Consider the following 69,970-nt stretch of genomic DNA (forward strand, 5'->3'; position numbering starts at 1 on the left):
TTATAGAACATTAGCTTGAATGGAGCAAACAACGTTAACTCCTTGCTTAGTGTAGTAGCATAATCCTCCTCTAATTTCCACAAGTCTTTGTCCCTAGCATTTTCCCAAACGGCCCGCTGATCCCATCCACCAGTACGTACAACAGAACCAAGGAAATCAGCAACAAGAGGTATGCCTTGACACCTTGAGATAATTTCCTTTCTGTACCTAGGGAACAGTGAATTGCGACCGCGCAATGCACTCACAAAGATATCTGAGCAATGATCACCTTCAATCATAGGAGCCAATCTGTACAATGGAAGAGTTGACATGTGTTGAGCAATTTGTTCATTGTGCGTGGTCACTATGATTACGCTTTCTGTCTCCGCATTACAACTTGTGAACATTTGTTTCAGTGAGTGCACATCGATCATCATCTGCGCCCCACAAGCCATCTAGTACGATGAGACATCTTTCTCTTTTCAGTATCTCATGAACCTTAGTTGTAATCTCCTGCATTGTGTTATCAGCATTCGGTCTTTCCTCACCCGACAAAAGACCCTGTGAAACTACTTGTCTCCCAATTCTTTTGATGTCAACTCTGGAACAAGACTTGTGTACGTAAACCCAAATTCTGCGAGTGAATCTGCTCCCACTATCCAGGTGGTTGAATACTAACCGTGCAAGACATGTCTTCCCAACACCTACAGGCCCAACCATAGCAATAATGGAAAGTCGTTTTGCATGTTCCTTTATGGTGTCCACAATAGCTTCCAGGTCGTTCACCCTACCGATTACTGGATCAGGGCCATCATACGAGGTGGTCTCTTTCTCAGGAAACTTCCTTGCCTCTGAACCAATACCAGTAGGTCCTGTACCATATCGCTCATTTAACTTGATGGCTGAATTCAGCTTCTTTGTCTCCGATATCATCCTTTTGACTGTCCAAACTCTAGCCGCAACCGGATTCGAATATGAACAGTGTAATGATGCCTGCAGTATTGTTTTGTTAAATAAGTCCAGCTGCAGGGGCGAAGCCAGACCGGAAGAGCGTCGGGGTCTTATGTATTACCCGACGGGGTCATAATGGACCATTATCAACTAGCTACAGTAGTTTACCACTGATTTTTTCAAAATCCGTCGGGGTCGGCGGACCCCAATGGCAAGGCACAGCTCCGCCCCTGTCCAGCTGGACAAGTCAAAATAGTTGTAGATATGTGGAATTCACTCTATCTATTGAGAAATTGAGAGAATTATAGCAATTTCTCGGCTATTTACCGTTATTTTCAGGTTTAGTTTGTTGGGCGTTGATTTGTGAAACTGAGAGATTCAGTGAGGCGTCTGATAACAAGAATGATTAGAAAAATGGAAGCAGCAGATATCGGAGACAAAGGACTTGAGATGTATTTCTTCCTGGAAGCTGCTAACTAGTAGGGAACATTATTCTGATCTGATGCAGAGAAATGAAAATGGCCAGAAAAAAAAATGGCATCTAAGTAATATCCTTGTTAGTTCCAGCCGCAAGGTAATTAAGAACTAAAGCAGAAGTCTTACCTTGTGGGCACAGGTGTTCTCATGGTAGAGCTCTTCGGAGGAGACAAACTCATCAATGGTGTCTTCGATCTCAAAAGCCAGCTGCTTGGCATCTCGATGCCAACTCTGCGCCAGCACGGTCTGCGCTTCGTCAGCAACCTCGATGCCAAATAACCACTTGTCTTTTTCCTTAAGCTGGCTTTCAAGGCAGAGGAGCTTCTCTAAATCTCTTAGGTCATCTCTGAAGCTGCAGAATAGGCTGCAACAATACACCTTCAAGGGAGAAAGACTGCAGCCAGCCATCCTATCAAAAGCTTTCTCAAAATCCAACTTCAGGACTATAATTTCCTTTTTGCTTTGGTGGCAGAGATGAAGGTACTCAAGAGACCAAGCCAGGCAATCTTGGATTGTCCTTGATTTAATAAAACCATATTGAATTTTGTGTATCAGCAACTGAATCACTCTTTGCAGTCTATTGGCTAAGAGTTTTGTGATTAATTCCATTGAGCAGTTCAAGAGTGAAATTGGTCGAAAATCACCTACTGTACAGAGGTTGTCTATCTTGGGCAGGAGAGTGATGTAGGAACCATTTATACTTTGCAGGCAAACGTCACCTTTCTGAAAGTCATCACAGAGTTTATAGAAATCTGGTGCTATGATAGGCCAACATTTTTCTAATAGTCATTATTGAAGCCATCTGGCCCTGGAGTCTTGTCTGAGGCCAAACTTTTAACCACATTGTCAATTTCTTCATGTGTGAAAGGGGTCTCTAGGACACCTAGATCCTGGGAGGCTTGAATAAGTTCCTCGAGGTTTGCAGGCATGACCACTGGATTAGTTGCACCCAACCTTTCCTTGTAAGCTTCCCACAAAATTTCTGCTTTGGTGATGTGACTGTAAGCTTCTTTGCCATCCACAGTTTTTAGCATAGTAATCATCTTTTTCCTATATCTAATGGTAGCAGTTGCGTGAAAGAATTGTACTAGCATCTCCAAATTTGACCCATCTAATGGTGCCTCTCTACTTCCAATACACTTTTTATTGATGCAACAAAGATAGCAACTTTTCACTCAGAAGATCTTTGAAATTCCATTCCTCAACAGTGAGATCTCTGTGTTCTTCCAAGATTTCCATCAGAGACAAAACTGCCTTAACATTGGTAATATTGGCCATGAGACCGGAAATGTGTTTTTGCCATGCCTTTAACACTCTTCTCAAATTCTTGAATTTAGCCATTAGGTTCTTTGCTGAATCCGTTTGGAAAGTTGGTAATTACCATCCATGATTTACCACTTGCATGAATTGATCATGTTCCATCCAGTAGTTCTCAAAACGAAAAATATTTCCTCTTGGGATTTCTGTTTCAACTTGAAGGAGACAAGGAGTATCATCTGAGACTTCTGACACTAGAGTTGAGGCCGTTGTATTTGGATAAGTTAGTGTCCAACTTACAGAGGTGAAGAACCAGTCAAGACGTTCTAACAAAGGTGGATGCTGTTTATTGGACCACGAAGAGGTACCTCAATTATCCCTAGCGCACTGATGGCCTCATTAAAAAGCATCATTTCTCATAAATCACCGCCTGGCCTGTTTCTATCATCCAGTGTCCTCATTAAGTTAAAATCTCCAACTATAATCCAATCCTGGTCATCTAGCATTTGTATATCTTTGAACCATTCACAGAAGTCTCTCTTTCCCTCCGGGGTACAGGGTGCATAGATATTTGCCATTATGCAAGGACTTGAATTCCAGCGACATAGGAAACTCATTCTGAAAGACTAGAGTCCCTTCAAAGAAGTTTCCTTTCCAAGCTACTAACATTCCTGCTGAGGCTCCAACCGAAGGTACAAAAGAGAAGTTAGTAAAGGAGTTGGGACAAATGTTTTTCGGAAACTAAAGATCAAAAGAGGTTTTCTTTGTTTCTTGTAGGCAAATGATATCACATCCACATTCTGTAATTTTATTTCTAATAGAGTCCCATTTTGAGTTGGAGTTAATCCCTCTCACATTTCAACTAAGAATTTTCCAAGCTTTGTTATGTGATTGATTCATGATAAACCACAAGAAAAAAGACCTTATAGGGAGATAACAAAATACCACCCAAAAACAGAGACAAGCTTCCCGGCCATAGCAACCATATTAAGCATATCATCACAGAGGGATGAAAGGAGAGCAGAAAGCTAACAACCACAAAGTTCAGTACTGAATAATAATAAGCAGTCCAGTATAACTGTTTAAGCAGCTGACCAACAACCACAGAGTTCACAAGCCAAAAGAGAGAGAGGTTCCAGTACAACTGATCAGCCCCCAGGAGAAACATCAGCCTCCTCTGTATTTTGCAAAATAAATCCCAAACTAAGCCCTTACCAGGCCACCATTCCCTGACAAAATACACACCAACCCTGACTTCTGCTAGCCACTTACTTCTTGGATTTCTTGTCTGCATCTTTAACAAGATCATCTTTCTTGGATTTGGTCTTTGCCTGCTTTGTTCCTCTAGGTCCAGCAGGTTCCTCAGAGCCTTTCTTCTTGGAGTTGCCAGGAGCAGCCTCACCCACTTCCACAGAGGCGGATTGTGCTTTTTCTTTCTGTCTTGGGCCCAATAGCTATCTTGGAAGCAGTTTTCTTCTTTTTGAGTGCTCCTGCTACCAACTTCTCTTCCTCTTTTTGCAGAAAGTCATCCTTACGTTCTTCATGAGGGAGGGTGAGAGAACTGGTGGTTCACTGTCACAAGCCAAACAATTCTTGTCCATGCAGGAATTGGATTTAAAGCCTTTTGTTGTTTTCTTAACCCTGAGGCTTCTTCTGACAGAGGTATCTACTAGGATTTCCTCTTTTTTCTGCTTCTTTCTTTTCTTGATAATGATACATTCACTGTGAGGCTGAGCCATACTGTTAATTGGTGAGGAAGGGGGAGTTAGCTCCTCAATAACTGCTTTGCCTTTTTTGTCGTCCAGAGAAGCTTGCAAGGCCTGGGTGCACAACAAAGCCGACTCGGAGGGACACTGTTGAGGAATAGAGAAGATCACACTGCCTTTATCCGAGGGGAAAAAATCTAAAGCTTTGGAAGCCAGAAAGGTGCTTGCCCAGTTGAAGTGAGTTGGAGACAATAAAAGAGTGGTAAAGAAGTTGCTCCATTCAACAGGGATCTTGACAGCAGTCTTATCAGGCTCGTTAAGAATGGATGTTAAGAATGCTTTTCTTCGTGGTGATTTGCATGAGGAAATTTATATGCAACCATCCCAGGTGTTAATGCTCCTTCATAATATGTCTGTCGTCTTCAACGTGCTTTATATGGTCTTAAATAGGCTCCTCGTGCCTGTTTTGAGCGTTTCGTCTCTGCGATACAAGCAGCTGGTTTTACACCTAGTGATCATAATCCTGCCTTATTTATTCATCTCTCTCCATGTGGTTGTACTTTGCTTCTTCTATATCTGGATGATACGTTGATTACAGGCGATGATGCGGAACATATTTCTGTTTTGAAGAAGCAACTTGGTGAGCAATTTGAGATATCAGATTTGGGTCCTCTGAGTTATTTCTTAGGGATTGAAGTTCAGCACTCTCCAAAGAAATATTTTCTCTCTCAATCTAAATACATAGAGGATCTTATTGGTCATTGAGGCATCAGCGACAACCGGACAGCTGCCACGCCTATGGATCTACACCTGCAGCTTCGTCCCACTGATGGTACGCCTCTTGAGGATCCCTCTTCATATCGGCATATTGTGGGCAGTCTTATTTATCTTACTGTCACTAGACCCGATATTGCTCATGATGTCCATATTTTTTATATTGCTCATGCTGTCCATATTTTGAGTCAGTTTGTGAGTGCTCCTACCTCCGTTCATTTTGGACATTTACTTCGTGTGCTGAGATACTTAAGGGGGACCTCATCTCAGTGTTTGTTCGTGATGTCCGCTTCAGCTTCATGCTTACTCGGACTCCACTTGGGCGAGTGACCCAACGGATCATCGTTCCATCACAGGATACTGCATTCTTCTTGGCTCATCTTCTCTTGCATGGAAGTCTAAGAAGCAAGCAGATGTATCTCGGTCTAGTACACAGGCAGAACTTCGAGCATTGGCTACTACTACTTAAGAGATTGTATGGCTTCGATGGTTGTTGGCTGATTTTGGTATTTCATGTGATGCCCCCACGCCTCTTCTTTGTGATAATACAGGAGTCATACAAATTGCCAATAATCCTATGAAGCGTGAACTTACAAAGCATATTGGAGTTGATGCCTTCTTTACTCAGTCTCATTGTCATCAGAAAACCATTGCTCTACATTATGTGCCCTTTGAGCTGTAGTTAGCATATTTCTTTACTAAAGCACAAACTCGAGAGCAACATCGGCTTCACCTAGTCAAACTTAATGCTTCAGATCCTCCACTTCCACCTTGAGTTTGAAGGAGCGTATTAAATATATAAAAGACTCTCTATATACCCATGAGGCTCTTTGCCGAGTGCCTGATATTTTGCACTCGGCAAAGCCCTGGACACTCGGCAAAGGCCTCGTTTCCGGTAGTGTCTATATTCTCATGAGACTCTCTATATTCCTATATGGCTCTCCATAAATAGAGGACCATCTCGACATATTGCTATTCATCTTCTCAGTCCTCCAAGGTTAGTAACAACTGACACCATCAAATGTCTCGAAACCATCTCCCCCAACAAGGTGGGCAGGTAAGCGGAGGCGCTCGCTCCCAGCTGCCGGCGCAGGGGGGGCGGCGCAGCGCAGGAGATGAGTGAAAGAGAACAGGCAGTGGTGTGCTGCGTGAGGTAGAGAGAGGGTTTTAACAGCTAGGGTTTAGGATGGGCTGGTCTTGTTGGGCTTCCGTTTCAACTGGGCTTCCAATTGAGATGTTATAGTCAACCGTATCAGATGGATGTATCGCTAAGTATTGGGCACGTATCACAAATTAAATTATTTATTTTTAAATCAAATTAATCCGATATGCGTATCTGGACGTATCGTGCCATATCATATACGGGTACGTCGACCTTCAAGGCGTATCGGTGATTCGTAGGGATTGCTTCATTCATGTTGCATCAGTTTTATATCCATTGTTCTCTTTCCCTTAACGTATGATGCACAGAACCTCTGGGTTGATTTCTTTTTTTGAAAAAAAAATTCTCATGTGATTTAAGGTCGTGAATGCCAGAGATTCTAAATCAGATCTGAGCTCTCAAGGTAAGATCTCAACCATAGGATCTTAACATAAAAATCATAGAAACACAGATTATATTGATGAATAGAATCGTATAATCAAGCCCCTAGATGTAGAATCGTATGACAATTGTCAACCATGCATGCGATGCAGCACATGTCAATAACTAGCTTCTCTCTTTTGTCCCTTCCCTGCGTTTGTATGACAGTAACTTAGGGTAAGAAATATATGATTTTGCTGCTGACATTTCATTTTCTGCGGGAAGTATTTCCTCCAGTACTGGAGCAATTGGTTTTGCATGTTGGCCATGTTGGCCTGTAATACCCTAGATGTTTATAATTCTAAGTAAGAAAATCTAAACATAGCATCATATAATAATGCAAAATTATTGAAACAGTGCATTTAATTATGTGTGCGCATATGCATAGGTATGAATGTGTATATGCATGTGTATGTATGTGTGTACGTGGGATTTGTTCCTTTTGTATTTATAATATTTTCATGCTCCACCTTTTATGAAAAATATAGCATAAAAACACACTCATATTTTAGTATCTTACAAAATATACTGCAAACAACATTTGCAAATTCAAATGTTAAACACATGAGATGAATAGGAATTCAAATTCTAGTAATCTTAAATTTAAAATAACTTCTAAACTAAAGCTCAAATAAATTTTGATCCAAAATGAAAGTTGTAGATTTTTAAATTTTCTATAACTTTTATGTTCAAAGTTTTTCAAATTTCTATTCTAAGTTCTAAGAAAATTTAATTTGAATCTCGACCCTTTTCTCTCTCCCTCCCTTTCTCTTCTCTCCCCTCCCCTGTTCTATCCCATCGAGAGGCAGCGGCCGTCAGCCACCTGGCCGGCGATGCTTGCCGGCCGCAAGCCACCAAAGGACAGCACCTTGACAGACCCCGGCTGGCCGGCGGCCAAATCTCCCTCACCTACCCCGAATCCACATATGCCCTAGGCGCGCGCCACGCAGCCGTCGATTACCAACGACCAAGCCACGACGCGCCGGCGATGCCGCGCCCTTGCCACGGCCTTGTCCCTGTCGCACCTCCCTCAGCTTGGCCGCGCCCAGCCCCTCCTCCCCTTCCCTGTGCGCCTATAAAAGGGCTGCACCAAGCTCTGCTCACACGCGTCCGAGTACCACCACCACCGCACCATTAGCGCCGCCACTCAACCTCGCCGTCGAGCTCCACTTTCCGCTCCACCTCCGCCCAAACCGAGACTCTAAACGGGTCGCCCTCCACCTGCTGGTACTCCCCGACTTACCCACGCCGTCCTCCCTCGCCGAACCGCCGCCACCCATCACCCACACCTCGCTGGAGCTCCTGCTCACAACCGGCAGCTCAACTCCAACCACGCCAGCCCCAACCGAGCACACTAACAGGTTTCCCTCGACCTCCTCGTGCTCCCCCAACCCTTTCCCCTCGCCGCCGACTAGTTTTCTCGCCGGATTTCAGCCGAGAAACACCCAGCCCCACATAGGGACTACATTGCAATCATCAAGTTCTTTTTAGGGTCTTTTCTGCTATATCCAGGGACCTACTGAGAGAACTCGAGTATTTTATTTTCAAGAGGCTGTCAATTGTAAAATTAATCTAAAATTATAGAAAAATACAAACTAAAATTTATTGTGACCCTCTTGATGAATCCTACAACTTTTGCACAGAAGGATGACCAGTTACAAACTATAACTTGATCTAAAATTAATCTTATTTTAAAAGAGCCCATAAATGTATCTCTTGATTTAGGATAGTACTGTGAATGATTTTTGGACTGCAAGCTGGTCTCTTCTTGTTAAGACTTGTGTAAAAATCTTAAGACCAGAACATGGCTCTACATGTAGTTTTTGTTGGACCTTGTTTGATGTGCTATTTTGCTAGAGTTACCTGTTCACGCTATTCTATTGATATGTTAGAAATTTTTACAGTAGAGTAATCTTGATGTATAAATGCTATGGATAAAGTTTGGAAGTTTTTACTTCTGTCTAACTTGCTCATATGTTTTTAGTTAAGCAAAACTATATTAAAACAAAGTAACTAGTTCTATGCTTAGAAAAATAAGAAATTTTAACCAGAGACTACCTTTGAGTAGATTATCATGTTGGAAAAGTTTGAGATATAGAAACTTTGTGAAAGTGTCTGTAGAAATAAATCTTGATTAATGTAGAGGAATATTGACTTATTTTCTATGCTCTGTATCTTGCACACTAAAATCTAAAAAAATTATAGTAGACTCACAAGAAGTTTAGCGGTACTCGGTTAAATATTGAGCATCAGTTTTTGCATGGTTTGTTCTATTTAATTAGATCTTGATCCTAGCAGTAGCTATTTAATGTATTTTTCATGATTAATCTGCTGATGAAAATGGCTGAAAATTTATAGTGAGCTTGTGCTTAGGTAATGTGCTCGGCATAAAATCTCAACATCAGAAACTATCTCTAGGAGTTGTTTTGCTGTTAATCCATGCTTACTCTTGAAAAATAGCCGTTTATGAAATGACAAAACCCTTCACTTACTTAACGAAGTTAGTTAATCTAGATACTACTCGATAAATGAATGTCCAAGGAAAAGAAAATGAAGTACTTTACAACTTAACTTGAGTTTTGTTAAATTATAACTTTACAGTGAAATAGTTATTTATCTTGTACCATTAAAACAACTCATAGATATCCATTCAAATAGAATCGACGACTCTCGCCAACCGAACCTACGAGCTGGTGCTAGAGTTCAAGAGTGAACAGCGCGAAGCTCAAGTTAATCTAACTGAAGTTGCTGAAGATCTGAACCAAAGTTTGGAAGAGCCCAAGGCTAGCTTTGCTCAGGAAGGCAAGCCCCGGAGCATAACTCCTACTTTTAAACTTATGCAACTTTTATTTATATATGGTATTGTGCATTAAGTTTGTAGAGGTTGATTGAAATCCTAGTTGCATGATCCTAGTACCTATAATCTGAACACTAGGCTTGTTTTACTTATGTTGGAACCATAAGGTCGATGGATGGGGCTATATTACAATATTCCTGTTGATGATTGGGACCCATCTATTTAGCAAAAATGCTAAAGTCGCGGTGTGTGGTAGTGGTGGTTAAGTTTTTGAACGTACTAACCACATACCGAGAATATGGTAATTGATAAGCTTAGGTACCTGATTGAACCGGGGCTGGAACATACCTCCTATCATCTTGATGTCGTTCCCATGGGTACATTGTGAGTGCAAGAGCAACTACGGCCCAGCATTGTTCCGTGGTTCGTGGACCTCTGTACTCGAGGACGATGGCATTGTTCCATGAAATGGGAATAAAGGGGAAAAGTTGCACGTGTAACTCTGTGAGCAACCACGTGACGTGTGTTTAGATTTTCCTTGCAAGGTTAAGAAATTCGATTCGAATCGTCCGTTTCTCACGGCCATTGAGACTGCTTAACCCTTTTACCACATAGAGTAAGAAGAGGAACAATGATGATAATTAATCTGGTTGGATGCTCAATTAATTTTTTCCACCATACGTGATTTGGATAGTTGCTTACCTAGAATGGTTAATCAACTAGAACGTGATGCTAAAACTTGAAAGTAAGGACTCACTCTTAGATGCTTTTTAGCAAAAATAACCCTCAGCCAAAAGCCCTGCATATCTAGGAGTCGGCTAAATATATATCACTAGTCGGGTAAGCCTTGCTGAGTATCAGTATACTCAGCTTTGCTTGTAGCTTTGTTTTCAGACGAGAGTTTTGAGGATATAGTTGCTAGTTTGACTTGGCCATGTAATCTTCTTTCTGATTGGTCGGTGGAATGGGATGCGTTTCCGGCCAACGGTGATAACACTGAATGATGTTATGTACGGGCTTCATCATGATATCTTGTATCGTCATTAGAACTATTATTTATTTTTCGCTGCACTATTGAACTCTGAAAGTACTTATTTATGAATATTTTTGAACTTGATTTGTAATAATAATTTCTGTTGAACTCTGGAATATAAAATTTGTGGATTGTTGTAATCTCTCGGCTCACCTTCACGTGGGTCGGTTGTATATATGCATTGTTTCGATCGAAATTCCAGTGGTTGCATCGAGATGTTACCCGACAGACTGTCATTTTATTTCGTTTTAAATGCATGTTAGCCCGGATTGCCTCTATGGTGATAGTTAGTACACTTAAGCCGGATTAATTCGGACGGTTCTGTCACAGGGCCGGACAGGAAACCGCAAAAGCATTTCTCCAATGTACCTGGTAAGCATTAGGAGAACAACTTATGGAATAACATCAAATCAACTTAATGTGAGATTTCGAATGTGGCAGCCAAGGAAGATCCAGAGGGGCATCCTGGCCAGCTTAATAAATTTTCACTAGGAGAACTAAAAGTTGCAACAGATGGCTTCAGCGATAAGAACAGTCTTGGAGGAGGTGGGTTTGGCAAAGTCTACAAAGGAAGGCTGGCAGGTGGTTCATTAGTAGCTGTTAAGAGACAAAAGAAGGAGATAACACCTGGTGCTGGGGACTGCAATTTCAAGCAGAAGTTGATATACTTAGTACGGTTGTACACAGAAACCTTTTGCGTCTTCGCGGATTCTGTATAATATCAACGGAAAGGTTGCTTGTGTATCCATACATGGCCAATGGAAGTGTCGCGTCACGTTTAAGAGGTACTCTGTTGTTTACTGCAGTCATAGTCTTTTTGTTGTGTATTTTAGTTTGTTGTACTGTGTTATCAACAATATCAAACTGGAAGGAATTTATTATTTGGTTTTATTCTGCAGAACGGCCAGGATCTGAACCTCCACTAGATTGGAAAACAAGAAGAAGGATTGCATTGGGCTCTGCCAAGGGCCTGTCCTATTTACATGATCAGTGTGATCCGAAGATTATCCATCATGATGTCAAAGCTGCAAACATTTTGTTAGATGAAGACTTCGAAGCTGTAGTGAGGGATTTTGGTTTGGCCAAACTAATGGATTACAAAGATGCCCATGTAACTACTCCAGTTAGTGGAACGGTGGGTCACATTGCACCAGAATATCAATCATCAGGAAAATCCTCTGAGAAAACTGATGTATTCAGTTATGGAATTATGCTTTTGGAGCTTGTCACAGGGCAGCGTGTCCTTGATCTTACTCGCCCTGCCAATGATGACAATGCCAGTCTGCTTGACTGGGTAGCTTACTATTGACATTTCCTCAGTTTAAATTGCAGTGTAGATATGCATGCCGTTTTGCAGAATTGCTGCATGATGTTGTGCTTGGATGCTCACTTTTTCTGTACTACCATAAAAAATTATTAGTCACTCTATCTAATAATAACACATGGAGCTTCAGTAGAGTGTAAAAAAGAATGTATTGTTTCTGAATTGGTGCATTGTTTACAGCTAGCAAAACGGAGCATATGGTAGAGTACTGGAGTGGAATATCTCTGGACGTAATATTCTTCTATTCGTTAACTTATCGCTTTAGCTTGTACAGGAGTTGTTCTCATTTTATTATTTATGATAAAACACCGGCTTTGACTGGCAAGCTAATAGAGTGTTTTATGTGCTTTGTGCAGGTCAAAGGGTTGCTCAAGGAGAAAAAAACTTGAGAATCTGGTTGATGACGATCTAAATGACAACTACGTCGATGTTGAGGTGGAATCCCTGCTTCAGATCGCGCTCCTCTGCACGCAGAGGGATCCCACAGAACGTCCTAAGATGTCAGAGGTGGTGACAATGCTTGAAGGCCATGGCGGCCTGCCTGAGAGATGGGAGGAGTGGCTGAAGGTAGCAGATCAGGATGTCGAGCTAGGCCCGCGTCGAACATCAGATTGGATTGCCGAGTCGGCCTACGTGCCCCGCGCAGTTGAGCTTTCAGGGCCGAGGTGATGATAGCGCACACAGCACACTCATGACCTGCCGTTAATATTTTGCGATGCGTCGCCATGGACATCTTATGCTGAGGGCATCAGAGCTAGAGGAGCTAGTGTCGTGTGCAGTTGCTGCATGCACCCGTGCTCCTGTCCTTGTAAACCACCGCTCAAGTTGACTAACCTAGAGATTAACAGAAATAGTGATTGGGAAACTGGAACGGGAGGAAGGTGCCAGTCTTCCAGTACAACCCTTTTTCAAGTCATCTTGAAGGTGCACTGTGAGGCCGTTTGATCATTGTGAAATAAGTGCAGTACCGTGTCCCGGGGAGTCATAAAGCTATTCTGTTTCATGTTTTAACTTGTTTGTATAAAAGAACTCTGAGCGTCTTATCTGAAATCGTAAGCTTTCAGAACACTTCTGAAAAATTTACATCGTGCTTCTTTGCATCTTTACTTCGACGGCACCAGGTGACACAAATGTGCATCGTGGTTTTTGCTCAGACGTATGAAGAGGAATCCTTGAGACAGCACGTTTGGCCTGTTTGGCCTGTTTGGAGTGCTGCCCCACCTGCCACGGCACGCCACACCTTTTCCGCCGCAGGTGTGGCGGCCATTTTAAGCGCCACAGGTTAGGCACGCCGTGGCGAGTGGAGCGGCACTCCAAACAGGCCTGTTGTACACTAGATTCTTGTTCAATTGGAGGGCCACCTCATGGAAAATGTAGATGGGTGCAACCAGCGTTGACCAGTTTATATGAAATGTTAATTTTAATATTAACCATTATATAAAATTGGACCCTACCTTATAGGAACACAGCGTTATGCATCTATCATTTAATTGATCCATCGAACTATAAACCAACGCCAAAATTATGAATATCCACATGGTATCAATATGGTGGCTAGAGCAGAATGACAAACCGAATCTGCGTTTATAGTTGACGAATTATTTCGACTTGCAACAGAGCAGAGAACCTCCAGCTGTTAACATTTTTCATAAATTTTGAGTAACTGCTGACCATGGACTGGTATCACAACTCCCGAGCATCTAAGGACCTACATTCTTTAACAAGTTTCACAATCTATATATATAAGTACTGGAACTAGGCAAAAACGTCCAGACAACTGAATAACAAGAGTTCCTTAGCCTGCACCATTTCTTCCTTATTTTGTTCCCTTAGCTAATCTGTTGCTAATCCAAATCAACAGAACTCTGAAGATAATGCTCTGTTCGTTGTGAGATTGACATTGAAGTCAATGAATAGGTTTGATTATGATCGGCTATCTTTCAAGCCTACTCCATGATTTTCTTTTATTACATAAAAGTGAATTTTCAATAAAAAATTTAATAGCTGGAAGCTAAGAACAATCACCACTCCTCAAGCTTTGCAGAAGATTTAGATAGCCACGAGAATCTGGGTGTATGTACCTGAAGACATGGTTACAAATTACAATATCAGCAATTCAGCATCTAAGAAATTATTTCCCTTGAAATCTCAGTGCTAAGAAAACAATGTAATATGCATATAATACCCATGACGGAAGAGAAAGTCGATGATCACAAGGTTGCAATTTGGCTTGAAAAATTCGGTCCTTCGGATAATGTTCGCAGCATGTGGCACAGGGATTAGTCTGAAGCTATCAACCTCTCCATCTGGGGAAAAATTATGCAGCAGATTGCAATTTATATCGATGTGAATACAGAAAATCAGGATGCTGCAAAGTTTCAGATTCAGCATCTACCTTCATTATTAGGAACAAAATCTTCAGGAAGTTTGAGGTCATAGCAGAAGAGGACATCCCTTTTGTATCTAAAGCCTTCAATGTCCATGTAAGAAATTGCTCCAACAGAAGTAGCACTAGTGAAGTAAGATACTTATTTGTTAAATATTTCAAACAGAAATAGAACAAAGACTCGAAAATGGAAGCAGCAATTTCTAAGACAAAAGTTTGCCATGTTACTTGGTTGATATGGATCTTGGAATTCCAGCTTCCTCTTCACATTCCTTGATGATGTTCTCTTTGCAGGAGATACCATATGGCTAAAAGTTTCCAAGTGGAGCTAACATAAGCTAACAGATACTCAATTCTACTTCTACATTAGAGAAACAAGGAAAGAAAAAAGGAGCAATTCTATTCTACTCAGTTAAGTTCTTTCATTCAGGATATGTTAAACCTCATCAGCAAAAACCAAAAATCAACAAATACTCCATAACCCACCTTGCCATGCTGCCTAACTTTAAATAACCATATCCTGATTGTTACCATCTAAATATATAGTTATATACCCAGAAGCTATCTAAAACTCTGCCCCTTTTGTCCATGATGTTCATTTTAGATGGACTAATATTGTGAAAATTTCAATAGAACTTAGGAAAAATAAATCTCAGTAGGACTGATTGTCTTTTTACCTCTAAACTCTGTATGTTAGACCAAGCAGGTAATTCGGTCCAAAATTCTTTTACGCCTGATGTGACCAGGAAATGATTACAGGCTAGAAAAGTATACATGGACGATTTACTACTATTTCAGAAATCAGAATATCTCCAAAAGAGCTGAAAAGTTACTAAAAGAGTTCACTACATATATGTTTAACCAAAGACCAGGTGCACGTATGCCATACAAATTAACAACACAGAGAATACTCCCTATGTCCCTTGAGTGATTGGAGCAAATTCGGACCTCTAGGAAATGAAAAGGAGTATGTGAATGATGTGCATTTATTGATTTGTGGTTGAACATTCTCAAATAGGAGTTACAAAATGCCATCACCTGGATTATATAGAATCCAGTTTAACAGTTTTAGAATGAAAATGGCATCATAGGTCATATGGTGCACATAGGCACAGTTGGAAAAATTCATAAACTTTTGACACCCGTCTGTGGCAGCAAATATTTTTTGTTACTAAGGTAAACAAAAAAAATTCAAGAGAAGAATGGGAATGCACACCAGGCCACCAGCAACAAGATGGTCGAGCATTCCTGGATATGTTTGCTTCACATCACTTCTTTTACCAATCCAAAGAAATTTCTGGCCATCTTTCTCAACATACCCATTCATATGAACTCCGTAAGCCTGTCATGAATATAAGTTTATTGAGAAATGAGAAGGATCTAACAGTTACAAATTGTGGGAGGAGAACAGCTACCAGATATAGAGAGAAAAAAAAGTGAGCAAATTTGGAGTACATGAGGACAAGATTAGCAGTTGGATAGCACCAATAGAGGTGTACAATATTTGACAAACACAAGTCATAAAGAATGCAATATAAGTACTGCATACCTTTTTTTTTAAAAAAGAAAGTACAGCATACCTTTATACCAAAGTAGGGAGCAGCAGCACGTTCCAGAGAGAAATACACAGGCATGCCATAAGATGATGTTACTGGGTAGAGCTGTTAGATTGCAAAACATTATCAGAAAAAACTAAAGAAATATATGAAACTAGAGTTGAATTTCCAAGTATAAAGCAACTACCAGTAAAATTTCTGAGGGTAAGCAATATGACAAAAAAAAAATCCACAACTTCTTTTGAAGAAATTTAGCTGTTGCTTCGACAAAAATGCCAGCATGTGGTGCATTGGTGTCTTGGTGATGAATGAATGAGGCATAGACAACTATAGATCATTCCAAACAACTATTGTGATCAGCTACCAAGTCTTTTAACCCCAGTAGAAGAAGCATGAATAAGTTCAAAATATACTTGTCACTACAAGGCTGATTAACACTGTAACACATAACAAAGTGTTCGCAAACCATTAGGTTTATATGGCCTATCAGTATTTTCAGTATCAATGTATTTAGCCATGCAAATGATTTTCTGCTATAGTTAAATTGACAACAATGAATGGAAAAATAACTGTTCCCAAATGTTAGACCAATCAGGTTGTTTCTGGCTCATGATTCAATCAGGTTGTTTCTGGCTCATGATTCATAACCATTACATGATTTATTAACCTTGGCTTATCTCTCTGTTCATACTTCATACACTCATGATGTCATCACAAAAAATTGAAAAATCAGCAAATGCAGCTGAATCATTTCACAAAACAGTTCAATAATCCATGAATCCATCCTAAGTACCTCATTCCGAATACCTGGAATCATTTCACCGAGACTTTTTATGACTTCTCCAATAGCATGTGTTCTGTCCTCTGGTGTCCTAAGTGACGACTGGAGAGACACATTTTCCACAGTGTTGCTGCTATTATTGCCTGAGATGGTAAAAACATCATGGAAGTCTCTGAGGTGCTTGACAAATCTGAAATTGGCATCACTAAGTTAGACACCTTATAGAAAGAATCTGGCCTTTAAGTGCAAACTGGATCTTGAACAATGTAACTTTGTTCAGCAGTTTAGCATGCTCATAACCGCCCCTTTTTTTACTTTGTCTATCTGAATTCCAAGTCCAGATCTATCTGAATTCCAAGTCCAGATAAGTAAAACCTAGCCCCCCTACATTGGTTTAACCATTTGCTAGACTTGTTGTGTAACTTCTGTTCATCCTGTCATGCCTAGACCACAATGGTTATGTTTGAAGAACGTTTATTTTTAGGAAAAATCGCTTACATGCGACAGAGATCACTATAGTTATCATAAAAAGAAACTGGTGCAACTTTAATACACCAAAAGTTCAGTCTTCTTTTTTCTTGTATTAGTTCCTTGAAGTTTAACCACTGACATTAAGTATGACAAATTTTGCCACTGCCTTATCTCTTAACCTGACCTTTCTTCCTCTATCAGACCTGAGCTCAAGCACACAAATCCATAGCTCCGATGCCCCTGCCACCCACAAGATCTTCACAGTGTCATTAACCCTGACTCACCACCAGCACTGTTCACCTCCAGCCTCTACCCGGTACCCAACTTGTCCTAGTCGCCATGCCTGCACCTTGCGCTCTATATATGAAGGTGTGCAGCCATGGTGTCCTGAAGAAAGTAGGGGTAAAGCAACAACCAGAACCTACCGCTCCATTCTTGAAGAAGGATATTACAAGACGTATATGGTATAAGAACTGCATATAATGGGCTAGGATTCTAGCCAAGTTGCCAACTCAGCTCAGAAAAATTAGATTAAGTTTTCTTCCCTTCCTTTCCTTTATCTTCCTGATTCTCACCTAAATTTGTTTGGTTGATCACAAACTAAAATTGGAGTTCTTCACTACCACACATAGTCCCAATACCTCTTATATGTTAAAGATTATACACTAATACACTACCAATAAGTAAATAAAATCTTTAGGTTGCTCACATACAGCACATACTGGGGATGAAGAAAAAGATCAAAACAAAACATTGGTAGAAATATTTCTTTCTGAGATGATATGTACATATAAGGTTTCAGAGTAGAAATTACACTCACCCCTTGTGGACATATCCCACGACTTGATCCTCCACCAGGAACTTCACGAACTCCCCCCTTTTGTCCTGTAAAACCCCCACGCAAATCCGCACAGCCACATATCACATATGAGGCGTTCGCACAGCATACGCTTACAATTGCGCGAACGCACGTGGGAGCGCGAGAGAAACTCACCATTCCCCGGTTGCATTTGTCGACCTTCCGGAAGTACCCGGAGAGATCGGACTCGTCGCCGCGCCCGCCGTCGCCGGCGACGCGGAGGGCGTCGGTCCAGCCGAAGCCCGCCGCGGCGGCATGCGGCGCGGTGGAGGAGAAGGAAACCGAGAACGGGAGGCGGCGGCGGGTGAGGAGCTGACGGCGGGTTGGGGAGCTGCCGCGAGCGGCGGCGGCGGCGATGGTTGCCATAGTGGACATGGCTTGTTCTACCGGGAGAAATCAGGAAATGCCCGAGGGGGAATTTGTCCTTTTTTTCTTTCAGCAAAATATAGATTTCGCAAAGGTGCTTCTGGCTTGTCTTTCTTCTCCTCGATCAGTCCTCGCGTCTTGTTTAAGTTTAGAAGGTAAAAAAGTAGTGATGATTTTTCTGGATGGAGTGAACCAAAATAAGCAGTGCGATTTGATCTCGATTTTTACAATCACCTTGATAAATTGACTAATGACTAGCATACGCGTAAGCGAACAAATAAAGTGAATGAAAACAAGAAATGTTGGCAAAACAAGGTACTATTATTCCCTCTTCGCTTACAGTTTTAAGGCAACTTTTTCTTCCTAACACTATTGACAAATATTTTTTACGAATGTATCTGTATCTCTATCTCGGAAAATAGTTTGGTGGTTAGTTTTTCATTTTGCTTTGTTCCAGCACTATATAAAATACTCCACTTTAATTATTCATCCTCCTCCGGAGCTTCGTTGAGAGCCTTAAAGCCTTGACTCAACGCCCCCTGCGTCGCTCCCGCACGCAGCATGGGGAAACCTCGCAGCGCCGCCGCCGGGCTTCTTCCCTCCTCCTCGCCATCGCCCGAGCTAAGGGCTGGAAGCCCGGCACCAGCAAGGAGGGTGGCGGCGGGGTGTCTCGGCCAGGAAGTGGGCGCACTATGCGGGCGGCAGCGGAGCGACTCCTGGGGGCTGCTCTGGTGCTCCATCGGCCGGATCCGTGGCCCCCATGGGCGGATCCGTTGCCTCCTCGGGCGGATCTGCAGCCCTGAGGCGGCAGTCCCGGAAGACGGCGCGAGGCGAGGACCGCGGGTGGGCGGCTACTGAGTGCGGCGTGGTGGTGTGACTGGGAGGAGTCCAGCCTGGTAGCGACAAGCGGCTGGCTGTGCACAGACAGATGAATGGTGGTGGGAGCAGTTGCAAGGTGGTCGGAGTGGTGCAAGATGGTGGGAGCGGTTGCGAGGTGGTCGGAGTGGTGCCTTGCACCACCTCAGCGCTCCACCTCCTCTTCTCCCCATCGGCAAAGCGGATCTGCACGGGGTCGGGTGGTCTGTATTGCGTGTCAACGCACGGCATGCTCGTGGCACCGACATAGTTCTAGGGATGTGACGGGCCATCCTTCCAGCGCAGGCTTCGCTGAGGTGGCGGGGAGCGAGGAGATGCTACAAGTGGCGCCTGACGGCGCGATGGCCGTGTGTGTGCGACAGGATTGGTGGAACGCTCCGGGCGAAAGCCTTTTGCCGGCGCTCTTGCCGATGGCGATGACGGCGGCGCCCTCAGACGTCGTTTCTCCCCGCTGGGGGCATCATTGTGGAGTCTCCATGCCTGATGCATGGGGTGTCTCTGGGTGAAAACTCTGTCTAGTCATGGACGAACGACGGCGGCGCTATTAGCGTCGCTCCCTCCTTGGAGGCGTCACTTCTCGAGACCTGGCTGAGCTTGCGGCAGTATTGGTGTTGCCGATGGTGGGGGATGGCAGCCAAGGGAGGTGGTGGCTCGTGGTAGTGGTGGTGGCAGTGATGGTGGTTGCCCACGTGTGGCACGTTGTGTTGTCGTGGCTCTGGTGCGGCTCGCGTTGAGGGCCCAATGCGACCGGCAAAGGGTGGAGAGGCTCAGGTCGATGGCCCAATCCAACCGGGCAGAGGAAGTTGTGGCCAGGGTCGATGTTCCAACCAGACCTGGACAAAGGTGGTGGGCCGTGTCTCTAGAGGCTTTGAGTGCGCACTTGTGGTGCAACTATGATTCCGGCGGCAGTACGATGAAGGTGAGGTTATTGGAGTGGCTCGGTGGCACTATGACACCACCGACGGCAAAGCAAACTCGGATCCTTGGCGAGTCCAGCGGCAGGAGTGGCGAGGCTCCCGTGCACTTCAAGATGGTGAGTCCGAGGAGTGGTGTGCGGTAGTGGATGTGGCAAGGCCCCCACGCGTTTGAGTTGTCTCAGAGATCCAGGATCTGACGCGGTGCTCCGTTTGTTTGGTGTGCATGATGCTGCAGCGGAACTGTGGCGAGGGGCACTGCATGTCGGTGGCCCTTTCGATGTGTGCGGTGGGCTTCTCTTCTGACTTCTACCAACGCTTGGCCGGGGTCTGGGAGATCGACGATCGTGGGTGCGTGACCTAAAGACGACGGTGGAACGGTGGAGAAGTTGTGGTGGCTACTTGGCTGGTAGCGGAATGCGGCGGCCAGTCCTGCATGGCAGCGACTGGTTGGCATAGGACATCATCGAGGTCGACGGCACTTGCAGAGGGCTACTTGTCGGCTTTATCCCGTTTTTGTGGTGGTTTGGTTAGGAGTCGTATTAAGTTTGCAACCGTGTTGATGTCTCAATCCAACTGGTTGTTGTTGAGTCGAGTTGAGTGGAGTGGTGCGGCCGTGTTGATGTGCCAATCCAACCGGCCGGTGTTGTTGTTTGCTGTTTTGCCCAGTCTAAACATTATCTTTTCTCTTTGATATAATCGGCAGTTCCCCTGACCGATTCGTTCAATAAAAAACATTATTCATCCTCCTCTTCCAGCCTTCACTGGATAGGTGAAAACGTCCTTGCTCCATTATCTTTTGCGAGCAACTCCGGATCGTCCTTCTTCCTTACCCAACATAAGATCTAAGTTAAAGAGGTAGTCAAATTCCGGCCACCATATCATCACCCCACTACTAATTTACTGAAAACGCGACCTCACCTCACCACTGGACCCGACAAGTCGAGAACCCCTATAATGTTAGCTGGGCTCGACGGTGGTATCACGAGGAGGATGAAGCAAGGGGAGAATGAACGGGCAACAAATAATATTTCCCCTGACTACCCAGATGCGCACAGGGAGGAAGGAACGGGCACTATTAGCACTTTAGCAGTAACGCGTGAAGGCCCACAACAGCCCATGTGCCCTCACCACCGGATCCACTGCCCTGCAACCTGCCACAGCCGAGCCGACAACCTGCTGCATCCCACCTAGCCGCTTCCCCACCGGTTGTCTTCCCACCGCGTCGGTCGGCGGCGTCTCCGTCGCCCCACACTCCACCACTGCCGCCTAGCTTCCTTGCGCCCCACACATTCCTTTCTAAGGCTGTTCCCAGCAGAGTGCGGCAGCGGATACCCATTGAAAGACCGCTCCAGCGTGGACCCCGCATGGATAGGAAAGATGCTCTCCAGCAGTTTCTCGTATAACGTTGCGGAAATGAGTGGTCTGTGGTCCCCACGTCAAACTCTTCACTGCTGCTCACCCCTCTCCCTGGTCCCTCCACCACGTGTCGCTGCAAGAGGCCCTCCCCACCGATCCGATACAGGAGAGAGGCAGCGCCAGTTTGGGGTGCGTCGGAGGCTGTCCGGATTTTCGGAAGCTGGATCGGTTGTCTGCTGGGTGCATGAACAGTAGCTTTCAGCACCCTTTTACCGCATCGGATGCCGGATAGGTTCCCTGCTGGGAACAGCCTCAGCACTCCAAACCCTCTGTATAAAATAGTTTTTATAGAATTAATTATACCGTCATATATAACTTTTAGCTTACATGGTATCATAATAAATAATAAATAAGAGGAAAAAATTATTTCTACCTCCTGAACTTTGGGCCGAATCCGAATTTCCTCCCTAGATAATGAAACCGTCTGCCTGGACTCCTCAGACTCTAGTTTCTCTCCGTGATTTTTCTCTTTTCTTTAGAATCTTAAAAAATCATAAAAAATTCATTTAAATCAAAAAAATACGAAATGGGTATCAAAAATTTTCTAAAAATATAACATATCCGTTGGCACTATATTTACCAGTTATTCAGATCCAATTTTTTCGTGTTCATAGTATTTGGTTGCTTGTAGTTATACCTATTATTTGTTAATAATTCAAATTTAAATAGAGCTATAATAGATAGGTTACATTTTTAGAAAAATTTTGGTACTATTTTCATATTTTCTGCTTTAAAATGAATTAGTTTTGATTTTTTAGATCTAATTAGATTTTTTTACTTTAAAAAATATAAAACCACCTTCAAAACCACTCTAAGAGCCAAATTTGCCCGATTTCGATAGTTGGATGGTCTATGTTATCCGGTTTCGTAGTTGAAAGTTGAAAATCGGACTTTTGCGATTATTTGAGGGTGTAAACTAAACTTTTCCTCCAAGATATCATATATCGTAGAGTGTAGGTTTTAAAAGATGGTGTATTGATGATATGGTAACATAAAAACTATCCATAGATATTATAGATTAGGATTGCCCTAAATGTGCTAGTGTTTAGTGTTGGATCCAAGGCAGCCATCCCCTCCTAAAGTCCGATGGTCGGCTTGATAAAAAAAAAAAGCACAATAGCTAGGGCCAGAGAGCTACTACGCCCTTCTACAACACCTCGCGTCACACTTAGGGGCGGCAGCAGGGGTATGCCCCTATGTTCCTTGGCATACCCAAGATTTGGAAGAAAATAATGTATACACAAATTTATACTGTCAAATATGGCTCAAAGATCCAATACAACAAAGCCCACGAAGGATTTCACATCCGAAAAATTATCAAACCTTCCATAGTAGCTTACTATGTACATTTCCCATGTTCGTAGAGATGAAAGGTTTAAAAATTTGAAAAAACCTATGTGAGCTTTCAGTTAAGCTCGTGGACAAAGAAAAAGATGAACAATATTATGTTGTTTACAAGCTTCTTAAGTTGGTGCTAATTCTTCCGGTAGCCACTGCTAGTGTTGAAAGAGTGTTTTCCATGATGAATTTTGTGAAGAACAACCAAAGGAACAAAATGGGTGATGAAAATTTGAACAATTGCTTGGTTATATTTGTTGAGAGAGAATTCTTCAGTCAAGTGAAAAATAAGGATATCATCAATCTCTTCCAACAAGAGGATCGTAAGGTTATACTGCAGTATCCCTCTGTCCCATAATATAGCATAGCTACTTCTAGAGTTTTTCTGACAGATTAAGGATGGAGAGTAAAAGTCTATATTACCCTCATGCACTAATTAAGAGAATAATTATGGCCTTCCTATTTAGCTTGCATGCAGATCTGCATGTCATAATTAATTTGTATGCAAGGAGGGGTATTTTAGACCTCTTATACCAAAAACCCCACTTGGGAATCCAAAAGTAGCTATATTATAAGATAAAAATTTGAATGTTAGAAGTAGCTATAGGTAGTAGCCTTTACTGTTTTGTAATATTATTTAATTATTCATATTTAGAACTTGTACTTTGGTTATTATTATGGATTTTTTATGGTCATTAATATAAAGGGGATCGTAGGTTATGAACTTGTGTGTATTTGCTTCGAATTTTTTTATGTGTGGCATACCTAGCCACGAATTTCTGGCTCCGCCACTGATCACACTCGCACGCGTGACTGTGATTATTCCCCAGAGGAACACCCTGGTCTTACTTGGGATGGGAGAATATGAAGTCAATTAATACGGAGAACTTTCCTTTTACGAGTAACTGGACCGATTCTTGAACGAACCGCTGATGTTGATGTGTTGATAGAGTTGAAATCAATGCGTAACTGTGGTTCAGCTCACTAATATTGGAGATACAATCGTCGCAACGAGAAGACATTACAGTCAACAAACGTATAAGGCTGCAACTTCCTGTGATGCTGAAATCTAGTATATCGATTAGCGGTAGAAGAATTGAATTAGCTGATTGACTACAGCAATGCTCCTAGAACAAGTTTGACAAACTATACGCATATGGAAGAATCCATTTATAGGAGCACTTATGCTAGGGAGGAACAAGATAGCATTCTTTCCTAAGCCTATAGAACCTTTCTCTGTATGACTGACCGGACAGATCTACATTTTATCCTGGTGGGCACTACGTCGCATGTACAAGTAATCGTCCACATGGAACAATCGGTGTTGCTCAGCGTGAACTGCCATTCAGCTTCGGGGACTCGGATGCTGCGTATCCATAAGGGTGCTTGCTAGCCCAGTTCCACAGGTCTCTGCACATCTCTGTGATGCCATATTTCGCTCTGAAGAAGGAACATTCATATTTAGATGACCACAAAGGATGATGGTCAACATCCATGAAAAACTTATAAACGGTACTTTTTTATCTTACTTCCAGTGGAGCTCTCTCTCTGCTTTCGCAGGCGACGAAAAGAGAACCTCAGCATCACCAGGGCGGCGTTGACCCATCACCAAAGGGATTTTCTGAAAATAAACAAGTACAGATATAAGTCACAAGGAAAAAAAAAGCCATGCAGGTATTGCTACTTCTGGAACTTTGACAGCAGGGTTAACTCTTTAAATTAAATTGCAGCTGCCATTCCAACAATCAGCCTGCACATATTTCTATGTTCTCTTTGTGAACTGTCATATAGTCAATATCTAAGCACCAACCTCTAAATCCTACATGATCCGCTGGATAAATCCAAGGATTCGCTTCTATAACACTAAATTCAGGAGAGTGGAGGTTTAAGAAAATTAGTTACGCTAACCAGAAAAAAAAAGATACTATGGAAAAGAAACAGGAGCCAGAGATTCGTCCAATACTCAAGGTATATCTAATCAGGTATACCTTTCCAGAAGCCTTCTCAAATGCATTGACTATCTCCAAAACTGATGTTCCCTTTCCAGTTCCGAGGTTGTATGCTTCACATCCTGCAAGAAGAGTTTCATTTTGAAATCCGATTAAACAGCAAAGCTTACTAAAAGTTTTATTTTGTGAGTATCCAATTAACTCATATGTAGAAGAACTGGGGTTTGACATGAAAGTTAGAGCATCATACGTGATGGATATAGTTTTCTATCCATTTAGAAGCATGAAAAAGTGTATCAGTAATATATTACTGTTTAATTTTTTGACCTCAAAATAGATAGTGCGAATGGGAAACAAAAAGGGGGTTAGTATCTAGTATCTACATCTTTAGTGTACATCTGGGAATTGGTATAAGTATTTCGGCCAAAGGATATGAGAGGACAGCCATTTGTGCAAACCTATGTTAGATGAGCTGTCGAAAAGCTTCCGTAATGCAAAAAGATGTCCTTCAGCAAGGTCAACCACATGAATATAATCACGAACCTGCAATCACACAGAAGTGTAATGTTCAGTAACATATTACTGCAGTTCTCACAATAGTATTCCTAAAATAGCTTAGTTGCCATTTGGCCATGATGTTGTCCACTTCCAACAGCACTTTGAGAAGCAAAAGCTAGAAAGCATTAGATTGGAAAGGTGAAGCTAATTGGCCGCAACAAATGAGATAACCGTGTCAGCATGAGTACCTATCTTTAAAGTAAACTATGGCTTAGTTTGCTTTCAGTCTTCATTTGATCCTTTCTGTAAAATGGGGATTGAGGACCTAATGGTATTGTTCAGAGGAGGCTGGGGCAAACTATTTTACTGTAAACTACAACTAGTAATAACATCATGAGTGCCCAGATGATTACATTTTCCTAGGAGTGGACACAGAAAGCTGACAAAACACTAAGTTGCATGATTGAATATAGACTAACGTAAGCTTTTTCTAGCTATAAAACCTTTCACTTCAGTTATTTGCTTCCAAGAACTTATATTCTGATAAACGCTAGTGGACTACAAATTTCATTTGTTACTCAACCTTTTAAACTGAAGAGCCTTAATCAGCCACTAGCTATTACAACTGATTGTACTGCCGATATACTCATATTTTCATAAATACCCTCTAGGCCTCTACATAAAGAGGTAATGCGTATAATAGATCTACTGTCAACAACTAGAATCTTTTGACTGTGGAACATGAATGAATGGACCAAACAGATAAAAAAAATGTAAATGCTGATGTAATTAACAACTGAGTAGCATGCATGATGAAAAAACAGTACCCCTGTCCCATCCTTTGTTGCGTAGTTATTTCCAAATATTGTTAGCGATGGCCTCCTACCAACAGCAATTTGCTGAACGAAGGGCATAAGGTTGTTAGGAGTTCCACATGGGTCTTCACCAACATATCCACTGGGGTGAGCCCCAACTGGATTGAAATACCTAAGCAAAATGATACTCCATTCAGGATCTGAATGGTAGATATCACGGCATATCTCCTCAGCCATAAGCTGCAACAAATACATACAACTACAATCAATTAAAAGACTTGGTGTAACGATTTATACATGGGAAATGAAGAAGCATACCTTGGTTCTGCCATATGGGTTGTGTGGAATGAGAGGAAAATCTTCTGTGCACGGTGAATTCTTCGGTGATCCATAAACTGCTGCTGATGATGAGAACACTAACTGCAACATTATGACACAAAAGGTGAATTTTTTTTGTCAGTATAAGCCCAATCTAGACAACAAATGAACAATTGGCCTAAATTCAAACAAAATGTTACGGTTAACAGAATTGTTAAGCAATGGTGTCACCTAGATGTACAGCTAAAATTATAAAAGTTTATCTAAAACTGCATAGGATGGTGTTGATTAACAATGTATTCATTCCATAGCAGTCTGGCACATCAATTACATAAAGAAACCATTCCTTTTAATAATTTGGAACTCATATTACATAGACATAAGTAAAAGTTTATATGAACAAGTCTGTCACTGCTTTTAAAAAATTTCAGATTTGTTATTAGTCTTTTCAAAAGAAAAAATAGTGCATACTTCTTGTAAAGAAAAGATAGTGTGTGGTGTATAAGCATTAAAATAACTGGCAATATCGATATGTTAGAAGATACTAGTGTCCAAAGCTGTAAGTAAATATGTAGAACAGAGTAAATGTCCATTAAAAATGGTTACGCATATGTACTCAGAAAGGTAACTAGATCACAAAATATCTTTATGGAGCACAAGGTACCCCAGATATATGGTAAATACCTTCTTACATCCATGAGCTGCCATAATTTCCAGAAGATTTATTGTACCAACAACATTATGATCATAATAGAGCAATGGCTTTTGCACACTTTCTCCAACAGCTTTCAGTCCAGCAAAGTGAATAACAGCATCAAATCTGGAAAACGGTAGCATAAACATGAATAAACTTTCAGCGCAGATGCATTTACACATAGAAGTCAAGCTAAACATTAAACAAGTATTAATAAACAGAAATACATTGACTACTATTTTGCAGTGAACTTTACCTTGCTGAAGCAAAAACCTTTTCCAGTCCATCTTTGTCACGGATATCAGCCTGCAGAAGCAGAAAAGTTGATAATATTGCTTGTATGTCCAAAAAGGCTATTAACAATTTCATGGCAAGATCAACATATCCTGGGGTTAAATACATTATATAATATTCAATCCTAGGTCCATCCATGGCATATGAAAAGATATTTTCCATAAGATATACCATCAAATGATGCATACAGCACAGACAAAACTGAAATGGAAAAAAAAATTGGAACATGGCACACATGTTCCAATGACTTACTCCTTATCAGTGAAAAGGATACCAATATTACACTGGAGAAGTTGATAATATCATCAAACATTTCTGAGTAAAAAAGGGCTAAATGCAGTTGCAAAACTCAAGAAACACCAGCGTTGCATATGCGTATTTTCCCAAAAAGAAGATATCTACTCCCTCCATTCCAAATTATTAGTCATTTTGACTTTTCTAGATTCATAGGTTTTGCTATTAACCTAGACATAATATATATGTAGATGCATAGCAAAAACTATGAATCTAGAAAAGCAAAACGACTAATAATTTGGGATTGAGGGAGTATCTACTAAGTACTTGAGTGACGACAGACAGATGAATCAACGTCATCTAGTAAGTTTCCTGTGCTTATCTTTAGTCAGGACCTGACAGAAATGAGTAGATCCATTTGTAAACATGGAAAATATTTTTCTGAGCGAACATTTACTACATTTCACCTTCGAATGCAAGTTTACATGATCCTCCGATTGCTTAGAGATGATTTTCCATGATGAGACAAACTTTTTGGCCAAGCCAACAAGCTGTCAGCAGCAAATAAGAAGTTGGCAAACCTTGCAGGTATTTGACCAAACTACCTATGACTATGAACATTGGCTTTGAAAAACCTAGATAGAAGAAAAGACAAGAGATGTTTTCACCCTGAATGCATAAACCAATTCCGCAAGAACAAGGACGTTCCATTTATTTATATACCAAGCCCTTTCATTCTTTCACAGATAAATCAAGTTTTCGGATTCATTATACAGCCAACATGATTTTGCCAGTGACAATAACAGATGGTAACATTTTGGAAACAACTGAACAGATTCTATCATGCTGATGTGATACATGCTGAACCATTGATCAAGCAAAGGTATTGACCCATGCAAACTTTCCCAATAGACATTTGTAAATAAAGCTGTCAAGTAACCTTCTAAATGCCAAGTCCAATCTTAAACAACTGCAGCTCAAACTTAACTTCAGAATTCACAGTAATCACAATCATGCTAAATTTACCAAAGCTTTCACTGCTTACCATCATCCATCTACCGCGCTCGAGTAAAACATCAGCCGACCAAACAAAAGTAACAGAATCAAAGATTTCACCACAGCACATATAAGAGGATCAGCAGCGCAGATCATCCACCAATATCCCAATTAAACAACCGTGGGCAGTCAGGAGTAGTACATTCTCCACACCAGACTAAGTCATACTTCCATACAGCCCAAGATCAACCAGCGTTAATCTTAACCCAGCGACATCCCTTTACCAATACACCATTATTACTAACAAAACAATCAAATTAGTCGTGACAAGATAATATTGGCTACAGGCCCCACAACAGCGGACGGAGAGATGTGGAGACACTCTAACGAATCCCAACCCAAATCACCCCGAAAGCGACGCCCCAGAGTGGGCAAACCCGTCGGCTAATTCTCATACTTGCCAACTGAATACGAATTTTCCCATGAAGCCTAGCAAAGCTCCGCCGAGTCCGCACAACATTTTTCCTTGGTCGATCGAACGAGCCAAACACACTAGCACACCCAAGGCACGTACGCATCAGCGCGCTGATCTACTCACGCCCCGCATATTGAGCGGAAGCACCAAATCGGCGCGCGAGACCGACACGAGATCAAAAGAGAGCGCGGCCATATTGAGAGAGAGAGAGAGAGAGAGAGAGTATTCATTACCTTGTGGAAGGCGAGGTTTTTGGCGTGTTCCCCCGCGAGCGCACGCACCCGGCGCAGCGCGATCTCGGACGAGTTGGCGAGGCTGTCGACGACGACGACGCGGAATCCCGCAGTGAGGAGCTGCAGCACGGCGTGGCTGCCGATGTAGCCCGCCCCGCCCGTGACCAGCACCGCCCTGCCGCTGCAGCCGCTCGGCCCCGCCTCCTTCGCCGCCGCGGCCATCTCCTCCAACCCCCCGCAGCACTCCCACCCCTCCGTCTCCCCCCTCCTCTCTCGCCCTCTGGAGCCCCCGGCGCTTGCGGATCTGCTGGAAGGGACGAGACGACGACCAAGTGTCCGAACGGGAGGGAGGGGACGAAGCGTGGACGAGGGGGGAGAGAGAGAGAGAGAGAGAGAATCGAGGTAGAGGAAGAAATTTGAATGCGCCCGGGGTGGCCGCACGCCCGAGGACAGGACAGGAGGGCCAGTCGCGGCGGGGCCCGCGCGGGTCCTCCACGGGCGGGGCCACTGCCACGTGTCCGCCTGCGGGGGGCTGCTGGGGGGTGTCGGTGGGGGTTGTATTGCATCGCGTGCTCTCTGGCTCTCTGCTGCCCGGCCGAGGCGACGACTCGTCGTCAGAGGATTCGATTCGCACAGTCGCCGCATTAATTAACGGCATTATTAAGCCGCCGGTCTAATAACGCCATTTGCTTGAGAATCTTGTTTGTTTCAGTCGGAGCATACTAAACGTTTGACAAACGGAGGTACTAGTATCTACCAGCATAATTAGCTGTTTATTTGTTTAGAATTTAAGTGGTTAAGCATTTCAGAGCAAATTTATGGAAACAGAAAAAAAATAGGATTTTTTACACCAAAAAACAGTAAAAGGATTATTTGTAGCTATAGAGGAGAGAGAATAGTTTTAAGATGTACATCTTATTTATGTTCCAAAGCATAAATAAGGCTATAATTATTTGTAGCAATAGTGTAGAGACAAATTTTCAATTTACTCATGTTTCAATTCAATCTTACTTATGATTAGATTATATAACAATATCTTACAATACACGTGAATAAAGACAATGAAATTTGTACGAGTCATTTTCCTTGAAATGCAAGTTGGTGATATTAAATTTCGTTATATTTTACTTTAGTTTTTTTATATTGACTTCAGGTTTTTATAGAAGTTCGTGGTAAATAAAGCTACCTGAACCGCATCGTTGCTTAAAAAATATTGTACTTTTGTACCCTCTGGTCGTCTTAACATGTCATTTGTCTACGCATACCCACAAATACTTTAGTACAACAGAATGGGTTGCAGTGTTGCACATTTGTCTATGCGCTTGGACCATGCTAGAGAGGCACATACAGGGATGCAACAAATTCAATAATAGTTCTCAATATCTTTTTTCCTTTTTAAACCTAATAAAGGTAGGCCAAATGGCGAGAAGATGGAAACCCCTGAGCAGAGAAAAAGACTGGCAGCGGCTGGAGATCTTTGCTGGAAAACTGGAGCGCAAAGCAATGGCGACGCCGGAGCTTGGGTGAGCTCCATCGACCCAAGGGACTAGAGTGCTGGGGTCTACGCTGCTGTGCCGGAGCAACCTAGGGCAAGCCGGGGGAGATGCTACCAAACGCTACAAGAGCAACTGATGAAATTGGCGCTCCTGTCCCCTCTAATAGTTCTTAGCTTACAAAATTGTGCTGCTCTTGAAGAACCTTTCTTTCGTTGCTGACGGGCGCGCCTATACGCCTGAACTTCAACTTTTGTTTTTTTTAAATGAAACCGGGGAAACCTCCTTTCTAAAAAAAATAAAGGTAGGCCAAACGACAGTGTCCTGTCATATGCCAAGCTTTTTTACAGAGTTGTCTGTTCTTTTGTTTTGTAGACGAGAGCTTTATTTTTCTTACTTAGGAGATGAGTTACGATCAAGTTCTACGAGTTGGGACAAACTTGTCTCAACCACACTGTTGTAAGAATAATTTTTTTAACGAAACTGTTGTAAGACGAACATTTCTCCTAGCTAAATGCACCAACACACGGGCCGCTTTGCTCAACTTTTATTTGACCTAGATAAACTCCACCTGTTGCAGCACTTGTAATGGCTCCTTTTCTTTTTGAAGGGACTTGTAATGGCTCTTTCCCTTCTTCAAGAGTTCAACATAGAAGCCAATCTTTACATAGTCTGCTCACTAGCGCGTTATATTGGATCATCGGAACACAACTCATTAAGATGTGCATCTCATTCCTCGAGAAATAGAGCTATATCTAAGAAAAACCGAAAAAAAGATAACACCATGCTGCTCCTATTATGGTGACAAATGCTGCTCCTATTTGGCAAGTACAATACCATGCTTGATTACAAGTCTGCATTCAAGAGCAACACGAGAGCGAGCGCGGGGAGGGGGGGTGGGGGGCGCGGCTTGAAGAAATACTGTGTGCTTCCTGTAGGTCCTCCCTGATGGTATCCCTATGTCAGTATATCTAGTCCTTCAATTTTACGAAGGCTTTGTATCTAGTGCAAAAGTAGGGTTTCTTCATCACTCCTTGCTATGTGCATGTACATAGGCCGTGCGTGCACCTAGGACACTACCGGAGACGGCACCTTTGCCGAGTGCAAAAATTTTTGCCGAGAGCATTTCGTCGGACACTCGGCGAATAAGACCTTTGCCGAGTGCCGCACTCGGCAAAAAGAAACACTCGGCGAACAATAAATTTGCCGAGTGTCAAGCGCTCGGCAAACGATAACACTCGGCGAAATCTGTTTTGCCTAGTGCCCTACACTCGGCAAAAACAGACATTCGACAAAGCTCCGTCAGCCGTGAACGAAAGCAAACGGCCGTTAGCTTTGCCGAGTGTCAGTATCGCGGACACTCGGCAAATGTGTGATTTGCCGAGCGCTTTTTCTGGACACTCGGCAGAACATATTTATATTTTTTTCTCTTTTTTCACCCAAACTTTTTCTGTTGTGATTCTAGATTACCTAGAACTACATATGCAAGTTTGGCACAATACTCGAATTGTTTGCTATATTTAGTCAATTTATTTCATTTGATTGAATTTCTTGGAATAATTCAAATTTGAATTGCAAGTCATTCAAAGAGTGGAAAAAAATGAATCAAAAATGATATTCATATTATTGAGCCTACTTCGACACCTTATCCATGAACACACAAGAATTTCAAACCTCTCATGTTCACGAAGCATGACCACAAACCTGGGGTCCGGTTGTTTTTAAATTGTATAAAAAGCAAATTTGGTCAGAAAATCATGAAACTTGCCCAGATGTGAAAGGATCTCAAGATGCCTAGAGGGGGGGTGAATAGGCTAATCTGAAACTTAAAATACTTTACACACTGTTAGTAACACAGGTGTCCGGATACTCTGGGTTTTGTGTCCGGAGTTTCCGGAAATATGGTCCAGAGAGTCCGGGTATGAAACAATGTATGCACTAACAAGATATTGATGCTGCAATTTAGATCGAGTAAATTTAGGCAAGCTAGTAGTACTTTAGGAATGTTTCTAACCAGTTGTCTTGCTCTAGAGACTAATATAATTATAGATCGACCTCAAACCCTAGAAAGTTAGTCTCAGAAGCAAATATCTAATAAAACTAGTAAGGAGCACAAAAGAGAGACAGAATTTGTTTCCCGAAGTTCACTCTCAAAGGAGCTACGTCTCTGTTGAGGAAGGATTCAAGAGACGGTGCTCAAGAACCCCTATGCTCCTCTTCCAAGGGTGAAACCAACGCTCAAATCCAAGGATACTTACTATGTGTTCCTTCGCGAGGAATGAAGATTACAAACTTGTTGTGGTGCTCACAACTTACTTGAACACTCACAAGCGACGCCTAGCCGTCTAGGAGCTTGAATCTCCAAGAGTAATAAACTTGAATCCACCGGCTAAAGATGTTGTGCTCAAGAGATGGAATGGAAGCTTGCTAGCACGAATCTTTGCTCTTGCAACTATCTCACTTGAATCCTCTAAGAAAATCACTCAATAATGAAAAGAGGGAAAGTGAGAGAGCTCTCCTTTTGCTTGCTGGCGTGTTCTGGTTCAAAATGAGCAAGAGAGTGAGAAATTAAGGGGTATGGGGTTATTTATACCCCCTCTCACAGAAAACTAGCCATTGGGTGAAGGGTACCCGGATACTCCGGGTATATGTCCGGATACTCTGGACATAGGGATTCAGAGACTCCGGTCCCAGATAAACTTCGGATGAGTAACAGTTACCCGGAGACTCCGGGTGACTGTCCGGATACTCCGGATCACAATGTCCGGACATTGAACCAGACAGTCCGGATAAACATGGATTTTCACAAGAAGACTGTTTTTAGTGGTAGGTTTGATTCTCATGGCTTTTGTGGGTTCTCTTAAGCACAACTACCACATCAACACCTGTGGATCAAAGTCCCTCTTGATAGTACGGCGTTCCTATACTCAATTTCAATATAAAATCTAATTCTTCAAGTAAATTTGAAACACCGCTTTTCATTTCCCTTTTTAAGGGGTCATGTTTTTTAATACGTTTTGCTTCATCATTCTTAGCCCCTGCACACATGCTCGATAACATGATTAGATATACATGTGCTTTGTCATATTCCACCAAAACCCACTAAGGGGCCTAGATATCTTTCAAGATGTCATGATATCATATGTGGAGGCTGTGATAAAAATTTGGCTAGGTTTCGTGAAAGTTTGTCAGCTACGATGCTTAACATCTAGTTGGCCTTCATATGAAATCATGAAACTTATTTGGACATGCTTCGGTTTGTAAGTGTCGTATGTTACAACTTTCATGAAACTTTATTAAATTTTTATCACAGCCTCCACATGTGATATCATGACATCTGGGCAAGTTTCATGATTTTCTGACCAAATTTGCTTTTTATACAATTCAAAAACAACCGAACCCCAAGTTTGTGGTCATGCTTCGTGAACATGAGATGTTTGAAATTCTTATCTGTTCATGGATAAGGTGTCGAAGTAGGCTCAATAATATGAATATCATTTTTTTGATTCATTTTTTCTACTCTTTGAATGACTTGCAATTCAAATTTGAATTATTCCAAGAAATTCAATCAAATGAAATAAATTGACTAAATATAGCAAACAATTCGAGTAATGTGCCAAACTTGCATATGTACTTCAAGGTAATCTAGAATAACAACCGAAAAAGTTTGGGTGAAAAAAGAAAAAAAAAAAATATGTTTTGCCGAGTGTCACAGAATAGCGCTCGACAAATATTATCTTTGCCGAGTGTCCAGTTTGTGGACACTCGACAAAGGTTGACACATTTTAACAGTTCACGCTGATGCGTTGAAAAATAAAAAAATAGGAAACTTTGCCGAGTGCTCGTGTTTTGGCACTCGGCAAAGATCTCTTTGCCGAGCGCCTGAGTGCCCATGATCGGGCACTCAGCAAAGGGTCTTTTATTCCTTCACAGGCTACCCGAACACTTGTGCACTTCGTCGGCTCTTTCATTCCTTTCCTCGCCCAGCTCCTCGCCGCCCAGCTCAGCTCCTCGCCGCCGCGCCCCGGCCCCCGCCCGGCCGCCGCCACTCGGCCCCCGCCGCGCGCGGCATCTTAAGGGTTGGTATGTTGTGCACAAGGTATCACCGCACGGTAAAGTACCTGTCCCAAACGATGAAGATTATAACTTAGACCCTAACACCTATGGCGGAGAGTTCTTTCAAGAAGAGAGGTTAGAAGGACGAATTGAGATAGACTTAACCGAAGCGGACGGAATGGAAGTTGAAACAGTAGTTGATGAGGAGGAGGTGCAAAATGCGAAGGACTTACAAATGCTACAACGATTACATTTAGGCAATGCCAATGACGACATTGATTCTTCAGATAGTGTTGATTATGACATGGTTGATAGTGATGATGAGACTTATGATCCAGCTGCTCCCGATTATGAAGATTATTTTTAATAAATGTAATACTATATTATTATGTAATTTGTTTATTTTTTTGCCGAGAGCAGGATTAGGCACTCGGCAAAGTCTTTGCCGAGTGCCCGACAAAAAACACTCGGCAAAGAGGCCTTTGCCGACCCTTTCTTTGCCGTTTCCTCTTTGCCGAGTGCAACACTCGGCAAAGGGTTTGCCGAATGCTTATGTTGTTTTGCCGAATGTGTCACACACTCGGCAAATGAGGCTTCTCCCGTAGTGGGACTTGTTGGCAGAAATTATTGCTCAAAAGAATATTTTTCTACATGTAATATCATCTATCAAAAGCTCATTCGTTTGTTATACTCACCGAAATTATATATCATTCTAATTACGTAGCTTGTGCTATGCACCTAGATATACGCTACTCACTTTTTTAAAATTAGACCCCGTTTGGTTCCGGAGAGTTAAACTTTAATCCCATCACATCAAACGAGAATTTTACCATTTAGAAGTATTAAATAAAATCTGTTCAAAAAACTTTTTTACATATAGATGCTAATTCACGAGACGAATTTAATAAGCCTAATTAATCCATGAGATGAATTTAATAAACCTAATTAATCCATAATTTGCAACAGTGATGCTACAATATCCATCCGCTAATCATGGATTAATATACTCTCGCGAATTAGTCCAGAGATTTTGCAATTAGCTTTTTAATTAGACTTTATTTAATACTTCTAATAATAAGATTCTTTTTACATGACAAGACTAGTTTAGCGCTCCGGAACCAAACATCTCCTTATATATTAATATATTCTCTTTTGCTATGCACCTATATAATCATTTAAAAAGGAGAAAGTAGAGTACTACTCTATTTAGGATCTCTAGCAACAGAGATAGACAATGGAGAGGTGATAGCTTCGATGCAATAGGCTGTCGCCTTTTATAACACATTTCACCAAGCACGCGGAGCACTGTATGAGCATATAGAGAATCACAGAACTGGCAGTAAGGAACACCGAGATCGATGCTAGAACACCTGTGAAGTTCCTTCCAATATACACGTGACAAGTGAACTTCGTGCTCCTTATTTACATCCTTGGTGAAGAATCTTACATAGGAATAGCAGCACCTCCATAGTACTATACGGAAACATGCCTTCACTCTCCACCTGGAGTCATTGTCTTGAAGTCAAGCACGCAGAATGGGTTTCAGTGCTTTCCTTGAAAATCAATCAAACCATCGCAACACCGAAAGCAGGGCTCTTTGCGTAAGAGAGGATGTCACAGAAAAAACATCTTCTATACATTAAATCTCGAGCTAGCTACACCTCTTCCTGCCATCCTATCAACACGTCGGCGGCCAAAGGGCAAGCCAAAAAAGGATCGAACCACACCCCCAATCTCTGTCTTGCAGAGCGGGCATACTGCGTTTATCTTGAGCCATTTATCGACGCATTGCACATGAAAGAAGTGTGTGCAAGGAAGCTCACGGAGCTCATCATCATCACCATACTTGGTTAGACAGATGCAGCACACCTGCATCAATATCAGTAGACTTTACAGTTATCATACTATGAAAGAGACGAAACTATGTTACTGAATTATGAAAATAGATATCGTAAGAGTAGGTATGGGTATTTGGGTAACTTGGTATCCAGTGGCTTGTGAAAATTCATTATGAGGCAGCTCACTAACAAATAATGATTGAGAGAATACAGAAGACAGCATGGATTGATCTGGGTGCCCAGTTGCTGAAAATGTCAATGCTATGGAATATAGTTGAAAAATGCAAGCATGCATGAGCGCATAACTACATACTACTACTGTTTCTCAATATTAGTCAACACTTGTCATGTGCACAGATGACAGACAAAGATGCCACAAGTCAAAAAAAAAAAGTTTAACGGCAGTAGCTGCTAGCAAATGACATGCAAGAACCACTTAATCTCTTTCATTTCACTAGTGAAGTGCATGGAAATCCAAGTGAACTTATATTGTTAAAACCTATAATGTAAAGTGAACAGAATAGTATACAGGTATATCAGAATAATTCAATGACAGACTAGTGCAAGGTATTAATTACTCAGAGATCAGGGACATTCACCTAGAGCACTTAAGAGAACTATTTTATTTTTACATTGAGAATAATAGTAAATATCCATGCACCTCTAGAGAGATAAACAGCAGTAGCTGCTAGCAAATGACATGCAAGAACCACTTAATCTCCTTCATTTCACTAGTGGTAGTGCATGGAAATCCAAATGAACTTATATTGTTAAAACCTATAATGTAAAGTGAACAGAATAGTATACAGGTATATCAGAATAATTCAATGACAGACTAGTGCAAGGTATTACTCAGAGATAAGGAACATTCACCTAGAGCACTTAAGAGAACTATATTATTTTTACATTGAGAATAATAGTAAATATCCATGCATCTCTAGAGAACATTTCAACAAACAGCATCACAAGGATATAATTTGTTTGTGTGGAATAGAGATGTTAAAAACTCACAGATCTAAGATCTAAAGATAATTAAAGTGAACCCTTCAATTTCAAGCTGGATATTGTAAGGCAAGAAAAGAATGTGAAATATACTCACAGCATCTTCAGCTGAAACAACTCTTTCCTTCTTAGTTCCTGGGCCCAGTATGCCACCCTCATCAAGATTCTCTGAGCTTGAAGCATGGTCAATCCCCCAGTTTTTGTTTCGTTTTGGTTTGAATTTGTAGGTTGGCAATGCATCTATAAGCTCTTGAGTAGCTCCTCTACTTTGACCCAAATCTTCTTGAAGACGCAAAACAGATATCAAGCATGGAAAGCAGCAGCAAATTGCTGCACACATGATAAAAGGAATGGCATACCCAACACAGCTAAGTGCAAGGAATGCCAAACATAGCCTAACGAGAGAGCAAAGTCAGGTGTGAACTCAACAGACTATGAAAGAAACAGAGAACAATGCAGGTACCTGTACATATTGGGAGCGTCCTGAGCATCGGATGAAATACTGCGCCCACCAAAAATCCACACATTTCCAACAACAAACCATACAGCAAAGAAGCAGTCGACAGCTGTCTTGAAATGATAAGCCAGTACGCTAAGCCTGTGATGCATAATCACTTCAGAGTTCAGACAATAATGTTTTTTCAATGTAACATACAACTAACATATTGGGCCACTCAATTATTCAAGAAGCTATAGAAAAAATCAATGTTCAGGTCCAGTACATGTCATAATCCACACACATGATTCTAACAAAACACAAGAGCACAAGGGACCATTCTTCTGCAAAGCTAATAAGGTGTCTTCAGCTGACACACTTTTTCTGCTGTTTTTGCCCCAAAGAGAATAGGGGAGTACCCTAAAGAGCATACATCATGATACTACAGGACAAGGTGGTCATGAAAATAGTTTGTGCTAGATGGTACAAAGTACAAATTTCCAAATTTCTAGGTCAATAAATAAATTACAGGAAAGTCTTAGATTGTTCCAGAAGATGTGAGTATATGATAAAACATAACTAAAGGATATATTAATGTGCTGTAGAATTCTCCCCCTGGACCGTGGTACTTACTACATGCTTAAATACAACAAAACATGAGTCAAGAAATCAAATTTCTTGTAACTTATGCCTGTTTAGTTTTTAAATTTGAAGTGACTCTCCGTGGCACTCTAAAATTGGTACATGTATTTGAAACTCAGGTCTAGCAGTACGCCTTGGCCCAATTTGACAAAGCATATCAATATTATTTTGTTTAACCCATTGGACAAAACACAAGCAAAGAAAAGGTGCAGTTTTGTGGAAAAAAGAGAGTTTCTAGAATGCATAATAAAACTAACCATACAATCTCACACTACATTAAATGAAATAATGTCCCTCCAGACAATGAGACAATGCTAACTCGTAAACGAAATCAATACATCACAGACCACACTGTATCATCCACATGGGACACACATCTCAGTATGCTACAGCTATCTATGGCAAAATAACCAGTCACAATGACCTTTGCAAATCATCAAGATAAATCTTGATGCTTCACAGTGCAATCGACTCTGCTCAAATCTTCTTTCCCTTAACTAACTAACACATAATGCTGTGTAAACTAAATGATCACTCAAAATAAATTAATTCTTGGACACCCTGGCAACATAATGAATTCAATTATACTAACAATTTGTTCACTACATTCGCGTCAGGTTCCTAATAAGTCTTGTAATATATAGTAATTTACAACACATAAGACTGCGTAAAAGCATTGAACACTTCTTAAGATCAGGATATTCGAATTGGAAAGAGGTGTGGACCAAAATTTACCTTGGGCAAGTAATTGTGATACATCCAAGATGCCAGACAGTACCACTGCTACGATGATTGCGTCCTTCTGATGACTGAGAGGGAGTCGAAGTAGGAAATGTTGTAGGTGGCTGCTGAGGTTCTTGGTCCAAAGGTCTGTTCCGATGAACATAGCGCCAATAAATAAGAGGAAGACTAGCAATGCAGCCAACTGTATATCCAATTACCCATGCGAACAAAGGAGCATGAGGATGCTCGTGTCTTGAAAAGACGAGGACGACAATAGCAGCTACAACCTGAGCTATGTACATGACAATTTCAAACGAGATCCATAAACCAGAGTTCCAAGGACTCCTTCCGTGACCATATATACTATCTCTTCTAGGAAAAGATAAATTTCTGGAGCTATATGCAGTTGGTGATGTTGATGGAGAAGACTGTGATGATGGTGTTCGAGTGCTTGTTGATGGCCTATCTTCCTGATGTGGTTCATCTGAGTCACTGTACATATCTTGATGACTTGTTGATGTTGATGCAGTTTCCCCATGTGTCACATTTATAACATGCTCATGTACATCATCACAGCAAGCATGCTCCATCAATAACTTGGATATATCAATTTCCAGCTTAGTTCTTATGACAAAAAGGCACTAACATAGTCATTATGACCAACCATCTGTGCGCAATAATGAGTCGCTATCTTTTTAACCAGAAGTTACCACCAGCCACCATGTTAGTGAAAAGCACAGATGGCTGAAATGTTGATCCAGAATCGTCTACTGAACTTTGAGTTGTATTCTAGGTAACTTCACTTGCTTCATGGACGATCGAGGCAGCCTAAGCTACAAATTTGAAACAAAGGATTTCTCATGTACCTTTTGTCATACATACAGAGATAGTAGAGTAATTAATGAATATACTGAAGTGCCATACAAAAATAGAAGTCAGCGCAGTAAGCTAAGCGGTAATTGGTAGGTATTGGAGTCGACAACTGTGGAAGGCCATGGTATATGGGTTTAATCCTTTTAGCAAGTTTCCAAACAGTTCTTATTGTAACCCTGATTTGGAAGGAAAGAATTTTTTGCTATAATTCAGTGTAGCTATGTATATCACCGCTAGTGACAAGGCTTAAACAAATAGGGGCCAAAGCTATTGCAATTAACTCCAGCTGAACCCCAGCACTCCCAATATAATTCAGGTTCAGGACTATAAAGGAAATACAAATACTCCAATCATGTGCCCTGTACTCAAATAGTCAACGAAGAACTCCATTGCTCACCATAAGATGAACTCAGGTTGTAGTAATCACACCACACAACAGAATAAAAAACAGTTGCTATGAATTTTGTGCCAAAACCGCAGGATGAGCCTCGCTACAAAACCCTACAGATCTCCTTTTAACGGAATAATAATTCAAAATAAACCACCACCAGCTCCTATCAGTCTATCACTTCAATCTGCCCCCAACAAAATATCAAATCTCCAAATTTAGCCAAAGGCATCCCACCCCAACCACTCATACCACAGTTCTTGGCGCCTCTCCACAAGGGTTGTTCATAAAAGGAAAAGGAGACGCACAAAATTGGTTCCCTAGGCAGCCCGAGAGCAGAACGAGAGAGGAGACGCGCGAACTCACCGAATCGCCGAGCTCCTCCGGCCGATTCGGCGCCGCGCCGACGGGCTCCCTTCCCTTCCCGGCGGAGGTGCTGGCCTGGCCACAGGAGCCGAGGAGGAGGGAGCGAAGCGGGGGAGGCAGCCAGGCAGAGCAGCGGTCCCTCTCGCGACAGCGACCCGGCCTATTTCCTCGCCTCATCTCTCATCTTCGGGCTAGGGAATGGTGGGTGTCCAGGCTGCCGCTCCCTGGACCTGGTCCGTGGACGGCATGACCTGTGGGAGCCGGTCTGCCGGTGGACGCGCAGGTAGTAGGGAGGGGCGTTGGTCTATGGACGTGGTGTATGCGTGTCCGGCGAGCGTGGCTCGCGTCGCTTCCGGGCACGGAGGACGTGTCGGCCATGCTGATTTTCACATTCTTTTTTAATCTTCCTTTTTTTTGGTCGCTGAAGTAAGGGGGCTGGGTTTTGTTTATGTAACACCGCGATACTTGTTATCGTTGCACGCGTCTCAGGATCCTCTGGCACTAATTTTTAGCGCAGCATGGTTAGGCTAATATAATAGGGATTTTATGATGACTTTCATAGTATTAATTATCATAACATATCAGCATTTTTGATGATGTGGCACTGATTTAATGAGAGAAAAGAGGGAACCAGTTTTATCCCCACGACTCTGCTAACTCGTTTTCAAGATGTTGGAAATAGCGTGAAACGACCACTGTGACCGCCGTTGTTTCATGGGGGATCCCATGCACCAGTAGATCAACTAGCATTTAATTACACTGGTTAGTTTTGAAAATAGTGAAATGAAACTCTCCATCGAGGCATAGTGTTTCATTCATCCCCAAACTGATGTGGCATTCTTGGAAATAGAAGCCTTACTTCAATTACACGTAATTGACAGCTCAACGTGGTGATTGTTCATGATTTCAAGTGAACATGTTCCGTAATAAATGTTTATTAAGCACACTTTGTTCAAAAATGTAATTTAATTATGTGTTGTTCCAATTTTTTCTACATTTAAGTAAGTTTAGAAGGATACTCCCTACATTCTAAAATCTAGATTGTTTTGGCTTGAATTAAATAGAAGTACCTATATAACAATAAATAAATAGATAACCAGTTTTTCAATGGGGACGACGATGTATTGGATCATGTAGTCCATATAGATGAGACATATACAAAGTAATCTTTAGTTGATACCTATTAAAGTAAAAGGGGGTAATAAACACAGTCCCAACATTAGATATATTAAGTAAAAGTCAGTCCACAAGGTCACATGCAAATTGAGCACCATGGATAGGGAGGCAGTAAGTGAGAAGAAAAGTATTTATATTCGCAAGCCTCTATTTGTCGGTGTTTTACCACCACGCCCACCGAGGGATACCCTCGAGATGGTGAGTTTGTAGGTAGGGTGTCGTCGAGATCAGGAACTCGAATGTGCAAGGAATACAAAGTTTAGACAAGTTCGGACCGCTGAGAGCGTAATACTCTAAGTCCTGTGTGGTTTGTATTATCTTAGGTGGTGATCGGGTGATCTCCTGTTTGGAGGGGATTCCTGCCCGCCCTTATATAGTCTAGGGGATAAGGTTACATGGAAGTCTTAGTCGGATACTATGGCAGAACCAACCTGAATTACACCGGCTCAAGTACGCGAGTCCTTACCGAAGGGCTACCTCGTACTTCAAACGGTATAAAACCATTGGTCTGTCAGGTAACGTCCCGATAAACCACCGAACTCAGGATCCAACAAGGTACCTCACACGAAGGTGAGTCCAGAGATACAATGCCAAAATATCTTACACCACAGGCAGTTACATTACAAAAATGTATAAATCATCATTTGCTCCCACAGAGGAGAGATTATTACAAGACAGGTTTTAGTTTTCAGTCAAAGCAGCGGAATTTGAAAAAAAACGTAGTCATTATACACGTCGTCATTACAGATATTATGCTAGCCCTGGCATAATATCACTCGGCGGAATCTGTGTTGGCCGGGGACGGATCCCATTCCACGGACCAACCATCAGGCAAAGGGTAGGGCCACGGTGTAATGAATGCTGGCTCATCAGAAGGATTACCTGAAGCAAATCAACGAAAGTAAGGCTGAGTATACTAATACTCAGCAAGACTTACCCGGAATTGGGTATACCTTAGCCCATAACTAGACTCATGAAGGCTTTTAGCTTTGGATAAAGTTTTCAGCTGAAAAGCAACAAAGAGTAGATCCTTAATTTCAACTTTTAACTTTCAGATTCTAGTTGATTAACTATTCTAGGTAGGCACCTATAACTACTCAAACATGGTAGAATCTCTACTCAAACATCATCTTTGATAATCCCATAATTACTCTTGTTACTCTATGTGATAAAGGGGATAAGCAGTCTCATACATCGTGAGAGGCGGACGATTCTGAATCGAGATTCAACCCTTGCAAGGTAAACCTAACACACACGCTTGGAACACCACAGGGTCGTTCCGAAGCAACCGTTTGCCTTTCATTCCGACTCGTGGATCAGGGCCACCACAAGCGACTGCAGGTCATACGCACATTCAAAGTACAGGACGTACGTCTGTAGCGTGACTACAAAACCCGTACTCCTGGTTGCCCAGCAACACGTATGCCTACACGTCGAACAGAGTAACCAAAAAGAAGCAAATACATGTGGTGGGAGGTATGTCCACTTCTCGGGCCGATCGGTTACTAGGCTTACCGCTTACCATATTTCACGGCATGTGGCTAGTACTTTCAAACGCTTAACCACCGCTACCACACACTGCGAACTTATCAAATTCCACAACACAGACGGGGTATCATCTCAACCATGATACCTTATAATTCCCGTCCGTCATCCTTATAGTGATACCAGGAATGTAAACATTACAACTCCTATATCGCGCGAGTGACAGGAAATCACTCGACTTCTACCGGTCCTATAAGCAGAGCAGCTATTCGGACTCAATTCTAGTGTTCAATACATTGGTTCCTGGAATAATGCAACTATGGTTTCCAAACAACTCCTAAGAACCTAATGCATAAAGATATACATAAATAGTATAAGTTGCAGTGTAATAAAGTAGGGTTATGTCCGGGGCTTGCCTTCGCTGGTGGGGCTGGGGTTAGTCAAATTATTTTCTTCCGAACCTTGGTTCGGGGCTTTAGAGAAATCCGCGACGAGATTTCCGGAGCCTTTAGAATAACTTCCTTCTTGATCCGGAATCAGCTGATAGTCCCCGTCAGCGAGAGTGGTCGAGTCTACATGATATGCAAGATGAAGTTTAATGGATGCATACATTTGTATTTCATTTCACGATAAAGTTGCAATTCCATGTAAAGGATGTTATATTTCGATAAATAACTTAGTTACCCTGTACTGGGCAGTCATTTATCGAGCATTATATGTTTTATCTAAATCCAATTAAACAACAGGGTGAATTACATTAATTAACTAACTAGTAGCATGAAGCAACAAGTGGGGTGGTTCTTAATATTTATATTAAAGAGCTTTGTAAATTGACCTCACTAATTATTTATATGAACTTTAAGTTACTATTACATTATAAATCAATTATATTATATCCAATTTATTTAACATCTAATTCTTAGTTGAAAACTTAATAATATGTTGCAATAATACAAAACAGAACCATAACATATTTTTCATGATTTTTTGAACATTTGAAAGTGTGTTTATTAATTATATTAAGGAAACTACACCTTATTTCTAATAAAACTTGTACATTAAGAAAATAATGCTAAAGTACAAGGTTAATTATTTTTCTTCAATCCTACATGTTTAAAGAAAATTATCACCACTGGTTTTACCATTTTATCATTTTTCTATGAATTACCATGCATTTTCTAAGCCTACAAGCAACTAAATTTGATATTTAAGTTTGATCATCAAACATTCAGAAACTGAAGTTGACCCTTTAAATAAAGTTGTAGATCTTTATCTAAGGATTCCAACAAAATTTAGTTTACAATTTTATAATGTTTCCTCGAAAAGATATAGTATTTCTAAGTTGACAGCCAAATTTACATAAGGAGGTCCCTCGGCACTATTCCTCTGAGTCTACTCCTTTGCACAAAACCCCTGGATTTCTTTTCCTTCTAACCCGAAGCCCTTGGCCGTGAACCCGAACAGAGCAAGGTGGAGGCGACCGTGTTCTGGCGACGGTGGTCACCGGCGGCGAGGTTCAAGGGCAGGGAAAGGCTCAGGGTCTTACTGTGGTCTCGTTGCGCTACTTGTCGTGGACGGGGATGGCCGGAACAGTGGAGTTCGACTTGAGCCCGAGGTGACGGCGGAGGGGTCACCGTCGACGGTGGAGCTCCGGTGGCGAACGTTGGCTACCGACCTGTGCAAAAGCTTCAGTGAGACACGGGGAATGTGTAGGTACTATCAATTGGAAGAAGTCGTGCTGGATTAAAGGAGACCGACGGAGACCGAGGCGGCGGCGGCGAAGAAGAACGCCGGCGAGCGTCGGGGAGGCTCTGTAGTGCACTAGGGAACCAATGGATGGGTCGAACAGCTTCAGGACGATGATGTGGTGCTGGTCAGAGAGTCGTGGTGGCGTGAGAGTGCCCGGAGCGAGCTGCCCACGGTGGAGGCCGAAAGCGGCGGCGGTGGCGCTCGTCGGGGACAAGGCTTCAGTAGAAATTGGGGAAGATCAGTGGGTCGTCGAGCACGAGCAAGACACGGGGAAGTTGGTGCGGGTGTTGGTTGGGGCGGAGGAGGTCCGGTGTGGGCTGCCCACGGGCGTGCTGTGCGCGGCCGGAGTGGAAAGAGATGGCGGCGGCGGAATGCAGCTCGGGCGCTCGGAGTTGAGCACTGGGGGTAGCAGAATAGAATGTAGGCGTTGGAGTGGTGTTGCTGCGCGCGAGAGAGAGGGAGTTAAGGCACCGGGGTGGCCTGTCCACGGTGACTAGGAGGTGGCGGCCGGCGAACAGTTCGGGGACGTCATGGCGTGCGTGGGAGAAGCCACCAGGGAAGAGGAAAGGGGTCGGGATCGAAAGGAAACGACGCGTGGATGTGTGCTGCAGCTGGAGGTGGAGCTCGGGAGCCTGCGCCGGTGGTGAACGGCGGTGGCAGAGCGGGACAGACGGGGAAGCGGCGGTGCCAGAGGAGGAAGAAGGCATACGGGAGTCAGAAGGACTCGTTTGTAATTCCCAAAAATTCCAGGGACTCCTCTGTAAACTAAAATTTTCCATTGATACAAAATCCTAATGAGAAAAATGTCTAAAGCAAAGTTGTAGAGAATTTCAAATCCTACAAGAATTCTTTAGAGCTCGAGTTCAAAATCTCAAAGGGTACTATTTTATTTTGAACTTTTGAACACAACTTAAATTATAAACTTTATGTGTTAATTTAAACAAAATGCTCTAATGTTTGGGGTCTCTTTGTAAGTTTTTCTGCAGTAATCATGACTAGCTCTTTTTACACTTTAGTCCTTAGGTAAAACTAAGTTTTACTTTTATCTTTTTACCATTTCACATGTAAGTCCTTATATCTTTGTATTAATTACATAAAGGTCCTTAATTTCATATAAAGTCTATTCCCCTTAGGTTTATTTAACTTTTGCTCTTTTCTTTTCTATAGCCATCTGAAATTTGATACTTAAGAACATTTTCACACACTTGCACATGAGAATTTATAAAACTCATAATTTACAAATATACCCTTATTGCTTTGTACAACTTATATACACTATAACCTGCTTACATATAATACACCCAAACTTAGTATCTAGTTGTCTAACTACCTGGATATTACAGATACGGACCCAGGAGTCCTACCCGAGTACTTCTCAGGTAGTTTCCTACTGTATGCAACTAGTTTTACTAGTGTATGAGTAGTTCTACTACGCTACGAGTAGTTACAACAGATGTAGGGCGTAGGCCATGCCCCATCCCTTATCCTAGAATATGTACCTATATGCACAGTCTCGTGGGCCCAGGTCTGACAAACTCCCGAGCTATTCGTAGTCGAGTACTGCAGGCGTCCGAGTACTTCTGAAGGCATCTTCGAGTTCTCCCGAATTCTATCTTGTAAGTGTCTTCCGAATACTTTCTTGGCTGCATCGAGGCTGTGAGGTGCTCATGCCCCGAGTAGTTCATATGGAGTAGCCCCCGAGCCTTAGGTTGACTCATAGAATCAAGTTGAGGGTCAATTTAGTCTTGTGTCTCCTGTCCTTATCTTCCAAGAGATTTGAAAAATAAGTCACTGATGACACGTGTCCCTGCAAGCCCCGAACCTTGAATCTAAATCCTCAAGGTTTTGAACAAAGGATTCAAAGAATCGTGGCATGCAATATATGACGGTAAAGATTTAATGGTTAAGATGGGCAAATTGGTTCAAAAATCTGAAAACCGCTTTTTTGGGGATAACTTCCCTGAAAAAAGGTTAAACAAATAACTTCACCAAATAACATCCTAAATTACCGTTCAAATCAAACCTTGTTTGCTGAGAGGCGTGTCGCATCCAGCCCCGAACCTGGGAGCTAAATTAGTCGCATAGTAACATGCCTAGTAGTCAGTGGCACCAGCCCCCGAGCCTAGGCATCGGCCAAGTTGCTGCTGAATCTTGATGTATCGATGAAGCCGACTAGTCGGAGGCGATTCCGACTAGTTTTGTAGGCGAGACGAGTAGTCGAAATAGTCGAACACGCGTAAAACTAGTCAGGAAGTAGTAAACACCTTGTTCTAGGAGCGAGGCCCCTTCAGTAACATAGCATACTAGTCGGAAATTAGTAATCTATTACTGGAAGTATGGGAGTGAGGCTCCTTCAGCAAACTTGCGCATAATACCAGTCGTAAACCAGTAAAATAGAGTTGTACTGGAAGGGAGTGAGGCCCCTTCAGTAACGTAGCATAGTAGTCAGAAAATAGTAATCTGTTACTAGAAGTATGAAGTATGGGAGCGAGGCCCCTTCAGCAAACTTGTGCGTAATACCAGTTGTAAGCCAGTAAAATAGAGTTGTACTAAAAATATAGGAGCGAGACCCCTTCAGTAACATAGGATACTAGTCGGAAACTAGTAATCTGTTACTGGAAGTATGGGAATGAGGCCCCTTCAGCAAACTTGTACGTAATACCAGTCGTAAAGCAGTAAAATGGAGTTGTACTGGAAGTACGGGAGCGAGGCCCCTCCAGTAACATAGAATACTAGTCAAAAACTAGTAATCTCTGGAAGTATGTGAGCGAGGCCCCTCCAGTAACATAGAATACTAGCCGGAAACTAGTAATCTGTTACCGAAAGTATGGGAGCGAGACCCCTTCAGTAAACTTGCGCATAAGCAGTCGTAAACTAATAAAACGGAGTTGTACTGGAAGTATGGGAGCGAGACCCCTTCATCAAACTTACGCGTAATACCAGTCGTAAACCAGTAAAACGGAGTTGTACAGGAAGTATGGGAGCGAGGCCCCTTCAGCAAACTTGCATGTAATATCAGTCGTAAACCAGTAAAATAGAGTTGTACTGGAAGTATGGGAGCGAGGCTCGTTCAGCAAACTTGCGCGTAATACCAGTCGTAAACCAGTAAAATAGAGTTATACTGGCTAGGAAGTCTTGATCTCCAAGCGCCGATGGAAGATGTCTTGGCTGGCTAAGGATGGAAATGTTGTAAATGCTCGATATTCTAGGAGTTTGGAACTTCCTAGCCATCAGGTTACTGTAAGCGATACGACCCTAGTCCTGTAACCTTGTGCACGATGAAAGGCCCCTCTTATCGCGAATTGAGCTTGTGCAGCCCGGTTTCATCCTAGATACATCGAAGAATCGTATCTCCAACATTGAAAGAGCGTCGTTGAACATTCGAGTCATGGTAATGACGGACTCCTTGTAAGTAACGGGTCGACTGGAGCAAGATGTTGCATTTGATTTCCTAGCCGAGTCAAGTTCGAGATGTCTTGCGCTGTCAGCCTTGCCTGCTTCATACATCTCTAGTCGAGGAGACTTCCACATGACGTCAGCTGTAATATAGCTTCAGACCCTATGAGGAAGAAAGGTGACTGTCCTGTGGCTTTGTTTGGTTGTGTGCGAAGCCCTCAGATTATTGATGAGATCTTGTTGATCCACTTGCCACCCTTTTTGCTGTTCTCATCGTAGAGTCTTTTCTTCAAGCCATCAAGAATCAAGCTGTTGGCACGCTCAACCTGGCCATTGGCCTGCGGGTGAGCCACTGAAACACACTTGACCTTAATGGAACTGCGTTCACAGAAATCCCAGAATTGATGCGAGTGGAAATTGGATCCTAGGTCCATGATGACAGTGTTAGGGAAGCCGAAACAGTGCAATATATTGCAATGAAGCTAACCACTCGATCTGCAGAGAGCGTTGTGATTGGCTTGTACTTGATCCACTTGATAAACTTGTCGATGGCCACCAACATGTGAGTAAAACTATCTGGCGCAGTTGTCAAAGGCCCTATCATGTCCAGACCCTAGCATGCAAACAGCCATGAAGATGGTATGGTGATAAGGTTGTGAGCTGAGATATGGGGCTGTTTGCTGAAGAACTGGCAGTTTGTGCACCGGCGAATGAGTGCTTCAGCGTCTGCCAAAGCAGTCGGCCAGTAGAAACCAGATCTAAAAGCCTTGCCGACTAGTGTGCGAGAAGTAGCATGGTTCCCGCACATGCCTTAGTGGATCTCCTAGAGTATTTCTCTGCCTTCCTCCGTGCTGACACACTTCATGAGTACACCTGACGCTGATTCATGCTTGTACAAATTATCCTCGACTAGAATGTACCCTTTGCTGCGCCTTAAAATGCGTGTAGCCTCAGCGCTTTTTGGTCGACGCTGGGGGGTAGTTTGTGCTCCTGGATGTAGTCGATGAAGGTCACCCGCCAGTTGACCGTGATCATTAAGACCTCTCGGTCGGGTTCCTTTGGACCCTGAGCAATGGTACTTAAATGTGGTGCCTTGGTGGATGGATGATGCAACTCGTGAACAAAAACTCCCGTTGGGACGATTGCTTGATTAGAACCCAGTTTTGAAAGCAAATCCGCTCCCACATTGTTGTCGCCAATGACATGATGGATTTCCAGCCTCGAGAACTTATTCTCAAGCTTGCGTATTTCTGCGACGTACGCGTCCATGGTGTCCTTGTTGACGTCCCACTCCTTGTTGACTTGTTGGACCACCAGCAAGGAGTCATTGTAGATAATCAGTCGCTTGATGCCTAGAGAGACTACCAGGCGTAGCCCGTGCAATAGTGCCTCGTACTCGGCTTCGTTGTTGGAGACCTCAAATAGTATTTGGAACACGTACTTGAGTTGTTCTCCTTTTGGCCTGATGAAGAGTACTCCTGCACCACCGTCCCCGAGCTTGAGTGAGCCGTTGAAGTACATGACCCAATGCTCTGGCTGGTTGGCCGGGGCTTCCACTTGGTTTTCTCGCCACTCTGCCATGAAATCGACTAGTGCTTGCGACTTGATGGCCGTCCGGGGCTTGAAGTCGAGGGTGAGAGCCCCCAGTTTCACTGCCCACTTAGAGATGTGCCCGGTGGCGTCCCGATTGTGGAGGATATCTGCCAATGGGAAGTCAGTGACCACCAAGATGTTGTATGCATCGAAATAATGGCGAAGCTTCTTGGAAATGATGAGTATACCATAGAGTAGTTTCTGAATTGTCGGGTAATGAACCTTGGATTCAGACAAGACTTCGTTGATGAAGTAAACTGGGCACTGCACACCGAAAGCATGGCCTTCCTCTTGGCGCTCCACCACAATTGCCGTGCTGACGATGTGAGTAGTCGCGGATATGTAGAGAAGGAGGTTCTCGCCTGATTGTGGAGCCATTAGGATGGGGGGCGACTGCAAATGATGCTTGAGATCTTGCAGCGCCTACTTTGCCACCTCGATCCACTAGAACTTATCGTGGCACTTGTGCAATTTGAAGAAGGGTAGCACCCGTTTCCCAAGTCGTAAGATAAATCTGTTTAGGGCCGCCATACAGCCTGTGAGCTTTTGGACATCCTTGATAGTCCGTGGAGCGTCCATGGATGTGATGGCGGTGATCTTCTCTGGGTTTGCTTCGATTCCTCGGTGACTAACAATGAAACCGAGTAGTTTGCCTTGTGGCACGCCGAAGACGCAGTTGGTTGGGTTAAGTTTCCATCAAAACTTGCGTAAGCTGCTGAAAGTTTCCTCGAGATCAGGGATGAACTCGTCATGGGAACTGGTCTTGATGATCATGTCATCCACGTAGGCTTGAACGTTGCAATGTAGTTGATCTATAGGGCATAGTTGGATGGCTCGCTGGTAGGTGGCTCCTGCATTCCTCAACCCGAAGGACATGGTTGTGTATGCATATGCTCCAAAGGGGGTTATGAATGTTGTTTTGATCTGATCTTCTTCCTTGAGAGCGATCTGGTGATAACCCGAATAGTAGTCGAGGAAGGAGATCAGGACGCAGCCAGCCATAGAGTCGATGATCTGGTCAATGCGTGGGAGCGCGAAGGAATCCTTCGGGCAGTGTTTGTTGAGATCACTGTAATCCACACACATCTTTCATTCATTATTATTCTTTTTCAAGACTAGTACAGGGTTGGCTAACCACTCGGGGTGGTATATACTTCTTTAATAAAACCAGCTGCGAGTAGTTTTGCTAGCTACTTCTTGATGGCCTCCCTCTTGTCGGGAGCGAAGTGTCGTAGTCGTTGCTTTTTCGGAGTGGCTTTAGGGTAAACTTTTAGGCAATGCTCGATCAACTCCTTGGGCACCCCTAGCATATCCACTGGTTTCCACGCGAATATGTCTCGGTTAGCCCTAAGGAAGCTGATAAGTGTGCTTTCCTATTTGTCGCTCAAGCCTCCTCCGATCAAAGCAGTCTTGGACGAGTTGCCTCCTTGCAGCTAGATGGCCTTAATGCTGACATTGCTAGGGTTGGGTTTAATCCTTGACTGGCTAGGCCTTTGGCTGGAGATCTTCATCTCTAAGTCAGTGAGCTTTTGCGCGGCCGCGAGTACTTCCGCAGAGGGCTCTGGCACGCATGATGTCGCGGCGTACTCAATCGTCTCCTGATCGCAGTCGTATGACTTCTTGAAGTCGCCGCGGAACGTGAGTACGTCTGTCTTGCCTGGCATCTTGAGTAGCAGGTAGATGTAGTGGGGCACGACCATGAACTTGGCCAGTGCTAGTCTGCCGAGGATGGCATGATATAATGACTAAAGTTAGCCACCTCGAACTTGATGTACTCCGTGCGGTAGTTGTCCTTCATCCCAAAGGTAACTGGCAGGACCACTGCACCGAGTGGTGTAGCCGCGTTTGCCAGGACGATGCTGTAGAATGGAGTTTTGCTAGGGGTGAGTATGTTGGAAATGTCCAACCCCATCTTCTTCAGAGTACTTGTGAAGAGCAGGTTGAAGCTGCTCCCGCCGTCGATGAGTACTCGGGTCATCTGTGTGCCAGCCACGACAAGATCTAGGATGAGCGGGAATTTTCCTGGCTCCGAGAAGCTGGTCCATTGACCATCCCTGGAGAAGGAGATCGGGACCTCACTGTATCTCAGAGGTTTTGCATGGCAGGCTCTATAGAGAGAATTTTGTGCAGGGTCAACTTCTGCGCAGGCTTGGAGGGGAAGCTGCTGTCTCCACCGAAGATGACGTTGACGACATTCTTCGGGTCATAGAAATCTTGAGCCCACGACTTGTCACCCTCGTCGTCGTCCTCCTGGTCCTTTCGCTTTCCGGCTCGGGGAAGCAATGGAGTATTGAGTGACTTGTGGAGGCTGACACACGCGAAGAGCGTATGTCGAGACTTCGGGTGCATCGGGCATTGTTTGTGCAGGACTTTCTAAAACTGTGCTTCATTGCTCCCCAACTTCTTGCCACGCGAATTGCACTCAACAGCCGTGACTTCTTGGTCTAGCTTGCGCTTTCGGGGGTTCCCCGAGTGATTCCGCTGGCCCTTGTCGAAGTGGTTGTTACCGTTGCCCTGCTTGTCGCTGTTGCGCTTGGGGAAGCGGTCGTTCTCCTCGTCCTCCTAGTCAGCCCACCGTGCTATCATGTCACGTAGCTCCACGGCAGTAGTCAGGCGGTTGCATCCGAAGTCGTGGTACGTGTGCTTCGAGAAGAGTCCGTTCTGGAAGCAGCGGATGACGTCCTCATCGGTTATGTTGGCAATGGTGGCGTGCATCTCGAAAAAACGCTGGGTGTAGGACCTCAGGGTCTCATTCATCTCCTGCTTGAACTGGGATAGATCGTGGTGAGTGCCTGCTCTGATCATGGATCCCTAGAAGTTGTCGATGAAGGCCCGCTCGAGGTCCTCCTAGGAGTCGATGGAGTTTGGCTTGAGGCTTTCAAGCCAAATGAGGGGCGCAGATTCCAAAGGTACCGGGAAGTAGAGTGCTTTTGTAACATTCCATGTTAATATTAATAGGGTTTGTTTAACAAAAATCTCGAATTTCAAAAACTTTTGTGTATGATCGTACTTGGAATTGGTTGAGACATTCTAATGGAGTGAAATTTTCGAATTTGTATGACTTCATTGTGTGGGATTTGAATTTGGAATGGATGTTCAAATTCAAATCCAGGTTTTCCTCCTTTATTTTCCCTCGTGGGCCGCCAGCCCGCGCAGCCCCGGCCCAGTCCACCTTCTCTCTCCCCCTTCCTCTTCTTTCCCCCGCGTGCGAGCCGGCCCAACGCCACCGGCCCAGCCCAGCACCGGGAACCCTCGCGACGCCCCCCCTCCCGTTCACCCGGGGCAGCTGACGGGCGGCCCCCACCCGTCAGCTTTCCCCTTCCTCTCGCCCGCGCCCTCTCCTGGCTCGCGTCGCCCGCGTCGCCGATCGCCGCCGCTCCACGACAGAGCCCCTAACCGCCCGCTCCCCTTTCCTCTTTTCTCCCCCGGCCGCGGCCCCGCGCCTTGCGTCACCTGCCATGCGCGCTTCCCTGTCCCCGCTCCGCGACAGCCGCCGCAACCGCCCGCGCGCGCCCCTTTTCTTCCCCGCGCCCCGGCCGCCCGCGCAGCTGCCGCCCAAACCCTAGCCGCGACGCGGAGCCGCCACGCGTCCCAGCACGGACGCCCAAAAGCTCCCGCCGCCGCCGATCCCGAACCCTAGAACCACCCATAAAAACCCCTCGGCCGCCACCCCGGGAACCCTAGCTGCCTACACCGTTCCCCCCCCCCCGCGCTGCCGTCGCACCCGAGAGAGGAGAGCCCAAGGAGGAGCAGGAGCTGAGCGAGGAGGAGGAGGAGGAGAGCCAGAGGACGACCCCGTCGGCGCCGCCCGGAGCTGCGCGAGGAGAAGGACACCGCCGCCGCACCGGAGCTTCACCGAGCCGGCGCCCCGAACGACTCCACCGACGCTGCGGTTCTTCCTGCACGGCTGCGACCCGCCGGCCTCAACCCGCCACCGCGTCAGCCTCGTCTCCCCCTTCAGCCCCTCCGGTGAGGACCACGGCCGCCGCCCTTTTCCTTTCCCTTGCTGCCGGCGTGAGCTCTAAGCCGCCGATGAACCCTCTGTAGAAACCCCTAGGATCCCCTTCCCTCCGGCCGCCGTGCCGTTTGTTTCTGCAGGAGCCCGACGCGCCGCGATCCTTTCCCGCCGCCGCCGTCGCCCCCCTCGCCGCCGCGTCGTGCCGCGGGCCCGGGTCGCCGGTGCTCCGCGCACGGCATGGCCACGCCGCGGCTCTGGAAGACCAGAACCCGCGCGTGCGCGCGCACCACACGCACACCCGAGCCGTGCCCACCACCTTGACCCAGCTTCGCCACGCCCGCGCCACGGCTCCGCCGTGCGCGTCCACCCCCGCGACGCGAACGCGACGTCGCGTTCGCGTCGCGACCCGGCCGTTGAGGCCTTTTCCCGAGCACTCTTCGGGCGTGACACCCGCACGCGCGCCTCGGCACTCACACACACACGTGCACGTCCACCGGCACACCGGATCCGAGCGCCGCCACACGGGATCCAACGGAGGCCGGCACCTGGGACCGCCCTGTCAGAGAGAGGAAGGAGGACGACGCCGCCGGCCCGCAAGGAGGAGAAGGCGAAGGGACGGCCCAGCCAGAGGAGAAGGAGCAGGAAAAGAGGGCCAGCCCAGGAAGGAAGAGGAAACCGGCCCGCGGAGGGATCCGAGCCGAGTCAAGCCGAGCCGAGCTTCGCGTTCACGTAGCCCACCTGCCCGAGCCGGCCTGCTGAGCCGCAGGCCGAGCTGCCCCTGTGTGCCTGAGCCGAGCCGATGGGCCTCGAGCCGGCCCATCGCCTCTTTTGGCCCAAAATCGAGCCAGACCAAAACCCTTTTCTTTTTCTTTTCCGGTCTGACCCGAGGGGCCCACCTGTCAGCCTCGTGCTGAGGCTGACCGGTGGGGCCCGCTGACCACAGCCCCCGTTGACCGTTGACCGGTCAACGTTGACCGGTCAACGCTGACGTCAGCAGGGCCCACTGCTGACGTCATCATCCAGGACCCCTCTGCTGACGTCATGCTGACGTCAGCATGCCACGTGGCACATCCAGGTGCTACCACGTGTCCCTGTTCAGGCTTTTCTTTTCTGAAACCCTTTTATTAATTTCAGAAATAGGTTTTCCTTAGAAAATTCATAATAAATTATCCGGACCTCCGAAAATTATGAAACCAGTTTCATAATTCTTCTAAAATCATGAGCCACCCGTTAGAGTAGGTTTTGTGATGATTTGGATCTTATTTGCAACCTTTTGTGCACTTTTGCACTTTGGACCCTACTCTTACTCGTATTTACGAATAGGACCCGTCCGCGAGGAGCTGACCGACGACCAGGACTACCCGGAGACTCAGGAGGACTTCGAGGAGACGCCAGGTTCACGCCCATCTACGAATTGAACTCCTATTAGGCATTTGCTTGTAGATATGTTATTGCTGTATGTGTGTATATATATATATATATATATCGAGATAAACCTGCATGGCCTCTTTACGAACCCAACTCCTTGTCAACCTATCTTATTCGTTCATTATATGAAACGCCTTGTAAACCCTTGAATGTGTTTGTGTGGGATATGGGTGGATAGTCTTGGTGTGTGTGAAGAGGTTCCCATCAGGAGTTGGTGATTAGGGCTTAGCCGGGAGTGGGCGACCTAACTCGATCGTGGATCGAGGGCTTGGGGTGTGTATCTTGGCACACCCTACGGAGTACCTGTGGCGGGTACAGTTTTGTTTTCGTGTGAGGTGTTTGGGGCACCCGTTAAGGGTGCAGTTGCGGACCACCGTGGTGGATACGCGTGTGACGAAGATGCCCGCTCCGGCAGATAAGGACCGGGTGAGAGTAACCATGACTTGTGGGACTTTGTAAGCGTGCACACCACTTACCCATTATGAGGGTGGGCCCGGTCCGGACTTAGCAAGCGCGGTACCAAGCCGGTAGGAGGATCGAGTATCGGTGCAGGGGAAGGAGGTGCTGACCTCACGTTCCCCGAGACGCATGGGAGGCTTCACAGTCCCGGGGCGACCTCTCGCGGGAGGATGCGCCCAAGATCCGGGAAAGCCGGATGGTGCCGTGGCTCCTATTTCCGTTTCGTAGACCGGTGTTTCGTATACTAGTCGGCTGATCTCCGGCTAGTGTCGATTCGAGTGGGACCAGGTGTACAACCCCTGCAGGGTGAAAACTATACGTATAGCCGCGTCCTCGGTTATGGACATCCCTACTCCTCTGTTGCTCTTATTAGTTAGTGTTACTCATGATTTCTACCTCCCTCTAGAATTTTGTCCTGCCAGGGGGCAGTTGAGATGCGAGGAGAGGGAGTCCTCGCATCGACTTGGTGGTTTTGGAAGGTGTGTGTGACCGGGAGTCCGGAATGCCGGAAGGGCCCGAGTCAGGAATGAAAGGAGATGTGAATTCTTATATATACTATATTGCATGCATAGGGAAACCCCAGCTTTACCCTTGAATTCTGATATATCCGTAGTATAGACCACATAAAGCTTGCATACGGATGGTGACGTGAACCTATCCCATTCCTTGGGGATAGCCTGGTACGATGCAGGATCCGACCCAGAATTCGACCCCAACGACGACGGATGGTACGACTGAGGCCCGAGCTACGCTCAAGTCGCCTGTGGAGGTGGAACCCGGAGACGGAGGACGGCCGAAGACCTAGCTACCGCTATGCGTTTCCTGCTTGTTCGATTTAGCCGAAAGGCTTGTAATAAATTCCGTACTACAGATCCGCTGGATTTATGTAATAACTAAACCCGTGATTGACCTCTTAATGAGTATGACTGTGATATTATGCCTGAAATGAGTTCTGTATGTGATAGCGCTTGATCCAGGGACTATCACGACGATACAGGGAGTCGGATTCCTCGATACGGGAATCCGGTTCGTTTCAGCTTTGGTGGAGTTGGATCCCCCTGAGACCTCGATGGCAATGGAGTAGCATTGAATCCATTGGCGCGGGTCTTGCTTGCCGTCATACTTGGGGATCCCAACTAGTTTAAAATCCTTTGGGTAGGAATTCTAAGTGATGTTGGAGGTGAAGGCGGGGAAGCGATCGTTGTCGTCGTACCTATTAGGATGGTCCCTTCTTCTTGCCTCAATGATGCACCGCGCGTAGCGGCCACTTTTCTGTAATTATTTCATAGCTATAGTTTCCGTGGTCCAATTATGATGAAATTTTTATGGTAGGCTAATCATTATATGCATGAGCTGTAGTAAAAATTTCATACTCATTGGATCATGTATGCTTGAGAAACTAAAGAGTCTCTAATATAGCTTGGAATTTAATTGCTCAAGCATATATGATCCAATGAGCATAAACATTTTACTACAGCTCATGCATATAATGGTCAGCTTACTATAAAAGTTTCACCATAATTGGACCACGGAAAGTGTAGGTATAAATTAATTACAGAAAGTGTATATATAAATTAATTATAAAAAGTATATATCTAAAAGTATAATAAATTTTTTTAATAAATTATATCATGTCATATGTTCACTGTATAGATCTACTCATCTGAAGTCTAACAAAATTAAATTTTCTCATACCTCCTGCGGCAGGCGGATGCAGGGCGGCATTGTCTCCGGCGACGGCGCACGGGGGAGCAGTGGGCGGCGACGGCGGCGCGAGGGGCGGAAGAAGATGGCATCATGAGTCTAATGGGCTGGAAGATGGATTGCTTATCCATCTTCTGGGAGCTGTATAGGGATCCTCACCCACATCCCATCCTCCAGGTAAATCCATGGTGAACCCGCGCCTCCTTTCCCGCACCGCGGAAAAGAAAGAGAAGCCCTTCCACAATGGCACCGGGAGCTCGCTGGGCGTCTTGTACTTGATTCGCATCTTTAGGCATGGGACTATGGGAGGAAACGGATGCCGGTCCAAGCTCTGCCATAAGCGCGTCTCCAACGACGTGGCTAGGAGGTATGAGAAAATAAAAAACGAAAAGAATGGGCCATCTTAATTTTAAGGCATGCCGGAGCAGAGAATCAGAGACGGTGTGGTCATCGGTGAGCGTGCGAGCTAATCAAGTCGAGACTCCAAGCGAGGTGCATTTTTCTCTTCTGGGCTGTTTAGATCGTGTGTAAACGCAAAAACGTGTAAATGCAAAATGGCGGCTGTAAATGCAAAAAAGCCGTAAACGCAAAAAAACCGTAAACGCAAAATTTTCGAAGGAATCTTGCCAATTTGAAGTATTAAATGAAGTCTATTTACAAAACTTTTTGCATGGATAGGCTGTAAATCGCGAGACGAATCTAATGAGCCTACTTAATCCATGTTTGCAACAGTGATGCTACAGTAACCATCCGCTAATTATTGCTTAATCATGGATTAATTAGCATCATTAGATTCGTCTCGCGATTTACAGCCCATCTGTGCAAAAAGTTTTGTAAATAGACTTCATTTAGTACTTCAAATTGGCAAGATTCCGTCGCAAAGAAATTTTGCGTTTATAGGGCCCAAATGCCAAAAAAAAAATACGCCGGTCCGTTTAGATGCGTAAAGACAAAAACGCTGTAAACGCAAAAAATTTTTGCCTTTACGCGCCGATCTAAACAGGCCCTCTCTATCCTCCTCCACGCGGGATGAAATGTGATGTCAGCTAGCGATTTCGCTAACTGTTGGAGACGCCCTAAGGCCGCGGCGGCGGCACCCAGATCGATCAGAAGCGCCGGCGGCAGCTGGACTCCGTAGCTGGACCATTGAAATTCAATGGCATCGCTGGCAAAGAGAAGGCGCTGCTCCTGTTGCTGAATGGGTGTCTGGGTTCCTGCGTTGGCGAACCACAGAGTGACCAAATGCATGCCAAATTAGTAAGGAAATGACCTGGAGATCGATGAAGGGACCTTTGTTGAGCCAAAATTCTGACACTGCGTATACTACGTAAAAGAAGAGGTGGAAGGTTATCGTCCCTCTATATTCGTGAGAGTAAGGGAATTCATGGAAGCGTCAGTCCTGTCTCTTATTTGCTCCTTATCACTACTCCCCTGTCCATAGTGCCCAGGGTTATTAGGAGTTGGCAGTGTGGCGCTTCCGTTCTCCAAGGCGAGCACAACCGACGACATAAGTGGCCTATCATCTGGGTTTTCCTGGGCACACAAGAGTGCCATATGACTGCAAAGCAAAACTTCATCTAGCGAACAAGTATCCATAATAGATGGGTCAGCCAAGTCTTTCCCCTTCCCATCTTTCCACATATTCCATGCCTGAAAAAACCCAAAACAGTTAGATGGATTGCGGCAATGACAATGGTTTCGAAACATCTAGACTAGTGTTAATTTAAAACTTTACAGAAGCTATGTACTCACGTAGATCGTAAGGTTTGGAAAACCCTTGATTTTGTTCAAACTGCTTCTCCTTATACCAGTTACGAGCTCCAAAATTAGGACACCAAAGCTATAGACATCAGACTTCATGGAGAAGACTCCTTCCATTGCGTATTCAGGAGCCATGTACCCACTATTTTCACAATTCACTTCCAAAAGTTATTGCAAAAACATTCAATTTAATCACATTGAATTAGAGCACTTAATTCAACCATATACTCACTATGTTCCGACGACTCGCCGTGTGTTTGCGTTTTTCTGGTTATCATTGAAGATCCTTGCCATGCCAAAGTCTGCTATCTTAGGTTTCATCTCTGCATCTAGCAATACATTGGCAGCTTTGAGGTCTCTATGAACTATGGTCAGTCTTGAATCTTGGTGGAGGTAAAGAAGTCCTCTTGCAACTCCCTTTATTATGTTAAATCGCGTTGGCCAATCTAACGACATTTTTCTTGAGCTATCTGCATACATATTCAAACAAAAGCACTGTTTGAGATGTTTGCTATGAAAATACTATTCTTTTGTTTATATATAAACCAGCTTGTATAGTGTGTGTGTGTGTTACTAAAGCATACCGAAAAGGATAGCATCTAAGCTTCTATTAGGCAAATACTCATATATCAGGATCTTTTCAGCACCCTCAACACTACACCCAAGTAGTCGAACCAAATTTCTATGTTGCAATTTGGCAATTAGAATAACTTCATTCCTGAATTCCTCAGTTCCTTGCTCTGAATCCTTACTTAGCCTTTTGATAGCAACTTCCTGACCACCTAGAATTGCCTTGGCAAAATGTAAGAACAAAATACATACATTAGTCTGTCATGTGGACAATCCAATGTAATTACTGAAAGTCGAACAATTGACATGAGAAAGCTGCTGCTACTACTACTAAATGGGGGCGAAGTACCTTATAAACTTTGCCAAAGCCTCCTTGTCCAATCTTATACGCTTCTGAGAAATTGTGTGTTGCAGCCTCAATGTCCTCAAATTTGATGAAGGGAAGTTCGAAGTCTTGGGCAGGGCTTCCTTCAGGGAGTTCGTCAGACGTACTGGTAGAGACCAGACTTATCTTGGTGTTACCTTTTTTGTTGTCTCTTCTTTTACCTGCACCCAAATTTCAGTAACCAATTCCCTTCTGACGACAAGTACAGTATAGAGGTGTATGGACAAATTCAGAGTCTGTACTGTACCATTGAATTTAAACCAGGCAAGGAAAATTCCTGTGATTATCAGAATGGCACTTGTCAAAACTGTAGGCAGAGCAATCCTCAGTGCATTGCTCTTTCCTCTGACACCTATTCAAATTTCAAAAGCCAGTATATATAAAGTTCTATCCATATATACATGTATGGCACACAAATAATCCACTGTAAATGCAGAAGATGAATGAAATGGTTACCTTGCACGGCTGCATCCGAGCCTGCAAGCCGGAGGTGCAGCGTGTCGCTGCCGACCCCGCCACCAATAATCTTCTCGGTGTCGATCAGGTCGCCGGCCCACACCAGGCACCTCGTCGCGTCCCCCGCCGTCCTGGTGGTGCTCAGGTTGGCGTAGGCGTACGCCACGCAGGAACAGTTGCTGCTGCACTCCGCCGCGCACTCCTCGAGGGTTCGATTCGCAACGCGCACGAACTTGTCCGGCGACTTCATCCCCGGCAGGGGCAAGAAGCCGTCGGCGCACCGCAGCGCCTCCTTCCGCCGGCACCCCCGCGAGAAGGCGCCGCCGGCCCACGCCTCGGCGTCGGCGGGCTCGAACCCGTCGAGGCACCTGCACGTCGGCGCGTCCACGGTGTTGTCGCAGTACCCGTTCGGGCCGCAGTGGCCGTAGCGGTTGCACTCCCAGGTCGGCCAGTCGCCGAGGACCGCCCACGCCGACGAGTTGGCGTTCCAGCCCTGGAGCTGGTAGTGGCCGGAGGCCGTCACGACGAGCCTCGCGCGCGCGGCGGCGTCGGAGAGGCTGTAGGTCAGGTAGATCTCCTGGTCGGTGCTGACGATGGCCTGGTAGACGAAGACGCTGGCGTTGGCCTGGTACCTGCTGGCGACCGAGTAGCCCGTCCAGGGGCCGTCGCGCATCAGCGGGCGCGTCCCGTTCCAGAGGAAGAGCTGCAGGGCCGTGTCCGGGTCGACGCCGTAGGCGAAGCGCCCCGGCGAGGGGTCGCCGGGGGCCTTCCACGACACCAGGCGCTCGCCGGCGCGAGCGCCGTACGCGATCCCGATCCTCATGCCGGGGAGGAACGAATCGGCGGGGTGCTCGAAGCTCTGCCACAGGGCGGTGCCGTTCGGGGACCGGATGACGAGGTTGCCGGTGTCGAGAAGCACCGCGGCGGCCGGGGAGTAGCCGGTGACGTCGGTCGTCCAGAGAACAACGCCGCTGGCGTCGGACAGGACGAGGTTGGACGTGTTGGTCAGGGACAGCGTCGGCGCCGTGGAGGAGGTGGTGTTCGTGGCCGGGGTTCCTCTGTTGGCGACCCACACCACGGTGAGCGTCGGGACGTCAGCGTACCATATGCCGAGGTAGAGCTTGTTGGCTGGACTGGAGGTGGAGTTGGCGGGTGAGAAGAAGCCCAAGGCGAAGCCGCCGCCGTCGGACACTATGGTGGCGCCGGGGGAGAGCGTCTTGCCGACGACCAGCCGGTCGTCCGGTGCGCATGGCGGCGGCGGCAGCAGGACAAGGACGAGGAGGACCGCCGCTGACCAGTCCATCGGGCACTTGATTTCTTGATGAGATACGGTGGGCCGGGCGTTTCCTGAAAAGCATGAGCTGACAATAGCTTCTTGCTACGGATGAGCCAAGAGACTGAAGATTTTTACTCGATTAGGAGAGTTGCTTTGGGCCTTGGCGTACAAGCAACGATGACAGAGTTTTAGTTCATTTGACGTCATGTGTTACAGAGACGAGGGAGACAATCAGACAAGTGATGGCCGGCAATACCTGCTGGCTGCTGCTTCAGTGCAAATGGGAGAGGGGGTATGATGGCAGAATCGAGGAAGCTCCCTACTCGTGCAGGCTGGTGGAATGGTGAAGTGTAGCTCATGGATTCAGACGACTCGTGTTATGGTTGACATTTCTGCTGCCCTCGTCGGACCGCGCACGCGGTGGGTAGGATGGCACTGTCACAGGTTCATAGCCGCCAGACATGCGGGCGACGGGAAATCCATGAGACCATGTCTCTTTAATCCCTAGCTGACAGCGATCGACGGGGATTAGATCCCCTGCAAGTCAGTTAGGGATCTAATCCCCTCAATCCCTTCCGATTCCTTCCATCTTGGGAATAACTGAGAAGCCTGGGAACGATGGTTACGTTACAGTGGGCAAGGAGTTGTGAATGGTTACCGGACTTTGGATAGAAACGATAATTTGATGCAGTCCTTTAATTTAGGTATGTTTCTAAGGAGTGGGAAGTGTTATATGTTCAGCAGCAAGAACATTGCTTTCAGATTGCGATTCGCCTCTCTCGCAAGGCAACTCGGGGCTCCCCGCTGCCTAGGCTAGGTGTCAGGAATAGATCCCCTGGGTACCGCAAGGAAGCTACCAGAAGAAGAAGTCTGATTCCTACTAAAATTTCACTGTAATCCTATTAGGACTGATACCTTGTAATCCTATTAGAACTCTTACCTTGTAATCCTACTAGGAACCCCGTCCCCTGGGATATATACAAAGGAGGGCAGGGCTTCCTAGATAGGCAGAGAACCAACAGAGAGCAGCCAACAGGCAACTCAACACCCAATCGCAGGGCGCAATATACAACACCCCAAAACAGGACATAGGGTATTATGCTACTCTGGCGGTCCGAACCTGTCTAAATTTGTGTCTTGTGTCCTTGCGCTCACCTTCAAGTTCCAGATTCGGCGATCTCTCACCAAATAATCACCTACCTTAGGATATCCCTAAGTAGGCTGACGATAAAAACACCGATAATAGGTACCTACTACCGTCGCACCGCTGCCGTCGCCGAGTTCAGTGCCAAATGGAGATAGCTCCCACTCCCCCGAGGTCCCACCGGCAAGCGGAGATAGCTCTCTCCTCCCTCAAAGGTAGTAGAGCAGGAAATAGTGATGCAGCAGTTCAAGCATATTCAGCGAATTACTCATTTCTATCCACAATAAATCCCTATTCGCAATAAAGAAACTACATTTTAAAGAAATAAGTTTACTTTACTCCTATCTGGTGGCCGAGGACCATCTTATAATCCTTATCACTCTGAAACCTCTGTATTAACTTTTTTTATACAAAACGAGAATAAAAGTGTGAGTGAGATGCTATGTATACGTAAGATCGCTCCATGTGAGGAACTGGATTGAAAGATTCAGGACCTTACAGAAGTTGCTTTCATTAAGACGTCTGGTTCGTAGTCTACGTAACCTTCCAACTATTAGGGTTGGAATACTTCACCCCACAACTATAAAATCGGATATTTAACCCTTTAATTTTGCAAAACCATTCATTTAGCCCCCTTCCCTAATTTTGCAAAGTGGTTTTGTACATATAGCGTGCTAAGCTGGACGCAGACGATGAGATGGACCATTTGATATGTGGACCCCGCTTGTAAGTGGGCATCTCCTCTCCCCTCTCTTCTTCTCCCCACCTCTCTCGGTCTCTCCCACCCTCCTCTCGTGCGAGCGACTACAGCCACCGCCACTTCCTCACCTTCGCCAACTGCTCCATCTCCAGAACCCTACGCTCCTTGCTCCTCGTGGCCGCCACAGCTCCGTCGAGCTCGGCGCAGGAGCGCGTTCTTGGCCTCGAGCCGAGACCGCTCCTGCAGCTCCTCAACGAGGCGGATGAGCTCGTCGGGCTTGGACGCCGCGCGCGCCGGTTGCTCTTGTGCGGACGAGCGCAGGAAGTAACACGAGAAGGGCCCCGCCTTGGATCTCGACCCCGACGGCGCAAGCCGAATGACCTCCGTCACAGTGTCTTCGACTGCCCCGCCCCTGAGGCCACGGATACAAGCAGCTGCAACGGCGCCGACGCTAGGCCCTTGCGCGCGGATGAGGAGGAGGAGGAGGGCCTGGGCGTCGCCAGGCTCCGCTAGAAGCCCATGGCCCCAAAGACCTCCTTAAGCTTCAAGCGCAGCCTCGCTGTGGAGGTCGCGGCCACGGCGTCAACGGCCTCCCCTTTTTGGTGCTACCACGCGTCCGCCACCGCCGCCATCGATGTTGCCACCTCTTGCGGCTGCAGCTTTTGGAGCAGGCGTTGGCCCTCCCCATACGGCCGCGGTGAGGACTCCGCGGCCAGTTCAACCGCTCCACGGTGGGCAATCGCTCCAGGGCGGCGTCGGGGTCGACAATGGTGATCCCGGGCCCAGGGGAGGCGGGGACCAAGGGCGGACGTGGGAGGGGCGATGGAGTCAAGGCCATCTTAGGGTTCAAGGTGGGAGTAGATGAAGTGGGCCGTACCAGCTGACGGGTGCAGCGTGGAGGAGGTCGGCGGATGAGGGGTAGGATGGCGTCAGAGGGTGGGAGAAATGCTTACTTGCAAGTAGGGCTCTCATCGTCTGCATCCAGCACGCCACGTATGCAAAATCAGAGAAGGGGGCTAAGGCTAATCATAATGGAGGTTTTATGGCAAGTTTTATGATATTAATTACCATGACACATCAGCATTTTTGATGATGTGGCACTGATTTAATGAGGGAATAGAAGGAACCAGTTTCATGGAGCTTTACGAGGATGAAACTATGTTAACCCATTTCTAAGAACTTGGAAGCTGTGTGAAACCTCCATTGAGAGCGTTTTGTTTCATCTTCACATAATTGAGTAAATCCTATTGGTTATTTATTTGCAGTATTTAAGTTATGTTGGCATATGAAATAGTGAGATGAAACTCTCTATTGAGAGAGAGTGTTTCATCTTTCTACAAAGTTGATGTGGTATTCTTGGAAACAGAGACATGAAACCCCCATTGTGATTAGTCTAAATGAATGGTTTTGCAAAATTAAGGGATTAGATATCCAATTTTATAGTCTAGGGTTGAAGTATTCCCCCAATAGCTAGGTCCTGATAGTCGGGGGTTACGTGCACTTCCTCCCATTTTCACGTGACGAGCAGCGTACAGAATCCTTTGGGCCGCGGTGCTATTGGCCCATCAAACGGCCCAGTCTCACTCACTTGGTCCAGCAGGCTGACAGAAACCAAAAGCACCTGCGGACCTGTCCGTCCAGCCCACCGATTGAGTTTTGTGATTACAAACGTGTCAGCGGCGTGATCTCCTTCGCCTACCGCGCTCATCCGTACAGGCCGTCAAGCTCGGCGGCCACGGCAGCTCGGACGGGAACGCCTGCCCGGGGCAGCGGCGGAGGACGCCGAAAATTTTAGGTGTGGCGGACGGAGCTGCGGGCGGCGGCGCGCGGGGCCTGCGGCGGCGGGGCGGCGAGCGCGGGAGCCTGCGGCTGCGGGGCGGCGGGCGCGGGGCCTGCGGGGCGGGAGCCTACGGCTGCGGACTGGCGGTGGATTACTAGATTATGTTCAAATATTATACGGAAATAAAGGGTTCACAATAAAAATTGGGTTTAGAAGTACCTCAAACGAAGAAAACACGTAAAGTACGCATCAAATCAACAATTGGACCAAAGAAGCTGTCAAACAAAGAGAAAACATAAATTAGTAACGAAATATTAGAGTTAAAATATTAAATGTAATACAAGATACACAATTAGAGTATAAAGTTATACCGGTATATTTACTATTAGTTGCGTCTAGGAGACTTTGGCAATTGCATATTTCTATCCTTTTTCTTCTGAAAAGCCTTCTTGATAGATTCAAGATCAATTCCTTTAAATATCTCCCGCTCAATATACACCACCATCAAGTCATTAAGCCAACCATCGGACATCTTGTTCCGCAACTCAGTTTTAATAATCTTCATAGCTGAAAATGCTCTTTCAACTGATGCAGTTGCTACTGGTAGCAGCAATGCCAGCTCAATTAGGCGATAAACCAAGGGAAATATTTCATGCCTCTTAAGTTCTAACTATTTTTATTGCTAGGCTTGCAAGGTCATAACAAGCTCTGAATGCCTCAACTCTTCTAACATGAATAATGAAGGTTTCTAACTGATCTCTTATTCTTTTCCGGTCATCAAAAGAAAAATCATCCAAATATATATCCGTGAGGCGAGAAAGTTTATTCACGTCAAAGTTAGAGAACGAATCTCTAGGATCAAGGCAAGCAAAGCAAGTAAGTAATTCCGATGATACCTCATTGAATCGATGATCAAACTCTGTTGTGATAGCATCTATGGTAGCAAAGAAGGTATCAACACGAAAGTAATGATCTTGAGTGATGTTGTTTCTCCCTTCTTTCCTTGATCTACCAAATCTTGGTACACTATCTTCCATATTTGGTATTGGGATATCATTTTCTTGGCAAAATGTTTTGACTTCTTCAAGTAGTGGCTCATAACCTTCGCTTCTCAAATTGTTCAAACGTGTTTTCACTTCAATAACCAAAGACATGGCCTCAACAATATTTTGATCCTTCTTCTGCAACAGATGAGATAGCTCATTTGTTATGCGAAGGATCTGTAACATCATCTTCATGATAAACACAAAGCTGAAGGACTCCATAATAGGCACCAACCCCCCTGCCCTTGATGGATTACGTTCCTCATCATGCACCACTTGCAGAACTTCTATTATTGAGTCCCACATTGTTTCAATACGAAGCAATGTGCTGTAGTGAGATCCCCATCTTGTATCTCTAGGCCTAGGCAATGATGTTTCTTGATTTTGTCCTCTACCTGATGAAATATCTCCACTGTCCAACTTATTCAAAACAATTGTATGATGACTATCAATCAATAAATCCTTCCTCTTACAAGATGCACTAGTGCTGCTCACAATCATATCCACATAGTCAAAGAAATCCTCTATAGATGAACAACACTTTGAAACCGAAACAACTACCAACTGCAATTGGTGAGCAAAGCAATGGATATAAAAAGCATATGGGTTCTCATCACGAATTAGTTTTTGAATACCATTGAATTCACCTCTCATATTAGAAGCTCCATCATACCCTTGGCCTCGTATTTTTGCAATAGTTAAACCATGGGCACTAAGAACCTCCACTATTGCTCTCTTTAATGCTTCTGATGTAGTTAGCTTGACATGCTTGATACCCAAAAATCTTTCAACTACTTGCCCCTTTTTATTCACATACCTATATGAAGAAACTCACAATATTTAGAAATATTATAACAAGATTCATCAACATTCAATAAGAATACAAGATATAAAAGCGGATGTTTACCTGACTATTATGGCCATTTGCTCTTTGACTGATATATCATGAGATTCATCAACAAGAATAGAGAATAAACAACCACTCATCTCTTCTTTTATGACTTTGGTAACCGCTTGAGCACAACACTCGGCAAGTTCTTTCTGAATTGTTCCAGAAGTCATTTTAGCATTTTTAGGACAAGCAAATTCAAATACCTGCCTCACTTCCTCATTTCTTAGTTTGTACCAATCAAGAAATTCTAGAAAGTTGCCTTTGTTCAATGAAGTTTCTGATTCATCATGTCCACGGAACGGTTCACCTTGCAAGGCAATATAACTTACAATAGCCAAAGATGTATCTACACGGGTTTCATACTTCTTTTGTGCCTCTTTGGTATGAACTACAATTTTCTCCTTTACACTTGCCCTTTGATTATCAAAATCATCAAATGCCGCTCATGATCTATTATGAGCACTATTAGGGCCACCAACATATTTAGGGAGTGCTAAGTAGGCATTCTTCCATTGCCTAAAGCCTTCTTTTGTAAATGCATCATAACCAAATTTATCATCATCTACACCAACTCTTCTAAAAAGATAACAACAAAAGCAATAAGCCTTATCATTCACCAAGCTATATTCCAGCTGATTATATTTCTCAAACCATTCTTTTCGAAAGCGCCTTTTATCTTCTCCTCTAGGAAAAACATGACTACTAGGTTGAGTTGGACCTCGTTCCATGAAAGCCCTCCTAATTTCATCTCTAATATTAGGACTAAATTGCTCAATTGGAATCCGAAGCCCCGGATCAGAAATGATATAATCCGGATTGAACTCAGTTATTGTACCTTGATCATTTTCATTGCTACCTGGCTGTTGGTCTATGGTATTGGTGTCCTCCAAATGAGTTTCCACCACCTCTTCCTCCTCTATTATGGCATTACCAACTTCACTTCCATGAGTGCTTGGGTTTATGCTACTGGATACGAATGGACTAAAATAGCTCTTTAGATCTGAAATAAATAGTCAAATTCACATTAAAGTAAATTAGCTTAACTTCCCAATTCTCTACAACACCCAAAAAATACTAGTTCTCTCACCTCTTTCTTGTGCTTTTCTTTTCCCTTTTCTGCTAGAGCTTGGATTGGAAGCATCACCATCGAGTGGCAACATGCTAATTACTTTCTGATCCGAGGCGGCGCGCGGGGCTGCGGGCGGCCTTAAACCATCAATTTCTGGCTTATCTGAAACATTCCAATATACAACGCAATAAACACAATAGTCAAGCTAGATCGAGCATTCGAGCGCAACAATTTTTATTTACACCCTAACATGGTAAAGAAAAATCTATATAGTGGAGAAAATACCGAGGTACTGCAGCACAAAAGAAATAGCCAGAAAAATGATAGTGCCACCATACTGAAAAGTCCCTAACCTGCTCCTACCAAACTGAAGTCAAGAACTTTAGCACTACAATTCATTTTCACACCATATTCAGGTAAAAATGGTTAATTCAAGCCTAGTAAACTAGCATAGAAAGATGTATATTAAACGTGAAAATAATCGGTCACAGCTCTGTAGAAATTAATAAGCACAACCCATCAGAAAACGCTAAATTTGATTTACAAAGTACACTACAGTGGTGGTAAAACAAATTGCCTTGCCAAACTACCTAGCGCGGGGCGGCGGCCGGCGGCGCGTAGGCGGAGGCGCGCGGGGCCGGCGGCGGGGCCTGCGGCTCGCGGGGCTGGAGGCGGCGGCGCGGGGCCGGCGGCGGGGCCTGCGGCTCGCGGGGCTGGAGGCGGCGGCGCGGGGCCTGCAGCGCGTGGGGCCGGCGGCGCGCGGAGCCCGGAGGCACG

The 69,970-nt window shown here is 44.6% G+C and overlaps 6 protein-coding genes and 2 pseudogenes across 9 annotated transcripts in view; 1 reads left to right on the forward strand and 7 right to left on the reverse strand.

The window, feature by feature from the left end:
* The window catches only part of LOC112882736 (putative disease resistance protein RGA3), a 1,002-nt gene extending 563 nt beyond the window's left edge, over positions 1-439 (reverse strand). The window contains exon 1 of the mRNA XM_025947864.1: positions 1-439. This exon is cut by the window's left edge and continues 194 nt beyond it. Coding sequence (XP_025803649.1) covers positions 1-434 — 434 coding nt within the window. The 5' untranslated portion in view covers positions 435-439.
* Positions 440-9,896: 9,457 nt separating this feature from the next.
* Positions 9,897-12,549, forward strand: LOC112881009 (annotated as a pseudogene).
* Positions 12,550-13,596: 1,047 nt separating this feature from the next.
* LOC112883256 (nudix hydrolase 20, chloroplastic-like) lies at positions 13,597-18,404 on the reverse strand. 3 transcript variants are annotated; one of them, XM_025948527.1, is made up of 10 exons: positions 18,069-18,404; positions 17,895-17,959; positions 17,259-17,330; positions 16,616-16,793; positions 15,847-15,927; positions 15,483-15,608; positions 14,495-14,574; positions 14,276-14,391; positions 14,066-14,186; positions 13,597-13,961 (listed from the first exon to the last, which is right to left on the reverse strand). In XM_025948527.1, the coding sequence occupies exons 1-10, from the start codon at positions 18,306-18,308 to the stop codon at positions 13,892-13,894; spliced, it is 1,149 nt and encodes a 382-aa protein (XP_025804312.1). In that variant the 5' UTR covers positions 18,309-18,404; the 3' UTR covers positions 13,597-13,891. The 3 variants fall into 3 exon arrangements, with proteins under 3 accessions (XP_025804312.1, XP_025804314.1, XP_025804313.1); XM_025948529.1 differs by having other exon boundaries at positions 17,259-17,314; positions 18,069-18,229; XM_025948528.1 differs by lacking the exon at positions 17,259-17,330 and having other exon boundaries at positions 18,069-18,400.
* A 5,597-nt stretch (positions 18,405-24,001) lies between these two features.
* LOC112879552 (UDP-glucose 4-epimerase 4-like) lies at positions 24,002-29,720 on the reverse strand. The gene is made up of 9 exons (XM_025943824.1): positions 29,353-29,720; positions 27,377-27,426; positions 27,111-27,246; positions 26,427-26,528; positions 26,121-26,348; positions 25,254-25,338; positions 24,835-24,917; positions 24,376-24,467; positions 24,002-24,286 (listed from the first exon to the last, which is right to left on the reverse strand). Exons 1-9 carry the CDS (start codon positions 29,572-29,574, stop codon positions 24,175-24,177), a joined length of 1,110 nt encoding a protein of 369 aa, XP_025799609.1. The 5' UTR covers positions 29,575-29,720; the 3' UTR covers positions 24,002-24,174.
* A 6,431-nt stretch (positions 29,721-36,151) lies between these two features.
* Positions 36,152-41,309, reverse strand: LOC112880740 (E3 ubiquitin-protein ligase At1g63170-like). The gene is made up of 5 exons (XM_025945491.1): positions 41,170-41,309; positions 39,555-40,375; positions 38,205-38,339; positions 37,839-38,136; positions 36,152-36,770 (listed from the first exon to the last, which is right to left on the reverse strand). The coding sequence occupies exons 2-5, from the start codon at positions 40,130-40,132 to the stop codon at positions 36,534-36,536; spliced, it is 1,248 nt and encodes a 415-aa protein (XP_025801276.1). The 5' UTR covers positions 40,133-40,375; positions 41,170-41,309; the 3' UTR covers positions 36,152-36,533.
* Positions 41,310-59,375: 18,066 nt separating this feature from the next.
* On the reverse strand, positions 59,376-62,870 carry LOC112879562 (putative G-type lectin S-receptor-like serine/threonine-protein kinase At1g61610). Of its 2 annotated transcripts, XM_025943839.1 has the most exons (7): positions 61,290-62,862; positions 61,081-61,185; positions 60,798-60,994; positions 60,463-60,670; positions 60,111-60,348; positions 59,870-60,020; positions 59,376-59,767 (listed from the first exon to the last, which is right to left on the reverse strand). In XM_025943839.1, exons 1-7 carry the CDS (start codon positions 62,590-62,592, stop codon positions 59,465-59,467), a joined length of 2,505 nt encoding a protein of 834 aa, XP_025799624.1. In that variant the 5' UTR covers positions 62,593-62,862; the 3' UTR covers positions 59,376-59,464. The 2 variants fall into 2 exon arrangements, with proteins under 2 accessions (XP_025799624.1, XP_025799625.1); XM_025943840.1 differs by lacking the exon at positions 59,376-59,767 and having other exon boundaries at positions 59,903-60,036; positions 61,290-62,870.
* Positions 62,871-65,900: 3,030 nt separating this feature from the next.
* LOC112881011 overlaps positions 65,901-69,970 on the reverse strand; it is a 5,721-nt pseudogene continuing 1,651 nt past the window's right edge.
* Positions 67,641-68,172, reverse strand: LOC112882628 (zinc finger MYM-type protein 1-like). The gene is made up of 3 exons (XM_025947718.1): positions 68,140-68,172; positions 67,880-68,049; positions 67,641-67,796 (listed from the first exon to the last, which is right to left on the reverse strand). Exons 1-3 carry the CDS (start codon positions 68,154-68,156, stop codon positions 67,744-67,746), a joined length of 240 nt encoding a protein of 79 aa, XP_025803503.1. The 5' UTR covers positions 68,157-68,172; the 3' UTR covers positions 67,641-67,743.

The sequence above is a fragment of the Panicum hallii genome, chromosome 2 (assembly GCF_002211085.1).
Source record: "Panicum hallii strain FIL2 chromosome 2, PHallii_v3.1, whole genome shotgun sequence".
Taxonomy (NCBI): domain Eukaryota; kingdom Viridiplantae; phylum Streptophyta; class Magnoliopsida; order Poales; family Poaceae; genus Panicum; species Panicum hallii.

Bases quoted from the DNA above. Each gene is read 5' to 3' on its own strand.
- LOC112880740 (XM_025945491.1), bottom strand. From the start codon at position 40,132: ATGGAGCATGCTTGCTGTGATGATGTACATGAGCATGTTATAAATGTG. The intron at 38,137-38,204 runs GTACCTGCATTG...CTCTCTCGTTAG, and splicing joins GACGCTCCCAATATGTACAG to GCTATGTTTGGCATTCCTTG. The intron at 36,771-37,838 runs GTGAGTATATTT...ATATTGATGCAG, and splicing joins TTGTTTCAGCTGAAGATGCT to GTGTGCTGCATCTGTCTAAC.
- LOC112882628 (XM_025947718.1), bottom strand. The intron at 67,797-67,879 runs GTGAATTCAATG...CACCAATTGCAG, and splicing joins TGGAGCTTCTAATATGAGAG to TTGGTAGTTGTTTCGGTTTC.
- LOC112879552 (XM_025943824.1), bottom strand. From the start codon at position 29,574: ATGGCCGCGGCGGCGAAGGAGGCGGGGCCGAGCGGCTGCAGCGGCAGG. The intron at 27,247-27,376 runs GTAAAGTTCACT...ACCGTTTTCCAG, and splicing joins AAGGTTTTTGCTTCAGCAAG to ATTTGATGCTGTTATTCACT. The intron at 26,349-26,426 runs GTATGCTTCTTC...TATTTGTTGCAG, and splicing joins ACCCATATGGCAGAACCAAG to CTTATGGCTGAGGAGATATG.
- LOC112879562 (XM_025943839.1), bottom strand. From the start codon at position 62,592: ATGGACTGGTCAGCGGCGGTCCTCCTCGTCCTTGTCCTGCTGCCGCCG. The intron at 61,186-61,289 runs GTAACCATTTCA...AAATTTGAATAG, and splicing joins CTCGGATGCAGCCGTGCAAG to GTGTCAGAGGAAAGAGCAAT. The intron at 60,349-60,462 runs GTATGCTTTAGT...ATATGTATGCAG, and splicing joins CTTAGATGCTATCCTTTTCG to ATAGCTCAAGAAAAATGTCG.
- LOC112883256 (XM_025948527.1), bottom strand. From the start codon at position 18,308: ATGTCCACTATGGCAACCATCGCCGCCGCCGCCGCTCGCGGCAGCTCC. The intron at 15,609-15,846 runs GTATGCTGTACT...TATTCATGACAG, and splicing joins CTCCCTACTTTGGTATAAAG to GCTTACGGAGTTCATATGAA. The intron at 14,392-14,494 runs GTAACATGGCAA...TTACTTCACTAG, and splicing joins CCAAGATCCATATCAACCAA to TGCTACTTCTGTTGGAGCAA.